This window comes from Bidens hawaiensis, unplaced genomic scaffold (genome assembly GCF_021521415.1).
Source record: "Bidens hawaiensis isolate Kalapana, Puna unplaced genomic scaffold, B.hawaiensis_p1.1 tig00028300_1, whole genome shotgun sequence".
Classification (NCBI taxonomy): Eukaryota; Viridiplantae; Streptophyta; class Magnoliopsida; order Asterales; family Asteraceae; genus Bidens; species Bidens hawaiensis.
This window is the reverse complement of record NW_027494619.1, coordinates 146,021-218,109: the sequence shown is the minus strand read 5'-3', so window position 1 is coordinate 218,109 and position 72,089 is coordinate 146,021.

Below are 72,089 nucleotides of genomic sequence, written 5' to 3'. Positions count from 1 at the left end.
TGAGAGAGTTTTGATCTTGTAAAAAAGAAAAATGAATTGATAATAATGGATAGGGGCCGATCGGTCCACCTTATGGGGTGGGGTGGGTCCCACACATCCATTCTAGGCCACACATTCGGATTACGCAATCCGGATAATGTTGTGGATAATCTGGTTCAGTTCGTTTCTCGTTTAAACTTGTAATTCGGTTTAAAACGAGCCTAAAATGGTTGTTTTTCGGGTTAAAATAAAATTTACATAAAACCGACTTAAAAACTTTAAAAACTTAAACCATGACATTAAAACATCATATTATTAATAATTACGCATCATTTTCGGCTTGATCGATCGTCTCTTGCTTGGTTTGATGTTAAAGGTTTCGTTTATCGTACCGACGTACTAATAAATCGAAATCCTTTCTCTGTGCTATAATTCACTTATCCCGAAGCATTAATACTTCGTAAACATCACTAAACATTATATACTTCGTCTATAATGTAATTCCCGATTCGTTCGGGTTTCAATAATCGTTCATTGGTTAATTGTAATTCCAATACGATTCACTATATAATCGAGCATGATTCGTACTATGAATCATATATACTCGTATACACGTACTATAACTCATATAATCAATACAAAATGACACGTAAATAGTATATACCGGCTAGGGTATACCTGGATTTGCCGGAATCGTTACATATAAGCCGAGGGAAGGGAATGCTTACTACCCGACTAAAATAATAATAAAATATTATAAAGGCTTAATGCCCTAAGTCGGAATTATATTCGATGTTTATGGAAAGAATATATAACAAATAAAAGAAAATAAAGAATTATGGAAGTGTATATATATAAGTGTGAATTATATATAATTCTTTGTTATGAATATTATATAAGTAATAAGGATATTCTTATATAATAAAAGAAAAAGAATACGTTTCTTAGAAAAGAAAGACACGTCGGGTTTTTATAATAAACTAAAGGTTCGTCGAGATAAATAAGACTAAAGGTCTTAAGCCGGATTGTATATCCGACTAATAAAAGTTATACTCGTACTATAGGTGCGAGATAGTAAGAAAGAGAACGCAAGGACGGTGTTGGAAACCGATCCCGATCAAAGGTGAATACGCCCCACTTTTACAAGCTTGTTTTCAAATAAATAAACGTGTTATGTGTAAAACTTTACATGAGACTAAGTGTCTCTAAAAACATTATGAATAAGAGTAAAAGCCTAGCCCTCAGGCTGTAGTATACGTTTGTCTGGATCCTTACATATGTGGTAAAATGCGGTGGGCACATCGCACCCCGCCTGGTCACGACCTCCGGCCATGATGGGCCGAACCAAAGTATGTTTGACTGAGAATGACCTTGTGTATATTTATGGTACCTAAGTACGTCGAGACGCTGCGGTGTCTTGCTGGGGTGACCTAGGTAGAGGCTCGAGTTTATAATGATATTGTTTTAACTTTGTTATTCCTAAGCCTAGATGGGCCGAGGCATGCGTAACCCTCGAGGGGTAACAAAGTAAAAGAAAATGTTTTCGCGTCAGCATATTCACCAGAATTCGTTGCTGACGTATTTTTATAACATTTTGCAGGTAATCAAGATTAGAGCTTAAAGGACGAAGGCTCAAGAATCCGATGGCTCGGATAATTTTTGTTAAACTTAATTATGAATTAAAAGGTGGTTTTGTAAACATAAAACAAGTAAACATAAATGGAACTTTCGTTCCATCTTTTGTATTGTAAATATTTTACAACTTGAATCCTTATGTTCATAAAGTCTTCCGCTAAAAATTTGTAACTCTGATTTATTTACAAATGTGGTACCAACTATTGAGTCACACGCCTAGGCCTAAGATGGGGGTGTGACACTATACGTGCCTTCGTTATTAAGTGGCATAACGTGAGGCGTGGTAGGGTAAGCCTATACGTGCCTTCGTTATTAAGTGGCATAACGTGAGAACGTGAGAGAGCAAGTCTCTATGTGCTTCCGTAAACAAGTGGCTAAGTGGTAGGGGTAGTTAAGTGGTAAGGTGAACAGGTCAGACGGTGGACTGTGTGTCTTTAGATACGTATATGAATGCATGCAGTGGTTGTATGGTAAGTTGCTTGATTAACTTGAACTCACTCAGCGTAGCTGACTTTTAGTATGCACGCAGGTGATCAGATTGAAGAGAAAGCATGAGGATGGCACGTGGCATGGATTGAACGGCTGCCATCTAAAGCTGGTAGATATGATGTTTTATGTTATGGTTTTAAAGAAAGAATTTATGTATTGTATTGAATGACTAAATATTAACGTTTCCACGAAAGTTTTAATTAACTCTGATCTGTAAGAACTGTGTTTATGAGTAAATTCGACACTAAAGTAGGGCTACCGGGTAAGGGGCCTTACAGTATTCAAAAGGGCGTTGACGTGGTGATTTCCAACGGAAATGTGCATTAATTTTCTACAGTTTGCAATTTTTTTTACTAATAAATGTGGGCTTGGTTAATTATAGTTTACAATTTACTCTTTGATAAGTGGTTAATGTCATTAATTTTGTGAAAATTTTCAGCCAAGATTTGCATCTTCTTGAATTTGTGGAATTTAAGAACACGATGAATCGTGTTTTTGACATCATTGAAGATAGGCCTGTAAACGAACCGAACGTTCGTTGAACTGTTCGTGAACCGTTCAGCGGGAAGTTTGTTTATGTTCGTTTATTTAATAAATGAACGAACATGAACACAAAATTTGTTTTCGTTTAACTAAATGAACGAACATGAACAAATGTTCCGTTCGTTCATTTATGTTCATGAACGTTCGTTTGTGTTCGTTTATGTTTGTTTATGTATTAATAGAAAATAACTAAATCTTATCTAGATATGTCATCTGCTTAAAGGTTTTATATTTGTTAATTTGTGTTCATTTATGTATTTTTCAAATTTAAGTTTGTTTATGTGTGTTTGTGTTCATTCATATTGGTTCGTATATGTTTATATATGTTCGTTTATCTTTGTTTAGTTATGTTTGTTTAGATACTAAACAAACGAACATAAACGAACACAAATGTCCATTTTTAAATAAACACACATGAACATAAATATTTGTTTGATTAATTATAAAGTTAAATGAACGAACAAGAATATGCCATTGTTCGTGTTCATTCGATTCATTTACGGGCTTTCAATATTCACATTGATGAATACATCGGTCTTTTTCTCCAGCCTTAACCGATTTTATTTTTGTTCGTTTGTGTTCGTGAACCGTTCGTGAACACATTAATTTTCTTAATGAACGAACACGAACATAAAATATCGTTTGATAAGTGTTCGTGAACCATTCGTGAACACAATATTTTCTTAACGAACGAACATAAACAAGGTCTTGTTCGTGTTCGATCGGTTCATTTACAGCCCTAATTGAAGAGGTAGCTTCAAATGGTCAAATTCCGTATAATAATTCACCATTAAAGTTGGATAAGGATTTGCTTTACAAAAAGATACATTTGCTTCTTGCAAGCTATTCTTGGTAATTCAGCTAAATCAGCAAATATATGATCCAATTTGTATATGTGATGGACTAAGCCCATTACTATATTCAGAGTTGGACTACCGGGTTTAAATGGCTGCATTTTCCTTCAAAAGACAATATCATTCCCAAATAATTAGTGCCAAAAGAGTATTAAATATTTCACATTCTTATAATTATTATATACTTCTAAATCAAATGATTTGCTACATTAATTAATGTTGGTAGGCTGAACAACATGCTGCATACTAAATTAAACTTTATTGGAATGTATATTTTGTGATGCTACCATCTATTGTGCAAAGGCTAAAATATTTGAGTTATGTTATTTATATAGCATTATTTTCTAAGTAATATGTGTGTATATGCATAGAGTTTTGCCAAATATTAGCCTGAATACAGCCAACGTGAATTCCCCCCCCCCCCCCCCGGTGATTTGAACCAACTATGTATTGATGTTTTTACTTTTGCTCTATATGATGTAAGCCGACATGATTCTAAATAGACTTTGTTAATTATGTTTTAACATCATACAAATATAATGCAAGTTTACAATGTTGGATTTAGTATTAAGGCTCTGTTGCTGGAAGTAACATTACGGCTCTGTTGCTGGAAAGCGAGTCATTTGTTTATCAGATAGTGTTGCAATGCTTAAAAGAGAATCATTTTGAGGTTTCTTTTCTTTTCTTTTTTTAAATCTATATCAACTGTTGGATTTAAGAAATTAAGAGATGTTCTATTTTTTAGTAACCTTTTGTATTCCATTTTTTTCTATCCAGATATTATGAAAATATTCTTGAAAGCAAATGCACAATTAGATTTATATTTTATATACAAATCTAACGACTAAACTAAGTAAGACCAACCACTATTTGATTAAACTATAAATGCGTATTGTGTTGTAAATTGTCATCACTGCCGCCGCATCGCGTGGGTTTCCTCCTAGTATATATGTGTGTGTGTGTATATATATATTAAATTCTTATATTCTTCCACTTGGCCAAGTAATCATTTATTATGAGTATTAGATAAACCTGATCAGAAGTTAACACTATTATTTAAAACGTAAGTAGTTATGATCAAAATTTTCAAGTAAGCCATTCAGAACGTTTGATTTGTATATTTGTCTATAGGTCATTATGCATGCAAAACATATTAAGAGACATACAAAATCAAAACTGATGAGGGAATTTAGTAGTTAATCATTCATAGTATGATATGCTGTTGCGCATAGTCATCAATAACCCCTCATTATAATAAGCGCTTTCATAATATTTATGGGTGAGACTTTTAGTTATCGGATCCTTAAGCATATCATAAATGTATTCGATACGAAAATTTAAATTTCTCAATTCGTTCATAAACGAATAATTAATTTCATATTGAAATTTTAATGCAACACTTCTCGAACTGTTACTGTTTGAGAAAACATGATAGCTGACTTTATCACAGTAAATCTTCACTATATAATTTATATGGAGTTAATTAATTTATGAGTCCACTGATAAATTTTCAACAACATTTATTGCTATTTGCTTTGTGATTAATCAACACATTATGTCATTATAACTTATTATCAATTCATTATGACTCCCCCATGAGATTGATATATCTGCTAACATAAGAATATATCCCGAAATTTATATTTTCTTATATCTGAATATGACAAAGTTGAAGGAAATCTAACGGCTTGATTTCTCACTTCTTCATTTAAATTATAGTCTTTCTTTTCCTTTGAAGATATCTTAGTACTCTTTTAGATGTTTCACATTAATCTAGACATATCTAGTGTGTTGCAATTTGAGTAATATCTAAATGAGTATAGACTTGAACTTATATAAGGCTTCTACTTAATGAAGCATAAGGAAATAATCTATGTGTTCCTATTATCCTCTAAATTAGAGCACTATTGTTTGTTACATGTGTAAGGAATATCTCTGAGATCTATAATATCAAAGTGTGTGAACAATGCTTTGACTTATGTAACATATACTAGTCAGAAGAATGTAATTTATATAAGGACAAATTTGTTTTTAGTGGCTCCCACTCATTTTAAGGTAGGTACATTAATCCACTTGGTTTTTGATGAAAATAATTGTATAAAGATTTCATCACATTTTGACGTTTGCATTAACCCATATATGGATTTTATAGACTTATAGACTAAATGTTTTTTGACATTCAATTTATAACTTTTAGGTTGTTTAATGAACATATTGATATGTAAGCCAACTATTAGGGAAAGTTGTTTTAATGTTCATCTAATGTATCTCTTAACTATTATAAGCTACTAGAACAATAATGATCCCTAAAGAAATCTTTTGTAATATAGGTAAGAAAATTCTTTGATAATTGATTTATCCTTGAATATAACCTTTAACAATCAATCTTGCTTCTTACTGTCTTAACGTTTCGTATTGGGATTTAGTTTAGTTATGAACACTCTTAGGTGATTCAACCAAATCTCAAAGCGTTAGCCTGACTTATGGAGTCAATTATGATTGATGCTAATGTTTTATTATAAGGGGTAGGTGATGGTCGGGTAAAAGTCATGTATATTATTATATTATTTGTTTACTTTTAGCTTAAATATTATGTGCACTTTGGTACTTCAAGCGTGTTTATGTGTTTCAGGATATTTGACGTTAAGAACGCTTATCGGGATGAATTACGGGCTTAGAACGAATATGTGGAAGACTCATGATGATTAGCACGATTTCCTATGCAAAATAAAAGAAGAAAATAAAGAAAATTGTGTCAGACAACCTAAGCGCGACGCTAAGGGGTCCTGAGGGTGATGTTAGAGATACTCTAATATCATCAGATAAATGAGTCTTTAGCGCGGCGCTAAAGGCTCACCCCGGGATGTTAGCGTCACTAACATCCCTCCTGACGGAAAATTACCCTAACTTTGATATAATCAGTTTTGAGCCCCTACTTTGATTTAACCTTCATTCTAGAAACCAAGTACAAGCCCTAGGACGATTTTACACCATCCCAAAGCCTCCGGTTCGTCCGTTAATCGCATGATTTCGTCCTCTCATCAGATAAGCGAATCCTTCGTGATGCCGATGTCAGGCTAAACCATTGTATTAACTTTAGGCTAGGGTTTTGTGTACTCTAAATTTGATCAGATTCTATGTTTTGAATGAATATGAACTTGATTGAATGTATTTTTTCTTGTTTTACATTAAGAATTGATTGTTCAAACATATAATGATTTTGATCGTCAAACATTGCATCACTTTTCTGGTTTTGTTCATCACATGTTGGTTAGCTCTTATGTCATTGAACCAGTAATCGTTAGTCATTTCTTATAATTGGTTTTCATATATTAAACTGGTAATTGGGTAAACCGGGGTTCAGTTGTGTCAACAATTCGGTTAGGGTATCGTTTGTCCTTACAACCCAACTGTTAGGTTTAGTAATTACCGCACAATTAATCTTTATGAATATGTGATTAGTCGGTTATCACTTTACCTGAACCTAAAGTGAATCATTTTCTCATAATTGCTTACAACCTTTAAGTTATAATCGTGTGTTCTCATAAATCAACTTTTCTAAACTGCTTGACATCATCTGTCCACCTTAGTATAGTAATTAATAATTATGAACTTACTTGCACTTTTCACTGATTCCCTATGGAGATGATCTTACCTACCCGTGCTAGTTATTGGTATTTAAGTCTTATAAATACTAGTTTTTTATTAGAGCATGACATCTACGTCAGTAGGAACATTAAACTTTCCAACATCCATTTCAACTTTAGTTAGGGAGGTTCATTAATCATCAATGTAAGTATGTTTTAAAACCTAGATGGCCTCCTGATTTGATTATTGGGTAATTTTAAAAGTCTCAGTTTTATGGATTAGCTCTTAGTTAGGTTGCTATTATTTTCAGTATTCCGTGTGTGTAAGAGTTGGTGCAGTATGGTGTAAAAGCGGTGTAACTGGAGATTTGGAGTAAAATTTAATGACTCTCTTCCCCCCATCTCTTGTACTTTTAACAAGTCATTATAAGGACTTTTACTGCTCGCACTGACCTTAGAAACCCATAGGAAATTAGAATACTCAGGGTCAATATTCAAAGACCAATACATTCTTACAAAGAAACAAGTTAATAATATAAGTTGTCGTAGTTTATCTTGTGAGGATTATTTTATTCAGAAATCGGAGTATGCCCACATTTAAGAATAATGAAACTTTTGTAAGAGTAGTAGTAAATTCTAAAGAGATAAGTTTTAATGGAATAGTGTTGTGATGGAGCAGTGTCTTATATAAGATGTGTAATTGAGATAATATTAAGTTTTCACTCCCTCACCTCTTGCAAATTTTGTAAGTTATGATTGAGACACTTAAGGCTGTCACTGATCTTTAATATCTCTAGGAAAATACAAGAGAAGTTTCAATGATGTACGTGATGTGGGAATCTGTCAAATATATGTTAGACTTGATTTAATTTCATTTACGTCCAGATGTCATAATAAATTTAAGGACATATTTAGAAGAAATGGAATTAAGTATATATGAATGGATTTCTTTAATAACGTGGACCATGGAAGACATATTAGATACAAGTAAATAGCCTTTTAAATGATAAAAGATTATGTCTGAATATTCCGTTTGAATAAGTTTCACGAATTTAAGTCAAATATAACTTCTGGTGCACCCATAATTATTTCTTAAGCCAAGAAAAGTTTAGGGCATCTAACACATGATTTAAAATCACTAAGAATGAGATTATATGAAAAGTCACCCTCATCAACCATGTCATGATTTCTCATGAAATTTGGTGTTAATGGATGAATTTTATAAGTCTCATTTGTCATTTGTTAAATTTTTTTTGGATAACCAAAGTTGTGAAAGTATAGAGTATCACCTAGTTCTATTTTATAAATGTTTCAATCTAAATATTGATAACAAATCATATGAGAGTTTAAGGTAAGAGTGACTTTATGTTGGCTATGCAAACCTCATAACTGTCATAATGTAGCTTAAGTATTGATACTAAATTTTGATTAATCTCCAGAATATTTAAGGTATCATAAAGTGTAATTAAAAGACTGTTTATCATGGTTCTAATAACCTTAACATGTAAATTTGTCACTGACACTCCTGTTAGTTATTTGTTGATTTTGGGTATGTATACTAGAAGTGCAACAAGTGTCCGTGCGCCCGTGGGGGATACTGACTTCTTCCCCGTAGAGGTAGGCCTCCACCAGGGGTCAGCGTTGAGTCCATTTCTTTTTGCAGTAGTCTTGGATGAGCTATCAAATTCGATTCAGGGGACGCTCCCGTGGTGCATGATGTTCGTAGACGATATTGTGTTACTTGCTGAGAGAAAACAAGACCTTAACAGGAGGATAGAGGAGTGGCTAACAACCTTAGAGACAAAGGGTTTACGGATTAGTCGCTCTAAGACGGAGTACCTACACTGTGATTTTGGTGGAGTAAATGAGAATGAGGACGCCCAGATCACCATTGAAGGGCAACCGGTTCCGCAGGTAACGAAGTTTAAGTATCTAGGATCATTCGTTCAGAGCGATGGGGAATTAGACAGTGATGTGACACATCAAGTTCAGGTAGGATGGTGTAGATGGAAGGCAGCCACAAGTATATTATGCGACAAGAGTTTCCCAACTTAACTAATGGGGAAATTTTATAAGGTAGCAGTTAGACCTGCAATGCTATATGGAACAGATTGTTGGGCCATCAAGTAGGCACAAGTGCGGAAGATGGAGGTGGCAGAGATAAGAATGCTACGCTGGATGTGTGGGCACACAAGGTTAGACCGAATAAGAAACGTTGTGCTTCGACAGAGATTAGGGGTAGCTAACATATCAGACAAGATAAGAGAGTGGAGACTGATGGTTTGGACATGTGAAGAGAAGACATACGACGAACCCGGTTAGACCCGTAGAAAACATTACTATAGAGGGGAGGAGGGGTAGAGGACGACCTAAGTTGACGTGGGATGAGAGGATTAGGCATGATTTGATAGACCTAAATCTCTCAGAGGACATGGTTAGGGATAGGAATTTTTGGAAAAGTAAAATTAAAGTTAAGGACTTTTAGGGAGAAATGAATACCTTAGGGGCCTATATTTACCTTATTTTGGTCACACACCATTATGGTTTTTTCTTTTCATATATATATATATATATATTATCATTTTTTACTACGTGCTACTATGAATTATACTATAGTTGAACTTCGATTTCCTTTTATATTGCCGCATACATATGTAGTCAAGAGCCGAGGGTCTCTCTGAAAGCCACCTCTCTATCCCGTTGGATAGAGGTACAGTGTGCCTACATCTCACCCTCCCCAGACCCTACTTATAGCTTTGCTATTGGTGGGACTCCACTTGGTATGATTCATTGATTGATATATAGAACTAAACTCAACCAATCATGTGTTGATGGGAATATTAGGATTAGCATACTTAAATATCATTTATACAATTATCAGTTTTAGCCAGTTGTTCTTTTGAATTATGGATAGTCTTGTAATGCTTATGCCTAATCTAATGACATATATTTGCAATGAGACTTCTCCTTAGAGAGCTTAAAGCTAAAAGTAATACTTGTATTTTGTCTATGAACCTTATAATTATCCTCTTTTAAGTTTTAGTGGTGTGAGTTGAATAACATCTTATTTCCATTACCAGACATTTCTTTCCTTGTACATATGTTGCTGATCAACACACTCATTTTCCTTTGGTACTTCTAGTGTTATAGTTGATTCTTACGACACCAAATTGTACTATTGAAAATTTTAGTATGTAATGTACTATAAAATTGTACTTATTTTCATGTGTGAACCCTTAATTTTATGGGTCATGGAATTGTACATTATGATGTATTCAGGGATACCATTTAACCTTATAGTTAGTATTTAGAAGGAATGCATGCATCTTATGAGTTATTTTGATTAGTCTTAGGAAAAACTAAATCAAGAATAACTCTAGTGATAGCATTTATTTGAATAAGTTCTTAATTATCATTATTGTAAGAGGCATTATGATTGACTCGTCCCATTTGTTATGCTCTAGGTTTCAATAGAATGATTGTTATTAGAAAGAGCAGTAGGATAGTCATATCATGTCTTAATGGATAATTAAAACTGAGAAAAGTTGAATGTTATTAAAACTCTTTATGAGACAAAACTCAGTTGTGTTTTGAGATTAGAGTGGATGATTTGGATGAGATCGTTATTTATAGTAGAATGTTATAGTGAGTAATATTATGGGATATTAAAATAATACAGATTAAAGTTTATAGTCATTAGATTAATGAATGATCATTATATTTTATTGAAGATGCGATATGTCTATTATTAACATCAAACTAATAGACTATAATTAAAAGTTCTACTTAAACAAAAAATAAATAACCTTTGAGCAGAATTAAAATTTTATTTAGGTATGTGTGCAAAACAATTTTAACACATCACCTTTGGGCAGAAGTGAGAAAACTATTTTAATTATGCACGGGCTAGTTTTGCTAGATAAAAATGTAACACATCACCTTCGGGTAGAAGTGAGACATTTGTATCATGTTGTGCAAAAACTAACAAAAGCTTTCAGTTAAACTTGAATGATATGGTAAATGTAAAACATCACCTCTAGGCAGAAGTGATACATCAAAATTCACTCAAGTTAAGCTTTTTATGTTTTGTAAAATTATATAAGATTTAATTGTTTACAAAATATTTAATTAGGAACAGTTTATAGGAAAATTAGAGTTCTCGGGAAATTAGTTATTCAAGACTTTTGAGTTCTTAGGAATTATGAGTTCTTGGGAATTTTAGTGAGCCCGGGTTTTAGTAGGTTTTCGGGATTATGAAAGTTTTCGGGTTTTATAAGGTTTTCGAGATTTCGGTAAACCAAAACCATTATAGAAAAACAATTGAAATTTAATGTTAAATTCTTAACCCATAAATTATTTTATCTCATCAATTATTTTTAAATCTCATAAACTAATTTATTATAAAGATGAAATTCGAATTTTAATGGATTATCTTGTTTCCAAATTTAAAAAAATTAATTATAATTATCCAAGATTTTGTAATCTTTTATTGATAAACTATATCATCTTTCAAAATTTTTAATAGATAATAATCAATCAAAATTGGAAACAACATATTTTATTCCTACGATTCACCCAAAATAAGGACGATTCTTCGGTTTCTATGATGAACATGAAGAACATATTCGAAGAATCTTTAGTCAGTTTTCTCTGGAATCGAAATCTTAAACATATTTTTAACAGATTTCGAATATATTAGAGTTTTAAATATGAATTTTAGAAATTATAACCAGTTTTCTTAACAAAACATGAAAACCGAAAAAAATAAGGTTTTAACCAAAATTCATGTTTTTCGATTTTAATTCTATACTTAGGGGAAACATTAAGACCTGATTAATCAACATCGCTCTGATGCCACATGTTGATCAGTTCTTCATGTAAGTTATAGAAAACATGAATAAAAATAATATGAACCTGTTAAAGTATGGAGAGTAGTAACCGTAGTAGAGTATGATGTAGTCGACATGTTCGTCATGTTGATTGAGTTCCCCTTTAGGATGTATAGTTAAGGATGAAGTTAGGGTTCTTGAGAGGAACCCTGTTTTAGAAGAGAGGAGGCACACAAAATTATTATGTGTGTATGATTAAGGTATGATGTTAATATTTATCTCTTTATATACACCCAAATGGAAACCCTTTATTAGTTAATTATATGTAATATGACCCATCAAAAATTACCAAACTACTATATAATAAGGTAAGTTAATATTTTGATCTATTATAATATAAATGATTATAATGGCCATATATAAATATATATTATTATATATTATTCTTATAGAGTAAACCAGTTAACATCATTACATCAACAATTTATAGTGATCAACCACTTGGGCTAGCTCAAGTGGCCAGCCAAATGATGGATATGAGCTTGATGCCGGTTGGCCTCTTAAGTTCGAATCTTGATGGCGACACGAGTTTTCTATTAGAGTGTCCCTTCTCAGAGAGCTTGCTCTTGTGGGCGGACAACTCCTGTCACGTGGCAGGGGGCTCGAAATTTTCTCGTGGAACGCCTAGCCAAACTCGGATGCCAAGCGTGGGCCCGGTTAAGACAACATAGTCTTGGCCCGAGTGGGACGATTGGGGCTCTCTCCGAAAACTGTGGCTGAATATTCAACCACTATAAAAATAATCGTTAAAAAAAACAATTTATAATGATCATGGGTATGCATAATTAATCATTTATAACATAAAATTTAGTAATAAGTAACATATATTGGTATCTACCATCATATAACAATAGTTAATCGAACAACAATCATAGAAATCATCACCTCTCTAAACAACATATCATTTAACTTTCCTATGTCCAAAATGCCTTAAAATTAGCTCGCAGCTTTACAGTTGAACTACATTACACATTAAAATTAAAATCGTTTACTCATTGTACATGGACTTGATTTTAGTAAAAGTCACTTATCAAGTCATAAATTTCTATAGAAACAAACAAAGTAAAGGACCCGAACTCATCCTTTGACAAACTTAAATTTGTGCATTATGTTTTTATATCTTGTCAATTCTGACATACACATGCTATTGGAATTATTCATTCTTTGGCATATGACAACGCATCAATTAACCTATATTGCACAAGATTCAGTTTTAAGGAATTTACTTAACTTATTTGCAAGGCTCATGGCCCTTGTCGTGTCGAACTTGTTCGTCGTAGCTCATCATATGTATAGTCTTTCTCGGGCCACCATTCCCACTACATAGTTAAAATTTAAGATGCCCCATGCTCATCAAAAGCAACCTTCCCCGAACCAATGAATCACTCCATCACCTACAGATGATAAATCCACACAAACATTTTCATCATGTTTAGCAAGTTCAATCCGGACTCTTTCATTTACTCTCATATCAACTTAGAATTTTGTTGCTCGTTTACAACTCCTCATTATATTGGATCATAACATCCTCATCATATTTGGTAACTTAATACCCCAAATCCCCATCTTATACTTTCATAAAAATCCGATTTTTTTGTTAAGTTAAACACATCACAATGCTCCTTTTTTCTTATTCCAAACCTTACACTAAACTTTCTTATAATCTTAATACAAGTCAATACTTCCGTATTAAAAGGTTCTACTAAAGATGTGTCAATTTAAATATATCACATTTAAAAACATTATGAATAAAAAAAAAATTATGCATGCCTTTATGTATCGTTTTTTTAACAAGTTTCTTTCTTTTTTTCTAAAAAAAATCATAGATTTTATATAATTTGTGAATGTCATGTTAGACCCCTCGATCTTTTCTGGCCTTGATCACACTTCGAGTTTGTGGACATCATAATCAATCACCAATTGTAACAAGTATATTGAAACAAGATATTGAACAAACAGAAACTTTGCTTGATTAAAAACAACGTCTGTTGATGTGCTACAAAACTTCCTGAATGTTCTCCAATTTATACTAACTAACAGATGCGATGTTTCATTGAACGGTTATGAGATAACCGTTTGTAACTGCAATCCCTAGATACATGCATCTAATAGATAATATTGTTTGTTGGCTTTCAGCCCAAACAAACAATAAAAGAAGCCCACTTCTGGACCAACTAAAACAGTCCAAACGGGCCAACCAATTCTGCCTAAAACAGGCCCGGACACAAAAACGAAAAAACAAACAAACGTACTAACTCGACACAAAAACGAAAGACATTAAACACCAGCAAACCCAAATAAATTAAGGATTACATTCCCCCCCCCCCCCCCCCAATTAATTTGCCCTTCTAGTTCTTTATCCATTCGGATCTTCTTCATTGAATGTGAGGTAATCTTCACTCGGTTCCTCATCTTCCAAACCCGGCTCCCTTTTAACTTGAACTTGGACATTCCTTGACCCACTTGGTCTGCAACTCGGTAGAAAATATTCAGCTTCAATATTTTCCATCCATACATCGTCCATTACTTGGTTTGCACCTATCTTTTCTTTGTTTGTTTCCCCCAAACATTGTATCACTTTTAACAATGTGATAATACCAATCTATCAGATCGAGATATTTCACATATTCCAACTTCAAAGTCTTTCCATCCCCAAACTCACATCCCAACCGAATAGCCATAAGATTCCACTTATGTTCTTTACACACGTGATCATAACCACCTTCAACATTTACAAGAACATATAGATTTAACAGATCAATCTTCTTACCATTTGCCAATATCAGTAGACATTCTTTGGGCTTTTCAATCTCCAAATATTCCTTCACAAAACAACTTACCAATCTATCGAATTCTTCTTGAAATGCTCCTTCATTCTTAATGAGTCTCTCATGTATCTTCACCAACTCTAGAAAGTCTATTATACTTTCTTGCGATATGTTTTCATCAAACTCTTCAATAGATAAATCTGGGTCGTTTAAGGCATATTTGCAAACTTGTAATATGAGGTTTCCCTTTGATGGCCTCCAAAACCTTAACAAGGCCTTCTTTGCCTTTACAAAATAAATTTGTTCCTTTTTTGCGGATTCTTCTTCCGGTTCTATCTTAACTTCTTTTGCATGAAGGGAACCAAGTTCCTGCATAATTTCATGGAACTTCCGTTTATATGTTTCGGTTACAGATTTATTACTTGAATTAATGTCCTTTTGATTACTAACCCAACACATATAATCCCTTTCTAATTCAGATTCGCTTCTACTACCGAAAGAATCTACCACCCCGTTTTCCCCTGAACATCCTTCTCAAGATACACCGATCATCAAGAATCATCGTCTCTATTCCTTGAGACACCAACTGATTCATACTTAAGATGTCCCTATCTTTTTCCGGGTTTTAACTTACACATGGAAATTTCTTTTACCTTCTATCAACCGGTACTTTTATTTCCCCAAGACCATGAGAAAACACAAACTTGCCAAATTTCTCTTGATCTTGGATTCCAAAAATTCGTTTATTCTTAAATAACAAATCTTTATTACCGGTAATATGATTTTTGGCATGAGGATCGACATACCACATTTCATTCAGGTTTTTACCATCCATTCCAATAAGGGTAATTTAATACCAAGTGGTACTACACAATCAACAACATACTTACTTGGACATAAAGCAACAATATGACCGGTTTCTTGGCAATGAAGACACGTTGCCTCTTGTTTCCTCGGTCTTCCCACCGATCGTTTATGACTATTTTCTGCCCTCCACGATTGAACTCGAAAATCTCTCTTTCCCAACCCCAGCATTCTCATGACTGGTCTTCGCTTTAAACCCTAATGACTTGACTTCCGCGGCATAGGAAACACTCTTGCCTTTCTTAGCGACCTCAGCCCTTGTCATGCCCGGTTTAGCCCCGAAAGAACCCACAATCGAATCCATACTTAAAGGTTGAACACCCAACGACTGCTTGGCCCTGCTAACTTGTCACCTTGCCGGAATTCTCAGCCTTGTTGGAAACTTCACGATCAGAGAGCCAATTGTAGCATTAATCACTCGTCATCAAAGTACAAAGGTCGTAGCGTAATTTGTTATAAGTATGTTTAAGTCATACTTAAACATGTCTGTAAAGTCTAGGGTCTAGATGTGTTAAGTTGGAAGATTATAACTTACATGTACATGTGTCAAGTTAGGATTGGTTTGTGTACTCTATAAATAGGGGCAACAGTCAGTACGTTATATTCATTCAGTCCAAGTTCAAGTATTCAATATAGATTATTGTTCATTATCATTGTTCATCTTGTTTCTTTATCAATTCATCATCAAGACCAAGATTGGGCCAACAATTAGCATCAGAGCATCAAGGATATAACGAATTGATTATTAGATTGAACATTAAACCCCGACCATAAAATAATTTCGGCCAGAAAAAACACAGCAGATTCTAGCAATAAAAAGATATTAGTGTGGTTTATTTGGGCGGTACACGTTTTTCTGGCGAATCTATCTTACCGGCAACGAATTTCGGTTAATTTGTGTCTTGTGCAACAACGTTTTTGAAGGTAACGCTTAGGATTTGTGGCGGTAGTAATTCTGGTTTCAAAATCTCAACAAGTAAGGAGTTTAAATTTGTTGTGGGTAGCGGTGCGACTTTCCGGTGGTATTAAAAGGGCGTCGACGTGGAGTTTTCCGACAGGATAATCGAAAGTCAAGAAGGCAATATGGTAATTGTGTTTGCGGGTTATTGTAAATCTGGCGATATCCGGTAATTAAGGGCAGACACAACGGTGATTTGTTACGAGTACGAATCAGAAACCTAGGTTAAAGATCAAAGTTGATCGATTCCAACAAAGAAAGTTTTGTTGAAGGACCAAACTGAAGAAAGATATACAGGGACTGATTCGGTTTCTTCAGTACGTATAACACATTTTTTCAAAAAAACAATACGGATTTTGATTACAGGATAATCGAGGGTGGCTGAAGGAATTATGTTCACAGGTATTCTGTTAATACAAATTCAGGTTTGCAAGTTATATTCCTGAATCATTATATTTTAGTATATTGAACCAAGAGGTTTATCTATACAAGGGTGTGAAAACTGTCTTCAGTCAAGATAAAGGTTATACGATTTGAAAGGATGTCAGATTCGGAGACTCCTCTGGATTACAACACACTGGTAATACACAGAGGGGTAGGATTGGTATCCCATTATCAATGCCCAATTTTAAAGTCTACAAATTATACCATTTGGGCAATTCGAATCAAGATAATTCTTGAGACGAATGGATTATGGGAGTCAACTGAACCTACTGAAGTTACGCAACAAGATGTTCGAAGGGACAAAGCAACGATTGCGTACCTGTATTAAGCGATACCAGAAGCTGTCATTTTGCAAGTAGCAAATTGCAAAACGGCAAAGGAAGTGTAGGAAGTGTTGAGGAAAGGCATGTCGGTGTTGAACGGGTACTGAAGGCTCATTTACAGTCATTAATGGCAGTGTTCCAAATGATTCAAATGCAGGAAGATTGGTCGATAGACGCCTTCATGGAGAGGATTAACACGTATACTACTAAAGCTAGTGAATCGGGAAAATCCTTGGATGAACCCATGCTCGTACGAAAACTCTTAGAATCCGTACCATATCGGTTTATCCTGATTGTTGCATCAATATTATAAGTACCGACACACATGAAGTTTCATCGATGAAATCGTCGGGAAATTGAAGACTTATGAAGAGAGAATAAGGCTCAAGAAAAGAAGCCCTGAATACGGTTAAGATAGATTGTTGTACATACGCCACAACAACTCAGGCGGGGATAAACCATTTGGAAGTCTTAGACGAGGAAAGTTTAATCCTACGAGAGGGAAATGTCATGATAGGCAGAATCCTAAGGAAGAAGGCTCGTCAAGCAGACTTAGGACAGACAAGAACTGGAAGAAGTTCGAAAAGAACAAGTTCAAATGTCACAAATGTGAGAATTATGGACACTTTAAAAAAGAATTGTCCACAAAGGAACGCTGGTGAAGCACAGTCAAACTGGGTTCAAGAAGACGAGGAACCAGCATTGTTAATCGCAATCACTATGGATGATAATGAAAAAAATCATGTTTAATAAGAGTGAAGTCCAACCCAAGAAGCACACTTCAACAAAGGAAAGTCTATGGTATTTAGATAATGGTACTAGTAATCACATGACCGGAGTGAGGAGTCACTTCAAGGAGATTGATGAAGTAATCAGTGTTCCTGTGCGATTTGGAGACGTATCATATGTAGAGATCAAAGGAAGAGGATCTATATTGTTAGAATGTAAGAATCAAGAACAAATGATCATATCCTATGTGTATTACATTCTAAATCTCAAGAACAATATATTGAGCCTACGGCAACGAACGGAAATCGGGTGTAAAGTGGTCATCAAGGAAATCATATGTTGATATATGATCATTGGAAGAACCTGTTATTTAGAGTAGAAAGGTCCAAGAACAGGTTTTACAACGTCACATTGACGATAGGAACACCCGTATGTCTTCTAGCAAACATAGATGATGAAGCATGGATGTGGCACCCAAGGTTGGGTCATTTAAACTTTGATTCAATCAAAGACGTGATTTGGAAGAAGATGGTTCTAGGAATTCCAGAAGTTAAGCACACAGGACAGATCTGTGATGGTTGTGTTATAGGAAAACACAATAGAGATCCATTTCCAAATAAGGCTAAGTTCAGGTCTATAAAACCTTTAGACTTGGTCTATGGATGTCATTGCGGTCCCATATCCCCACCAACACATTCGGGAAAGAAGTATATATTCTTACTTGTAGACGATTGTACTCGTTACATGTGGGTTTATTTCTTAGTCTCAAAGGATCAAGCATTTGAGCTTTCTAAAGAATTCAAGGAAAAGGTGGAGTTTGAATTACGAACCAAATTAAGGATGTTGAGGACTGATAGAGGAGGAGAATTCACGTTAAATGAATTCAATCAGTACTGCAAGGGAAACAACATTGCAAGTAAATTAGTAGCACTTTACTCGCCACAACAAAATGGAGTAGTTGAACGAAGAAACAGGACAATGTTATCTACTACTCGGAGCATGCTTAAGGAAATGAAGTTGCCTCAGAATTTTTGGGGAGAAGCAGTTAGGCACGCAATATTCGTACTAAATAGAGTTCCTACAAAAGCTCTATTGGATAAAACACTGTACGAAGCACTAACTGGAAGAAATCCGCATCTAGGAGACTTTAATATTTTTTGTTGCCCAGTATATGCCAAGGTAATATCATCTCACTTGAAGAAATTGGATGATAGGAGCACGCCTATGGTGTACTTAGGTGTGGAAGATGGATCAAAGGCGTATAGGTTATATGATTCGGAAAAAGATAACATTTGTGTAAGTCATGATGTTAAGTTCGTGAAGAAGAAGTCTTGGAATTGGGATAGTTATATCAAAAAGAAAGGTACATCAAAGAAGCAATGGACAATTTATATCGTTGAAGGGTTTGATGAAGTTCAAACAGTACCGGTAAATCCCGAGATTCACGAAGACAATAACCATGAAGGAGAAGTTGGCTCTCCTGTTACCCCTCAAACATAATCCTATGAACCTATATCAGATGAAGAGGAAGAGGTTCATGAGATGACTAGGAGTTCGCATAATTAGTTTGATCATACCTCTAAACGACGGTTTTGGAGGATATCACAAGTTCAAGAGAATGCACCAGGAAGACTTTTAAACATGGAAGAGTTGGAAGAACTAATGATGGTGGAGAAAGAACCACGCAAAAACAAGGAGGCATCTACCGATCAGGTTGAATTGGATTCAATCAACAAGAACAACACTTGGAAGTTGACTACGTTGCCAAGCGGTCATAAAACTCTTGGTCTTAAGTGGGTGCTCAGGACGAAGAAAGATGCTAATTGAAACATTTTGAAATACAATGCAAGGCTAGTAGCAAAAGGTTACGTACAAGAACATGGAATACATTTTGATGAAGTATTCGCACCAGTTGCAGGTATCGAAACTGTTCGGTTAATCCTAGCCTTGGCAGCCTATCATGGTTGGGAAGTACATCATCTGGATGGTAAAGTCAGCATTCTTAAATGGAGAATTGAAAAAAGAGGTCTATATCTCACAACCCGAAGGTATCACAGAGCCTAAGAATGCAAGAAAGTTATACAAGCTTACCAAAGCTTTGTATGGACTAAGGCAAGCACCACGTTCTTGGAATATAAAGTTGGATCAGATCTTGAAGTCGCTAAACTTCAAGAAACGCAATCTGAAACAAGCAGTGTATACATAGAAAACCGAATAATTTTACGCTGATCATTGGAGTTTATGTTTATGACTTAATAGTCATGGTCACTCCAAAGAAGAAAAATGACTTGTTCAAATCCCAAATGAAAGATAAGTTTGAGATGAGCAATCTTGGATTGTTGGCATATTATCTCGGGATTGAATTTACCCAAGTCGGGGTGAGATTGCAATAAAGCAGGCATGATATATCAACAAAATCCTATAGGTTAGTGATATGGTTAACAGTAATGAGACCAAAATTCCCATGGATCCGGGAACAAAGTTGACCAAAACTGAGGGAGGCACACCTGTAGACTGTACTCAATACAGAAGTCTAAATGGGAACCTAAGGTACTTGTTGCATACAAGGCCTGTATTATGTTACTCAGTTGGATTACTAAGTAGATTCATGCAAGAATCTATGGATCATCACTTGAAGGATGTTAAGAAAGTGATACGCTACATCAAAGGGACAAAGGAGCATGGAATTATCTACAAAAAAGGAGGTTGCAAGATAACTTGTTATAGTGATAGTAGCTATGGCGCCAATGATATACATCTATTTATACATCTCGAATCCCTTGTAAAGTTATGTATATTTAATGTTTTGAGTTCGGTTTAGTTCGTTTTTTGTTCTTCTTTTATTAATTGAGGTTTTGGGTCAAGTATTTTATATTTACCATTTTAAATCTTTTGGTGTCTCGCATATTAAGCTTTAATTCTTTCTATCATTTCATGTGAAGTTTAAGTTCGTTTTTACTCATCATTAGTTACAAGATTAGTTCACTTAGAGTTTTGATTTGTTTTCATGTAGATGGTGGCTTAAGAGTCAAGGAAAAGAAGGCCTAGAAGGTTCCTAATTGTTACTTGGAGTTCAAGGAAGAGATTTGATATGATTAATCAATAAATAAAAAGAAAATTCGAAATCTCTCCCTGGCACATGCGGCGCCGCGCAACCGGGGAGGCCAAGGCCCGTCGCGCGATGCCTAGGCATTCTGATTAGCAATTTTCAGCCAAGTTTTGGCCTAGCTCGCGATATACAACTATAATTAAAAACCTAAACGAATTAACAAGTATTGGCAGCCGATTTTGAGAGAAAAACCAAGGTTTTGAAGGAGCTTTGAAGCTAGGAATCAAGGAGGATCAAGAGTTCTTTCAAGGAAGTGTTCAAGGATCAATTAACAAGGGTTTTATCTCTCTAAACTTTCGCTCCTTGTTCATTGTTTTTATCATGTCATTCTTTGCTTTTAATACTTGTTTGGATTTGTTTTTAATAATGATTCTAGGCTAGACTTCATGTCTACCTAGGTTTGATGAACATGTTTGACGCTTGATTCTTGCTTTAGATAATGATTTAATTATGGTTTTGTTATATTAATAGTAAAGACTTGATTTTGCTTTCATGATGCATATGAGTATTTTTTATCTTGATTGATTGTTAACTATTGTTTCACACAGATCTTATATCTCTTGATTTTGTTCTTTAGATATAGGGTTTATGTTTAATCATTACTTGGTGTTTTGATTATTGTGATTTAATAGGCCTATTAGATCATAGAAGCTTGTTAATAGTTTATTAGGGTTTTAAATGTTATGCTAAATTCCAATAGCTGTAAGGTGAGGAGTTGTTCATGTGTCTTGGTCAATCGCATTCTAGGTTAGATTAGTGACAGAATTCTTACTTGGTTATTGTGTTGATCCTTGTTCATGATGTCATGATAAGATTATCAAGTTATCTAGAGTTTAGTGTTTCATGAGATTGCTTGCTTTAGATACTATTAATTAAACCTATTTGATAACTGTGAGGAATTCAATATAACTGATTGCTTAATAATCTAATAATTATTCTTTGGGATGTCATTTGATTTGGTTAAGGGTCCTTTAGGGTTTGGTAGATGAATATATTTAGATATCAGTTTCCGTATCATGTTATTTGTCCATTTTTTGATGATTGTTGATACATGGGATTCTTACCTAATTAGATTCCGTCTCTTATTGGTTTCAATCTTGTAATTTATTGCTTGTATCCAGTTTACTTGTTTATTTACTTTCTTAGTTTAATACTAGTTTAAAAACCCCCTTAAAACATTATAATAAATAGTTGTGTCGTAAGTCGAGTCTAATTAGTTAATTAACGTAATTTATAGAGTCTTGTGGGTTCGATATTCCAGACTTACTTAGCTTTAGTATAATTGATCGTTTTACTTGCCTGTGTTTTGTGTAGTTGAGTCTTAGGTCTAGTTTTTATTATTTGTCTAATTTAGTTAATATTTAATTGACTGTTTTTAGCACATCAAGTTTTTGGCGCCGTTGTCGGGGACTCGTGGCAATTGCGTTATTTGCGTTAATTGGACTTATTTGTTACATACGTGCTATTTGTTTATTTTCGTTTGAGTCTACTTAAATTTTAGTTTATTTTTGTTTTAGTTTTTATTTTCAGTCTACTCACTCGGTCCGTTGTGTTTTTCAGGTTTATGCGACATCTTCGTTCGCAAGGACCACCACTTGAGAATCTAGAATCTTCTCCGTTGAAGACCGAGGCTAGCTCGTCAGCAGAGAAATGACCGTTAGAAGCTGGTTCTACACTAAAGTCGTCACCACGTAGTTCACCACCAGAAAGTTCGAGAAGTCAACCAGACGTTCAAATGGCCGACGATAGAACAATTGCTGCTCAATCCTTCGATAGCTTAACCGGAAACCAGTCATGCATCGTCGTTCCCCAGATTGACAACCTGTGGAAAATTCCGTCATACGTCATGAACAACATCGTTCAAACAAATCAGTTTCATGGGCGTGATAACGAGGATGCATCGGCTCACATTAACCGAGTTTACCGCGTTTTGAAAACGTTTAATTTACAAGGTGCTACTGAAGATGCTATTTTCTTACATTTATTTCTGTTTTCACTTGCAGGTAAAACTGCTATTTGGCTTGACACTCAACCACCTGGCACTTTCACTACCTGGGAGGCGTTACGTTCAGCTTTTATTAAGAAGTACTTCTCACATGCTAAAGCGGCTGTTCTTCGTGATCAAATTCATTCTTTTTCACATGGAACCAGGGGAAAAATATTGTCATGCTTGGGAGCATTTTCAGAACATGCTAGCCCGTTGCTCACATAATGGTCTCACACCATGGGTCTCGTGGAGAAATTTTACAATGGGCTGAACTACGAAACTCAAGTTCGGTTCGACACTGCCGCGGGAGGAAGTTTACTGGCAAAGAAAAATGTCACCGAATGTAACGAGATGTTTGAGAGCTTTTCTCAATCCGATTATGCCAAAGAGCCACATCGCGGGAATTCCACTCCCGTCACTAGTACATCATTGTCCGCTTGAGGTGTACACCAGGTTAATCTGGATACTAGTGTGGCTATTGCTTTGAAATCATTAACTAGAGTGGTTAAGGAGCTGAAGGCCAAGGTGGACAGGTGTGAGTTTTGTAGAGGTGGACATGGTACGTTGGAGTGCCCGGTGATGAATCAACTGGTCGATTTTGTTGTTGGTCAGAACAGGTTTCCCAACACCTATAATAACAACAGTCAGAGTTGGAACACCTACAAGACCCCGAATTAGAATAATTCTAACTGGCGTCCGTCGGGTGCCCCACTCGGGTTTCAAAATTCTTATAATCGAGGACAAGGTCAATATTTCAATAATAATACCACCGATGGTACTAATGTTCAAAATAATGTAGATTCGAACAGTGGAATTGGGCGTTTGGAAAAGATGATGAAGCAAATCCTGGAGAGAGACCAAGCTACACAAAAGAAGTTCTTCGAGCACAACCTCCTTTTTAAGAATCAACAATCTTCTATTCTTGATATTCAAAGGACTATTGGTGATATTGCTCGTCCTCTAGAAGAAAGGCCTCCAGGTCAGTTTTCGGGTCTTCCTCAAACTAATTCGGCTGCTCAATTGAAAGCCATCTCCACTCGTAGTGGTAGGGTTTTTGGTCCGGATGTTGTTAGTAGCGAAATTGGGAAAGATGGGAGGATGAGTTGGTGGATGAGGATATAGAGGTAGAGGCTCCGGGTAAGTCACAAAGTACAACACCGATCATCGAGCCGCAAGTTGAGAAAAACACCGAGAAGAAGCCAGTTGGAGTCCGGCCACCACCACACACCATTGACCTTGCCTATGTCCCGTATCCCGCTCGTCTAAAGCATCAAAGGTATACGAAAGAATACGAACATTTTCTCAATATATTTAGCCAATTGAATGTCAACCTCCCGTTCGTCGAAGTCCTCCAGCATATGCCTAAATACGCCAAATTTTTTAAAGACCTTCTTAAAAGAAGGAATAAGTTGGAGGAGCTTTCGACTGTTCCACTAAATGGAGAGTGTTTTGCAGTAGTTCTTAATAAAGTTCCGGAAAAATTACCCGACCCCGGTGGTTTTACCATTCCATGCCTTTTCGGAAGTGACACGACATGTCAAGCATTGGCCGATCTTGGAGCTAGTATAAACCTTATGCCATATTCTTTGTATGAAAAGTTGGACCTAGGAGAGCTCACCCCTACTCGTATGACATTGTCTTTAGCCGATCGTTCCGTTAAGTATCCGAGGGGTGTCGTGGAGAATCTGTTCATTATGGTTGATAATTTGGTTTTCCCCGCTGATTTTGTTGTCTTGGATATGGAGGCCGATGAGAGAGTTCCAATCATTTTGGGCCGTCCATTCTTATGTACTGCTAGGGCGGTCATTGATCTGTTTGAAGGTAAGATCACTCTTAGAGCTGGTGATGATAGTGCCACTTATTTGGCGAAGTCCATGAGACATCCGAGTGGTCAAGACGGTCTTATTGATCCATGTCATCCAGTTTACTCGATAAAATCATTTATCTCGGGCATGGATCCAAATCTTGACAATTCCCGTTCGGTGAGTATTAGTGTGAAAAAGGAGCGAGAGGTTTCAAATTCTTAGGAAATGGTGAAGTGTGTTGGAGAAAGAGGTGGTGGTAAGCGTCGGTTTGAGAAGGTTCGTGGAGTTAAAAAGAAGAAGACAAAGGTTGACGGATGGTCGGATCATGATTCGATATCTTTGAGGGCATTGGAGTTCTACCGAGGTGGAGGAAGCTCCAATCAGTCCGCCACGTGATTCGCATAAACAGGGGTTCTTGAGTGAAAACTCAAGTGTAGAGTTTGTATAATTTCATTCATTTTATTTTTATTTTCTTTGAGTCACTAACGTTAGTTTTTCTTGGTTTTTGTTTGCGTCGTTGAGTCGTTTCAAGGAATCATCACCATAATGGAGAGAGGAATTTATAAGAATTTAATAGATGCCAGGTAAGTTTGACACGTAAAAATAACATAAAATGTGCATAACAAAGACTTGGTAACTTTCTGAAAATATTTCTAAGGCAAATAGGGGCTTCAAATTTCAAAACTTTCTGTCAAAAATGCTCGTCGCGCCGCGCGACGGGGTACTTGAAGTAGGCCGCGCAACGCGGAGGACACCAGAATTTAGGCACCACGCGCGCGACCACAAACACTTCATAGGCCGCGCGGCACGACCTTCTATGCACGGAATTTTTTTTTACTTTTTATTTATTATTCATTCCTTGTGTTGATTTACACGTGTATTGGATCCGAGACTTAACCGATTAAAACTACTCGAACTTGAAGTGTACAATAAGGTAATGTGAAAAAAAAAACAAACGTTCTAAAACTTGTCTCGTTTTGATACTATAATGTCGGAATAAGAATACACAAGTATGCTATTGATTCCTAAACATGTCCCGTTTAGTACTCAAGGTAACACACCTATGTATTCTTATAAGTGACTGTATCGTATTACTTTAACATGTATTGGAGGATAACTAATGAATATGAAGTCGTATGGCTTCAAGGTGTGTATGAAATCTACGGATTTCATGCAAGGTGTTGTAATAATCTTCGGATTTCACAAAGGTAAATATATGGTCGTATGACTTCAAGGTGTGTATGAAATCTACGGATTTCATGCAAGGTGTTGTGATAATCTTTGGATTTCATAAAGGTGAGTATGAAGTCGTATGACTTCAAGGTGTGTATGTAATTTACTGATTTCATGCAAGGTGTTCTGATAATCTTCATATTCACAAAGGGGAATATGAAGTCGTATGACTTCAAAGGGTGTATGAAATCTACGGATTTCATGCAAGGTGTTGCAATAATCTTCGGATTTCACAAAGGTAAATATGAAGTCGTATGACTTCAAGGGGTGTATGAAATCTATGGATTTCATGCATAGTGTTGTGATAATGTTTGGATTTCGCAAGAGTTATGTGGGGTCGTTTGACCTTTACAAAGAGTTATGTGAAGTCATATGACTTTCACAAAGAGTTATGCGGGGTTGTTTGACCTTCACAGTGAGTTATGTGAATTCGTATGACTTTCACAAAGAGTTATGTGGGGTCGTTTGACTTTCATAAAGAGTTATGTGGAGTTGTTTGACATTCACAAAGAGTTTTGTGGGGTCGTTTGACTTTGACAAAGAGTTATGTGAAGTAATTTGACCTTCACAAAGAGTTATGTGGGATCGTTTGACCTTCACAAATAGATGTGGGGTCGTTTGACCTTCACGAAGAGATGTGGGGTCATTTGACCTTCGCAAAAAGTTATTTGGGGTCGTTTAGCATGTAGGACCCAGAAGATCACGATTCAATCAACAATAACAAAGAAGAAGAACAACAACAAGGGATGAAACCCGAAACACAAAATTTATTGATCGAACAATAAACGATATTTATTATAAAAACAACGTTGTTACAAGACACGTACATCGAACCTCTATTTATAGACATCATCATGGAGGTTAATTAGCCACCTCTGGTGGTTATATAACTATCTGGTAGTTATATAACTAACTTTATAACCGCCAATAACTACCTATATTTACATCAAGACCCCCTAACTTACAAATGTTTCATAAAGCACCCTAAACTAAACTTTGTATAAATTACAAAATTGCCCTGCAACATTTTATCAAACTTGATCACACAATTAAGACCAACATTCACCACCCTAATTGTTTATCCAAGTTTGAGTCTTCTTCACTTGGTCATGATCTGTCTTTTCTTGCATTTTCTCGCATCTTAAGGGTTCTGTAAATGGCCTTCATTCTCACTTTTTGCTTTCCTTGCGAACACCTTGTGCAACCCTCGACCAAAACGCTTTCTGATCAGATTCCCTTCAGCCTCATGCCGAACTTCGGTTCTCCCCGGTTAGATTGCATATAGAACTACTACCCGCCATTGAATAATGACCGAACGCCACTCGATCAACCCCAAACCATTGACTTTCTGTGTTTCCATTACCTTTGGATTCTAATAGCCCTCTAGACGCCTCCTACGTGATTAGGACAAAACATCGGGATTCCAAGCACTATCAGTGATGATAATTAAGAGCACACAAGGTTCGAGTTTAAGTACTAACATGATACTTAAATCCCTCAACACGGTGCTCTAATACCAACTTGAAACACTTAAACTTTTATCAACACCTTATTAGAGTAAAATACAACGGAAAATTGGTCCAGTTTGAATATTATTTGTTTTGAATGAATTAAAAAATACTCTTGATTTTCTAATCAACATAAAGAACTTTGATACAATTTTATACACAAAAATTACATTTCAAAATAGTTGCCATCCTAAATGATAAACTGTTCGTTTTTCGAGGTTTTTCATTGTTAACAATAAACCCGAGTCCTTGATAACACACGACGAAAACTACAAAGCTTGTCCTACACACCACCACACCATAATATATTAGTAATTTAGCAAAACGAATAAGACCGCTTTTTAAATTAAAATGAAATTAAAACAAACTCAAAATAGAATCCAGCATAAGCCACGTCCGGACAGGCGTAGCCTACGTCGTATCTAGAAATTGATTCCAGGTGTCCGGGCATAACCGTATACTCACCCGGCGTAAGCTACATCAGGCCTAGCGTAAGTTACGCTGCCCACTGTGCTGCAAATAATTCTGTTAAAGTTACCGCACATTTTTACCCACTAGTGTTTCTCTTATAAATCAGTAAAGAACAAAAACGAATATGTTGTGCAGTGTATGGACCTTTATAAAGTAGTATCTATATTATATTATTAAGCTAAAGTAATGGATGAAAGAGTCATTTCACAATTAAAGGGCGAGGGTATCAACGTTATTTCATAATTAGGCATAAAAGAGTAATTTGCCATTACATCATTTCATTTTATAAGAGTACCGTACAAGTTCAAGAAGCCTCAAGTTTTATACAATTACTCTTCTATCCTTTCCTTTATGGTGCCATCGATTAGATTATTATTAATATTATAATTATATATAATAACAATATATTTATTGTGGTTTACGGGAGGCCGTTTCCCCCGATGGTTTACTAATCCCAATCTTCAATTGCAATAATTTGTGGAGTCCTCTTGAGAAGGTGGATGGTGATCTCCTTTGCAATCTCTGCCGTTAATAACGTCAGCTACCTCATGTATAATTGAAGAAGGTTTTGAACTAATTGCTGATTATTTAAATAAGCAATTACCTACCATTCAAACTCTTCTTTTCCCTGCGAATAACAAGGGCGGTGGGTTTCTCTTTGCAAGCTTCATCACTACAACCTGATCCATCCCCTGAACTGGTAATCACCATCACCAAATAGGTTTGTTTTTAAAAGAGAGTTTGTTGATTAATGAGGATCTAAATCACATATTTGTGGTGATTTGTGATGATAGACATCAACTACTATTTTATTTTTGTTTTAGAGTATTTGTGTTGGAATAGATGGGGTATCTAAATATTTTAAGTTAGGTTAGGGAAAATGGTATTTGGTTTATGTCTTTGTTAAGAATTTGACATGTTATACGTTTATTTGTAGAAAAAACTTGACCATGGATAAAATTCATGATATTCATGGGCTATGTCTAATTGTTAAAAATGAAAAAGGCTGCTACAAAACATTGCACATCTTGTTCACTAATTGTGGCTTGAAGATTGTGTAATTTTTTGTTACTTCTAGTTTTGTTTATGTGCAATTTAAGGAACCAATTATATGCAATTAGTTAATTTTACTTATGATACAATGGATGAACTCACAATCTATGTTTGGGTTTCCTGCTAATTGCATATGCAAATAAGGTGATTGTAGCATTCTCCATTTGTCCTCAATACCAATTTCCTATAAAAAAAGAATTAAGGCTGAGGTTGAACCATGAGCCCGTGACCGACCCGAGTTGTAAGCTAAAAAGATACACGTGGTTGAATTAACACCAACGATACCAGACAAATGCCAACAGTGTACAACGAATATATTCAGGGAATGTATAACAGTGGTGTGTCTGTTGCAACTACAACCAAGAAGCAAGTTGTTGTTGGGTGGGGAAGATGATACCTTTTGATTGCACGGTACAAGGTCTTCATGTGTCTAGACTCTAGATAGAAAATGGTTTAATTGTTTTTTTTTGTATGTAAATTTGTAAAGAAAAGTGGTCTTTCATGCTTGTTATTAGCAGGAACAAAAAAAAGATGTAATTTAATTCAACTTTTTTTTTTTGACTCTTTTTACGTGTGTAAATTAGTTTGAAAATTAGTAACTTACATAGCCATCGCGTAGTGCAGGCTTTAGTTGATAGGGAGCTTTGTAACTTTTAGCATATGGTGGTAAGTCACTTGACGTGGGTTATATTTACCAAATGTTTACAAAAAACTGTGAACAATTTTTCAAATTATTATATTATTACTATTAAGATTATTAAACATTTTTAAAACACGGCCCGTTTAAAACTATACCTTGTATGACTATATTGCCCAACTTAATTTTTCCTCGGTACTGCTTAATGTATTATTACTGATACATAATGAGAACAAGTTTGTTGAGCAGCTGAGTGTTGTTTTTTTGATCCGCCTTCTGGTAAAAAAAATAATATAAATTCCAAACTGCACTTTATCAAATTTTGTAAATTTATTATATTTTCTTTTGTATTTTGGACCTTTCGTTTTTATAAGTTGATTTGTTGGATTACAAAGCTTCACAAAAGTAAAAGTATTCTAATATTGTTGTTGAGCCTTTGACTTAAATTTTTTTCCATATTTGTCTTCTTTGACTTTTAAGTCAACTGCAACTGTCACTTATAATTTGAGGGTTGAATATGCGCCTAGAAACAATTCACAAATTATTCATGAGGAGTTTTAATGATATCAATTTCCTGGATCTAATGTTTTAGCGTAAATCTATCTTTTTTCTTTGTTATTCCGGTAAACTATTAAATAATGGCATTCTCTTGATTTTGTTATTCATCTGTTTCTTTAAAATGTTTACAAGCTCAGACGTGATGGTCTAACTTTTTATACATTCTTTTTGCATAGTATAAATATAAAGGGCAAACAAATAAGTAACAATCTTACTGTCTAAGTCACCAATATTTGACTCGAAGTATTGAGCATGATAGCTAAAATGCATTGTACTGAGATGCGGTCGAAGTATCTCACTTTCTTTTTGCTCATTGCGTTTTCAGTGAAAGTGATTGTTTGATGGTTAGGAAGGTGGAGCTGCAATGGTAATATGGGAGGCTTTATTTGGGATAGGGTGAATGAAAAAAACGTTGCATTGGTGGTCAATGGTGTGTTCTGCATAGGCGCCACCACTACCGATTACTATCTTTAGGGTAGGATAATTCATCAATTTATGTTTTTTTCCTGTGATTACTTTAGTTTCCACTTTATACACTTGAATTTGAATTGAATTTTGTTGCGAACTTGTTTGAATTTAATCAAAATATTTATTGAATTTGTTTCTGATTTGTACTTCGGTTATTCAAATGTCTACTCAAGTTATTTTTCTTCAATTCATGGGTTGGTCAAAAGTTAAGGTACCAATTTTATTCATTATTTTTCTTATCGTTATGTATAAAAGTTTTCAGTACGATCCGCACTAACTTATAACTTCTTGAACTAAACTTGAATTCAAGTGTATTTAGAAAACAGAGTAAAAAATTGACACCGTTATATCCTTGTTATCATCGGCTTCTGCGACTAGGCCAGTTCGTTTTCTAACACACACTTCTTATTATAAAAAAAATGGTATGTATTAATTTGTGTATTTTGTGTTGTGAGCAAATTTTGAACCTCCACCATATGTGCTATGGTGTTATAAGGATAAACCTGAACTTAGCAGGTTCTTACGCTAAATTTGTTTACTATAATTCGAATGATAAGTAGCTAGATATGTATTAAAAAAATTGGTTTTAAACATGGCATTTATAGTGAAATTGGTTGTTTGGGTTTGTTACATTTAGTATGCTACTTTTATTACCAATCAATTTTTTATCACAAAATGGTTTTAAGTGGCTCGAGCCTTTGTCAAGTTCTTTTTTGTTGTATCCAACACGGAATTTGCGGCATTGGGTTTGGTATAAACATGGTAAGTGAACCTATAAGATTTTAAGTTTTTAAAATATACTTTATAATGGAAACAAAAAATTGTTATAGTAGGTATGATCTAAATCTATGAATAAACATCATTTAGAGGTTGTACACATTAAATACACTATGCGAAACTTTCGACCTGGTTGATTCGCTAATATTCTTTTGGTTTCATTAAGTACAAGGCATATATTAATTACAATAACATCAACCGGAGACTTCTAGTGTGTAATATGGCTATTAAACTTTGTGGTAATCAATATTGTTCCAAGTACATATTATAGGGGTGTTTGGGATTCCTTATTTTACTTCCCTATTACTTTTTATTTACTTAATAAGTTATAAAAGTGTAACTTATGAAACTTTTTCTCTCATAACATAAGTAATCCCAAACACCTTATTACTTCTAAAAAAGTTTATAAGTTATAATTTGTTGAAAATAAGCAATCCCAAACACCCCCTTGTCTTTTGTTTCTGTTTCTATCATTTATATTATTATTATATGATCTTTCTGTTAAGCAGTTGGGAACAATAGCTTGTATGGGTGCATACGGGCTTGCAGCATCATTTTTAGCTCAATCAAATATGTTGTTAGGAAATATTATTAAGGTAAATAAATCTAATATCATATTCTATTTTGACTATTTTTATCAAGAATATTTGAAAATTTATAAGATAATCAGCTAGTAATGATTTGAAGCACTACGATATTAGAAGGGAGTGTGAGGGTAGCCTATGCTAAGAGAGTATCTTTAGTAAGAAATCAGTTAAAGATGCTCTTGAAGTGGAGATACAGATTTTGGTTTCATGCAGCCCGGTTGTGTATGAGGCCATGAATATGGATTTGATAAGTTATGAAGCTGGTATCCTCACCTTCTAGAAGGCGACATTAAGTTGCTTGTTTAAGATGGAGAATATGATCTTATCTGCAACTGGCTCCGTTAGTGTTCATTGGCCTGAGTTCAAATCGTTGAATTTTATTATTTAATATGTGCAAATTTATGAGTTTAGGTAATTTATTAAGGGTTCATGCAATTGAATGGAGTGGTCAACAAGAGTTTAGTGCATCTCCTGATGTTTCTTTTGAAGTCGATGATTCTGAAGTTGGTTTGTTCAAAACCCATGGTCCACTCTGTTTTCTAAAGGTAGGTTAAATATCAATTGTGAGTCAACATAATAATTTCAACCACCAACTTGGTAAAGAACTTATTAAAGTTGTTACAGAATATGGTATCTAGACTACAAAGTTAAAAGGCACTATGAATTTTTAAAAAGGTTGTTTAAAAGTTTAAGGTAATTTGTGAGTAATATGAATTTGGAAGTAATGGATTTTGACTTATAAGAGTCAAGGTTGACATTAAATTATGTAACACGTCATGATGTTGCGCATATGCTTCCTATGGATCAACCTAAAGTATCTCTATGCATATTAAAGACGTTGATGAGGGGGTCATTTTCTAAAAGTGCAGTTGAGCCCGAACCAATTTTCCCCCCCATGCGATGTCAGTAGCTAGATCGATGGTGCGTCTAGGTTTTAAGCGCTTGTAAAGTTTATATGGTATTAACCAAATTTAAACAATAAGAAAAAAAAATAATAAGAGCATCGATGGCTAGCATTGTTGGTTTTTTTTAGTTCAGTTGAAGCATACTTCATTTTGTGTAAATTGTACTATTATTGTTGTTCATGTAATTATGTTGGGTTGCTTCATTTGTTTCAAAATTGGCAAAAAGCTTGTGGTAATGATTATGCATAGGATATGGGGTGTTCCATTTGATGTTAATATACATCCACATTGGATCATTTATACTTAAAATATGTATAGCCTTCTCATATGTTTAGTTCTGGTTAGTATTTATGTTGTTTAACGAGTGCCAAAGTTTCTGTTTGATGTCAGAACACTAGGACTACTGAGAGGGAAATAATTGTTGAGGTATCAGCTTAAAACTTCTAAATTAAACTACTTAAGCCTTAAGTAAACTTAAAGGTAAAAAGACTTGGCTAATACTTTACATTTGGAAGCCTAAACTTAAATACTTTGACCAGTGCTTAATGTGAAATGAGGTCAAGGTAAACAGATAATATGAATCATCAACATATGCAATTATTTCTCAACTGCTAATAATTTTACTAAGCTCATTTGCTTCTTCACGAATGTTTTTTTTTCTTATTATTTTATATTTTGTGTTATGTTTGAAATGGTTAAAAATGAGTTACACTATTGGCAATTCAAAATCAATATTTGTATTAGGTGCTAATTGTTTCGAGTTATTTGTAACAATTTGAAAAAAAGGATTTGTTGTGGACGAAAAGCTAATACGGGCTAGATTAAGGGTACTTTGGGAATACTCAAAAAATGAAACTACATGCATCGTGTATTGTTTCCTTGTTGGTAATTTAAGGTAAACCTATAAACTATGTGGAGTAACAGTATCTTTTATAAGTAAGATACAGTTGAATTAAACATTTTTAGGTTAACTATTTCACGGAACAAATAAATATTATCATAGATTTTCGAATTTGATTTTGAAACACGTTTATATTTCAGATGCCGCAGAACGGTTGGGAAAAGTTATTTATATCTTCTTCTTCAATTGAAACAGAAAAGGCCACTATTAATAAATATTTCAAAAAACACGATGTATACAGTATATATGCATACATTAATATTTTAGTAACCCCCCAACACCCACACACACACTCACCACTAAAAACAACATCCGACAAACCATACGCACATGTGACAGCGTGCTCACACTAATAACCCACTAAACACCACACCAAACACTACAAACCAATATGAAGATATAACATGCGTGAACCTGCAGAAACACTCAGGCACTTATGCTAATTATAACATAACATCCTTGTCATAAACTCCGAAATGCTAAGAATTTCAAACTATCAAGGATCTTCACAGGGATGTCAAGATGGGTTTTAAATTTTATCTGCATTTGATGTATTTTTCATCTTCCTTGTCAACATTGGTTGTTGCTCCAACTGAAGGACAAACTAGTCAAATTCTAGTCGTTAAATAAAGTTAACTAAAAAATAGCTCATATGTGACTTTGGAATTTGACTCTGGTATATCAAAAATGGTAATCTTCAGGATGTGCCTATGTTGGATGAGAGTTTGTTCAAGACTTTGTTAGACCTTCCACTGCAAATGGAAGAGGACAATATTCTGGGAGCCGAGTTTGTAAAATTCATCAAAGACTCAGCCAATATAAGACTTTCAAGATGATACATTGATGAAATGAATAAATGTTTAGGCATCATCAATTTAGGGGGGTATTGTTAAACCTAGCAAAGAACTGATGGCAAAAAACCAAACAACTAATGACACAAACATCAGTTGTTCTTAATTATGTTTTGGCAAACTACTACTCCAAACATATAGGGCATGTTTGGTTGTAAGTCCTTGGAACAGATCTTCCAGTGTTATATCAACGATCTCGTTGTTAAGAGGAAAATTAACAAGAGACGATTCAATAGAAAACTTTAAAACACGTAAAGAACACACGAGGAATGCTTCAAAACACACGTATATTACGTCTAGTGCTTAAGCACTTTGTTACACGAATAACTCATTCAACAATGCTAAGAACGGCCAACCAAAACCTAGATACAATGTGTCTATATATAGGTACTACACCCTAGCCCAACATAAGCCCAAAGCCCACCGAGATCACTAGGATCTCGATTTACATATATGCCCAAACATAGTATAAGCAATCCCAAAACTAAAGTACAAACCAAACTAATATAGGCCCAACAGTCTCCCCCTTGGTTTGTATCTTCATCTTCAATCATGCTCCAGAATGTTAGCATCTGCTTCTCTATATCCTCCAAACCACAAGCCCGTTCTGATAATCGATCCCACCATTTTTGTATACTCTTTAGCGGTAGGCTCAAACAGTGGTTCAGCCACAATCTGAAAGTTGTTTAGAGTCTTGATGTCTCGTTCATGGAATTTTAGTAAATCACGTAGATCGAAGAACCGAAACTGCCCTTTTCGTAGACAAATGACAACTATAGCAGTTTCACTTTCGTAAGTCAATAATTTCATTTCATCAAGTGACCCCTCTAGAATAGAAGTAGATAGAGGAATGTGAGTTGCTTTGTTGGTTGCGGGCCACATCACATTGACCATCATTTTTCCAGTATTTGGATCTCAAACTCCCTTAGCCTTTTTCAAGAATGACTCAGCAGTTGACATGTTCGGGAATCCCTTATCAACTTGTTTCCTTAAGAAATTCCAAAAGTTGATAGCCCTCTTGTCATTGTTGGGGTTGTGAAATGGAGCATTGATGAGGTCGCTAAGAATCACCTTCGTCCAGGATCCGAAATCGTTCATTTTCTTATAATACTCAGTGGTCCCGGACATAACGCTAGACCTATCACCATACTTGTCTGAGAACCCTTTCTTGAATTCAACGATAAACTTATCTAGATGATAAGAAGATTCCACTTTTTTATTCAAATATTTCATGAGAAGAATGTTCTTTTGAAGTCTGTTATATTGCTCGGCTGTTCATGAAGGTGCAGAAAGATATTGTTCCAGTGGTTCAGATGCATTGATATTTGAAGTCGGGCGTCCACTGGAACTGCCACCTTGATCATCAACAGGTGTCTTTGAAGCAATGTCTTCACCGCTTTGGAATTCATCTCCAAACTTTTGAATAAGCTTCTATTGGATATCCAGGTACATAGCAGTGAGACCACCCATGTTATATTGAAGCTCTTTGATCTTCGAATCTTTATCTGTGTTGCTAGCTTCAAGCTCTTGGATGCGCACATCCTTCACAACCGAGTCTTGTTCGAGTTCAAAGACTCGACATTGTAAGGCTTGTACATCCACAGGTTCAACATCAAGTGTAATCCCATTGCCCTTATCCTTCATAAATTTTTGTTGCATAGCAAGAATGTGAGCAATCGTTTCTGCAGTGCTTGAGCTTGACTAACCAATCGGGTTAGATGATCCTGATGGCTCGCCAGCGAATGGAATATTAGCCTCAAAATCGAACTCATGTGCAATATCATCGAAAATATGTTCTTGAGTTTGATGTTCAGCAGTAGGTGAGCTTATATCAACATGAGTCTCAGCAGTTTCCGACTCACGTTCTGGTTGTTGGCTTGTTGGTGTAGTTTCAGTAACCAGCACACCGGGTCTTGGATCTTTCTTTCTTTGTTTTCTTGGAATAAGATCAGTGGCTGGTTCTTCAGAAATTTCATCATCTTGTGTCCCGGTGACTGATTGAGGAGGTTTCAATGCAGTCGACTGGAGCTGATCTTTGAATTTCTCAAAATCTGCTAGTTGATCAGCAATAGGTACAGTCTTTGGTTCTTGGTGCTCTATCTCCATGTGTTGTATTGGAAAACTTTCTGACTCGTTATCGTCTGAGATGGTTTCAAACGAAGCAGTGAACCTCCGAGCAGGTGTCACATGCTTATCAATAACTAAAGCACTTGCAGGGGCAGCCTCAGCCTCAGCAAACTTTATGAACATAATCAATTCGTGAAGGCCTTTGTACACGACATTTGATCTATTCCTTGATTGCCTCATTAACCCAAAGGTATTGGGACCCATGGCTTTTGGATCGAGCGTGTCTACAGATCTGACAAGATCAGGGTAGTGGGAGTCAAAGATCATCTGTAGAAACCTCGAGTACATAAGAAACTTCTTCTTCTTCTTCTTCCCCTTTAGATTGCTCATCATCTCATCGAACACGAACTTGGAGTAGTTATAGTTCCAGTCCATGATAAGAGCAACCACAATTGACATCTGAATCTGGCTAATCTCGTCTAAACCCCCATTGTGTACTGGCACACACGTGAAGGATGAAACAATTTATTGATTGCTGGAGGGTAGGATCCTTCATATCCCATCTTGAGTGCAACTTCAGTAACGACATCAGTTGAGTGTTTAGTTGGATAGTCTGGTTGATTGCCGAATAGTAACAATTCACAAATGACGGCCTCTGAGAAGACGACCAGCTTCTTTTGAATCTAGGAGTCAATGGTAACGACTCCCCAGGTACCCCGTTTATTGATGGAGGCGTTTTTCTAGAACTCCGTCACCATCTTCTTGCATATAACAGGAGTTTCTCGTATAAAGTGAGAAATCCTACACGTGTTTAGCCCCACTATCATGGATTTGAATTCTTTGTGCATCAGGGGTGGATCATATAAGCATCCGGCTATATTGTGAGTATCAACAAACTTCAATGGTACTTGAGCAGCCATTACAGTGACAAACGAGTTAAGTTAATAAACCATTCACTTAAATTAACATTAACTTAATATTATAAGGATAAATATTTAATTTAAAAAAGGCAAGGACCAAGAATGATAATTTTAAGTAAAACAGGACATTTAATGTAAATTAACGTCAACTTTAAACTAGGGTTCGGTCCAAGGATGAGTTCTTTGTCCAAATGAAAGGATTTCGGTCCATCATTGATGTGTGCTGCGCGTGCTTGTAAAATATATTGATGGATTGGATATTTAGCATTGAACAAGATCGTGTTTTTATTTTATAAAAGTGATTTCTACTAAGACTAAACACACACAAAATAGGCAAGTGTACCTATCGTATATGTAGAATACTATTGGTAAGAACCAAGTATTGATCCGTGGATACAAATGCTTCCAATAATAAATCTCCGTTTTAATGTAATCGGAGAGTTTTAATCATTTTGAATTGATTTTCAAACTTTTTATAAAATGTAAATACTTATATATAATATATAGGTGACAAGAAGAGAAATTCTAAACGAGTAATTCAATTATATGAAGGTTACCATCTAAGACCAAAAACCACTCCATTCTTCCTTGATGATTATTAAATAAACATGTGATAAACTTGTCATAATAATATATGATAGAATAGTCCCTCATTCTAAGTGAACATATTCTATGACATAAAAGAAAGTAACATGCGTATTTTCAAGTCCATCCTATGCTTAATATCATGCTACCACGAGAATGTCAATTTAAGTAGACAAGCAGTTTGGTAAAGTAGAACGATTAGGATTGACTTCGATTTCTCAAATACCAATCCTAACAACTTCGATTGGTTGTAGTTAACTCACACAACCTCCCCTTGGTTGATTAGATTAGGTTATAGTTACACATTCCATTAATATATGATTTCTTTAACTAGCATGATAACCTAAGCAATCGTGTTAAAAATGTTATTTCAGAATTATTAAAACTAGAAAAATAGATCATAACCAATATCTCATCATTTCCAAGTCCACATAAGTATCCATGTTTTATCTTAAATAAGTTATCAAAGTAATTTTTACCTTTTCTAGTTTCCAAGAACATGAGTGATCATGAATGATTTTTAGTCATCAACCTTGATGTATTGAGTTAAAGTGATAAAACATTTCTTCATCAATGGATAATTGCAAAACAACCATGTACTTTACCAAACTTAACCACATATTTCACATAATCGTCAAGTTAAACAAAGCTTCTTCGTAGATTTTAGATGGTAATGGAGTTTAGTTCATAATGAGCATTGTTATGAACATTAAAAGAGATTATGATAACAAGAAAATGATTAAACTAGAACAACCTAACAAAATGTGGATGAACCCCCCTTCTTAATGATCATGATGGATAATGATGATGTTAATAATGGTGGATGATAACGATAACCTCCAAGCCTTCAAACTCTTCACAAGATCTTCAATATGAGTGTAATGTGAGTGTTTTTATAAGAGAAACCCCTTATAAAGATTTTCTTCAAGCAAAATTGGTTAACACAACATTCTCCTCTATTTATAGGTAGTATGAGGAAGTAGGCACGACCCCGTGTCTCTAGAGGCACAGTCCCGTGTCCAGGTGTCCCATTGCATTAAATGTTGTCGGATCTTACATGATGACTCACCACAGGGACGTGCTTCCTAAGGCACGGCCCGATGATTTTTAGTGACATGTGCTAATTCTTTTTTTCTTGTCTGAAAGGTGACCACGACCCCATGGTTGCTTAAGCTCGGCCCCATGCTTCTTTGTCCAGTGTTTGTTATTTCTTGTAGTTTTTTGTCTTTTCATGTGTTCAGAAGCATGGGTGCGTGGTTCTTGAAGCACGGGGGCGTGGTTGAGGTTTTTCTTGTGTTTTCTTTCGGTTTTCTTCGTCTTTTCACTTGTTTCTTTGTTTAAGGCTTGGTTTTACCTGAAGTTGCATTTTAATGTGATAAGTAGCCTCCTGAGCTATGTTAATCGATAGAAGCTACAGATTTTAGAGATTATTTAATGATAAAAAGATGTATAATTTTATGTACATCAAACATCCCCACACTTGAACCTTGCTTGTCCTTAAGCAAGCTACTTATAAATATTCTCTAAAAATAGCAAGTTAGGACCATAGCTTCAAACATTCCCAATAGTGTTCCAAGAAAAGGAATATATGTAGTGATATATAAGAAGGTGATTTGTTTTTATGAGCTTCTATTTATGCAAAACGTGACGTTTTCACATTTTTCACTCACACTCGGTTTATATATCCGATCATACCTATGATGTATATATGTGAACACTCTTAGTCAAAATGTGACATGTGAAAAATAAGCTTTTAACAAGTTCAAAACTCCACCTTCGTGAAGGGTTGCTTAGATCATAAGGTAATATGGGTTGGTTTTGTGTAAATAGGGATTAGTATTTGTCGGTTCAGGGGATTAGGTTAATGAGGATGGTAAATACAACTTCTGTTGATTCTCGGGAATTTTAAGATGTCTTCAATAGTCAGCTTCTTTTCGCCCGTTTGTGTGATTTTTTTTTTCACAAACCTAGTGACTCTTTTAAGGTCAGATCGTCAAGACCAGTTTTGTCGAGGATGTGAATCAGTTCATCCTCAATCCTACTTTGAACATAACTCCCAACTCTAATGGATCGTTCGGATTTAAGCCTAATAGCCCCCAGCCTCATTAGTTCGGTATACTCATGTTGAGACTGAGTTTGACTTTTCCTACATCTTCCTTCTTGGGACCAGCTTCCACATCCTAAGCATCCTTCATATCTTTTTGCTCTTCTTTTCATTGAGCTTTTGGAAACTCCACAAAATGGTGGCTTTTGTATGTCTTGCCGCCAATTTTTCCGAACCTCATTGCTAAAGAGAAAAATTCTCTCCCTAAGTTCTGGAGGCAACCTAGGTTTTGCGAAATGTATGCAACAAAGGAATTTGAAATCGAAAGAATGCATTTCCAGTTCTATAGGGTCTGCCGGTAAAAAACCAGTGTTGTATTTTACCAGTAAGAGGGATAAAGTGGTAAGATTTTGGTTTAGGGTTTTTGGGATTTGTAACAATAATACCTTCTTCCTTATACAACGCTTTGTGCGGTCTTGAAATGAATAGTTGCGACAAGTTCTAAATCACACGAAACATATGACTCACTCAATGCTTCCGAAAAAATATTTATATGGTATGAGGTTTATCTCACAGTAACGGAGGAATGGGGTATAAACGCCATATTTTGCATAAATTTGTTCTCAGTATTACAAAATTTCTTTTTACTTTTTCACTTTTTAGGTCATAATAGATTTTTAGTTGATTATTTGCAAAATTTTCTTTAGACTTTCTTTTGGTTTAATTATGAAAAATAGTCTTTGTTTGCTACAAAAATTTTGTTTAAAAGAGAATTTAATAATTAGTTGAGCACGCAGTTGGTTAAGTAATTCCCCTCCCCACACTTAATATCTCACATTGTCCTTAACGTGAAAAGATTCATAATCAGATTTATATGAAGGTACTTCCCTACGGAGTAACGAAATTTCGACAGAGCGTCCCCTGTTTTTCATCAGTTTTCTTGTTTTGTACCTGAATAATAAAAATTTGCAAACAAACACAAACAACCAAGCATAATACTACTGAAAATTGGGTATGGAATCATCCATACCCTACCCACACGGGCCAAATAACTACCTAATAGAATGTCTTGGCACCCACGGCCATAAAAGTATCCAACCAAACAAACAAACAAACGACATAATGTAAATTGTTTAAAAAAACATGATAATAATTTCAATAAAGTACTACCACCCAAACCCATGCCCATACCAGACCTACCAGTGCTGCTATTCGTCAGTTACCTGTGTCCGGGTCGAAGGGTCCCCACTGCCTGTCCATGCAATAACTCAATCGGTTGATCTCTCGCCTCGTCTCTGCATAATCTGCGGCCCTTTGGGCGTTTGAGTCCGCAATCTGTCATGATAACATGTCAAACGAGGTGGTAGTGTTAGCCTGGAACTAGTTAATGATCCCGTATAGGCCCTCAAATTCGTACCGTGTCGGTCCTCACCAAAATAACGATCGATACACCACTTCCGTAACCCACACCGTGAGGTGTTGATAAGATAGGTTAACGACTTGCTATTTTAAGGTAAGAAAGATATCGTGTTAATAGTGGAATCACTAACACTATATGTATTGCTTGAAAGTACAAAAATAAACAAAACACCGTCTGTTACTCAAAAGATTCCATTTATAGTAATATTAATACAAACGGGAATCAATCAGGGTTACAGAAAGGGACTGTTTTGTCAGTTCGTATTCAAAGGGCGGCCGTCAATATCAATGTCAGGATAAAAATGCCTACGTCCCTCTCTTTTTAAGCATGCCCTAATTATTCCTTATTAAGGCCTACCTGATAGTTGTCATTCCTTTCTAGAAACCCTAATTAATGAAACATATTCAGTAAATTATATTACAAAATGTTTTTAAGTGTAAAACAGGTCTTCGGGTAGGCTTTGGAGCCTTTGTCTTCATCGAGCAGACCTCGTAACCATAGTGTGCTGGGGAACAGTTCTCCGGGTAGACTTTACTTAAAATATTTTCCTTAGAAAATATTCACTTAACAGACTTCAATCTTCTTGACCATAGCAAACTTTGCTCGATTGATCCAACGAGCAAACTTGTTCTTCAGAGATCCCTTCAACTCTTGTTAATGAATAACTTATTTAGCAAACCCAAGTGTGCTGGTAGCACTATAGCTTGCTCGGAATTGAACCTTGCCCGACAAAGTCCTTAAGATAATTATTTATCAACTTTCTTCAAGCATACTCGGGCCACTGTTTATTAATGAATACCTTGCTAGATCTTCCAAAATCTTGGTTGCAAAAGCTTGGTTAGCCAAGATCTTACTCGGAAGCAAACCTTGCTTGACTAAGAAGAACAACCTTGCTAGACATAGTGAACCCTGCTCGGATAGTCACTAAAGAACACTTCAATAAGATAACTTTGCCCGGAAGGAAAAATACCTTTCTAGGCTTAAGCAATAGCTTACTCAGATGTCCAAGTGTGCCCGATGTCCATACTTAGCCATTTCACGGAGGTTGAGAAGATTCCAATCTTCCTTTAATCCATTTTCTCATCAGAACAATCTCCCCTAGATTGGAACACCCTCAACTGTACCAAAACACTTCTATGGTTACATACACTTAGATCAAAATACACATCAAATCAACATCAAATTACATAACAAATATTACAAAGTGAGAATTCTGTCCAGTGGATATTACAAAGAAAAACCTAAGCTAAAACATGGGCTACATCTTCTTGAGCTGTAGGCTGCTTGTCTTCTTTCTAATCTCACTGCTCCTGCCCTTTCCTTGAATATAAAAAGTTGATGTTGATGAGGATGATTGACAGGAAGTGTCCAGTTCATTATATCTTTCAGATCCCCATCATGAAGGAAAGTCAGATCTTCATCAGTTTTGATAGTACCCAATGTAAGTCCATCTGAGTTCCTAAGAATGTACGATCCATCATTCTCATTATAATCAATTCTTGCAACTCTACCATTCTTCTGAACTTCATGGTTGGGCCTAGTCATCCTTCTTCTCATACTTATACAAGTCATCATATTGGCCAAAGGATTATTGTTCCTTACTTTGGAAATGTAGCCAAATTCAGCGTATTCGATGTCACTAAACCTCTTGGCTCTCTTGGTCATTTCAAACTCTGATAATCTCCACTTCTTCTCCTTGTTCAACAAAGGGAATCTCATCCCTGCTTCACTTCTCAGATGCTTAGACAGCTCATTCTGCTGCCTACCTGCAAGTCTGTTTCTATTGTGATAGTCATACAATTCTAGACTTGCCATTTCTTCCAGTTGCTCCTTTTTTTAATCAGCAAAATCATCTTTAAAAACAATATCCTTCAATTCTATACTCTCCATCACAATCACAGCTTTATTTTCAAACTGACCTGCAGGAACAAAGCGAACTCCACTAGGTCCATCATCAAAGTTTTGTGGATTCCTTTGTTCAGCCTCCATCCTCATCCATTCTTCTTTCTGCTCATAAAATAGTTCTTTTAATTGAGCTTTTCCAAGAAGATCAAATACATTCTCATTCATTCCTTTGCTTAACATTATTCCCTTTAATGTCTTGATTCTTTCTTCATCATCCTAAGGGTCCTTATGTTCAAGAGGTCCAGGTTTCACTTGTATAGTGATAGGGATTTTAGCAGTCTTTGAAGCTTGAGCTCTCTCTTGTTCATCTTTTTCAAGTTCAGATAGGTAAAAATTTAGTCTTTCATTTCTGCTCATACCTTGAATTTCACTCAAACTCCCCTTGCCTCCATCAGCATATTCAGTAAAGTCAACTGCTCATCTTCCCATTTCTTTTTCTTTTCATCTTTATGCTTTTCAGCCAATGTCACAATTCTTGGCCTTTTCACAGACTTCTCAGGTTCATTTTTTATGGATAGTCTTTTGAAGTGGTATTCAACCTAATCTTTTGTATGACTGTCAACAAGCTCTATAGCCATTCCTCTATCAACCAGATATTTGCATTTTCCTCCATACTTTTTTATTACTTTATCAATCTTATCAGATTGATTTGTCTCTCTAGCCAATCTCTCCTTCTCCTCTCTCTCTATTGTTTCCTTAGTCAAATTGTAATGTCTTTCCAAGTCATGGAAAGTCATAGTACTCAAATATTTTTTCATTCAATCCATGTTTTCTCATATAGTCTCTGTATTTGTTGGAATCTTTATTCTTCTTTTCCAACCTCTTCTTGACTTCATAATCCTCCTTATCCACTAATCTTTGTAACTCCTTGTCAGATAAAGAAGCCAGTTTATCAAATCTGTACCCATGCCCTATTAAACTCACAATCAAAAGGTTATTTCTCCTTGCATCTTCTAAACTTTTTTGTATGTTATCCCTCTGCTCATCAGTTATTTCAATTTGATGGGAGATAATAGTTTCTTGAATTGCTGCATTGTCACCACCACCACCATCATCATCATCATCATCATCATCATCATCATTGTTTTCATCATCATTATCATCCTCGGCACTTTCATCAACTTTGGTATCATCATCTTGTTCAGTTGAGTCATCAAGTGCTTCAATTCTTGGCTCATTTAAATCAGGTTCGGCATCTGGCATGACAACCTGAATAGGAACAGCCATCACCGGGGCTTTCATGTTCCTTAGGGCTTTCTACAAAATACTCAGGATCATCATCCTTCTTAGCTCTTTTCTTATTCACTTCATCATCACTATGATCACGACCATCATATCTGCACCTCTTGCTTGTATATTTATTTCCAAATTTTTGATCATCTTCTTATCTCTTTCTTTCATCTTCCTCAACAAGTTTCTTTGCATATTCAGCCTATTTCTAGCCAAGTTGAACAATAATTGGTTCTCCAGCTTCATCTATCACCACTTGTTTACTTGTTTCATCAGTGACATTTTCAGTAGTGGTTGGTGCTTCAGGTTGAGAGAATTTGCTTATCACCAATGCTAAGGTGTTGTCAACTTCCTCAGCTTGTTTCATCTTAATCAGAACCTCAGTTACTTCATGCTCAACATCATCACTTTGATCAAGATTCTTGGCAATATTGGCTTGTTCAATAAGAGTTTCTTGTCCAATAAACTCTTCTGCCGTCATATATTGGGATATTCTCTCCCTTTCCAACATTTCAAAAATAATGTCAGCTTGCCTTTTGGTAGCTTGTTCAGCCATCTTATCATCATCAGATATATCATCATCTTGTTCCTCCTGTGTATAAACAGGTTCATAATCAGATACAGCTATTGCTTTCCCCTTTTCTTTTCTCATCCTTTTTTCTTCTGATTGAGTGGGGAAATTTTCAATCTCATTCTCTAATCTGTTTAACTCTTCATCATCAGACAAATTCTTGGAACTTTCATCATGTGTTACTTGTTCAATCAAAACTAGTTCCTCAGTTGTTACACCTTCATCCATCACCACGTCAGTCAACACATCAGTGCCGATAGCATAAGTCGTTATGGCCTCTGTAGTCAATATATTTTCAGTGGTTTGATCATTCATATCATCATCAGTCTCTTTCTTTATCTCTTGTTTCCCTTTCCTCATTCAATACTTTCTTCTTTACTAACACATCTTCTGCATTATACTCTTGTTCACCAATATCAGACTTGTCACCTTCATAACCATCATCATCAGCCATTCTCTAATCACTATCACTTTCATCAACATCACTATAAACATTCATCATTGTTTTCAAAGCATCATATTCAATGTTTTCAACCACATTTTCTCCCTCAGTAACATCAGCAGCAGTGGCATTAGGATTATTCTCCCCCTATTTTGGTACAAATGAGGTCTTCTCAACCTCATCCTCCAGGGTTTGAATTTTCTTCAAGGCTTCTACCAGCTGAGCCTTCAAATTACAATTTTCATTCTGTAACTCAAAATTTCTTCCTCTCATTTCAAGGTTTTCAACAATCAGTGGCATGTATCTTTCAAACATATAAGCATTAGGGGAAGTGGTTTGGGTTGATGTTTCATGTAAAGGATCAAGCATGGTTTGGGTTGAAGTTGGTTCAGTGGGTATGCTAGGGCTTTGTATGATATTTTCACTGGTAGAGGGTAAAGGTTTTGTGTTTGGATTAGGGGTGTAGATGTAGTTTGAACGATTTCAAAGGTTTGGGAATGGGTTGGTGATTGGAATGGTGTGTTTGGAAAGTTTAGTAAATGGGCTGGGACATGTTGTGGTATATAAGGTTCATGGATATCCTGGTTTTGGTTTTGGATAAGGGTTTGGGTTTCGGTAAGTGTTTGGTTTGTTGATTGAGGTGGGCTATGGATTATGGGTGAGGTTGGTGGAGATGGAATATCTGTGTCAATTTCTGGTGATGGGGAAGGTGGTGTGAGTGGTGGTGTGGTTGGTGGTGTGGCTAGTGGTGTGGCTGGTGGTGTAGGTAAAGGTAAATCATGTAACTCCCCCCCTGTGAATCACCCATGTCAACATCAGTACCAACATGTTCTTCATTTCCTCCATCATGAACTCCTGCATCACCTTCTCCTCCATCATCTCCATCAGAATCATCAGAATCATCATCCATCTCCTCATCATCCTCTTCTTCCTCAGAGGTTGACTCTGGAAAACATGTATAATAGCCACATCATGGTCAAGCAACCAAGGTAAGATAACAAATTCATCTTCTGGATTAAAGCGGCTTGTGCTTGACAATTTATCAATCCTCTTGTAAACATTAGGATTCTATAGCACATGAGTTGTTCCCATCGTAGGAAAATCTTATAACACATGATTGAAGATAATTTGAAGGAATCTGGGATAGGCTAAAAATTTCTCTTTGTTTGGCTTCATCGGAATACTCACAAGTCCTTCAAAAATAATCTTTGAAAAATTGAATGGTAGATCATATACAACAGAAACAGTTGCATTAGCCAAATCATGGCTCATAAGGGTTCCATGATCCTTTACGAGGAGCATAATCTTGAATTATGTGATGTATTAAAAACCTATACAGGTTTGGAAACATGCCCTTCTGAAATTGTCCCTCATGGACATTTCCTTGATAACCCATTGTTTGTGTAAATATCTTCAACAGATGGTCAGTGGTAAAGTATATTGGGTTATGGTCATCATCATGTAACTGTAGGCTCTGTCGAATCAGTCGTTCAGTGATTCTTATCTCGTGATTAGCCACAGTGGCTTCCAACCGCTTGCCATTTTGATCGTCATAAAGTACTGCTGATCGCCAGAAGTGCAACTGGTGATTTCTGTAAATTACTGGGCATTCGGTCAGTGAGAATCTCAGATTGGACCGTTGTAGCCACCTGATCATATCCGCCACTACTTCATTGTCAGCAGTTACTTGTAGAAGAGCGCACATATTGTGCTTCTTATCGAACAGATATCTCGGTTGGTCCTGTTGGTTGGCCATATCTGTACGTACACAGATAAAAACATATTCAAAGAAAAAATTAGTAACCAAGTTTATACTTTAACACATTTGAGGTTATAATTTGAAGAAGTAAAGAAAAGAAATGTCTTTTGAACCTGTGATTTGACGAATTAATAACCTACACATAAAACAGAGAGTTAGTTTAAATGAAAGTTAAGTGCCCAATTCCACATAATCAGTGTCGGAAATCAATCAATTAATGCTTACCAAGTCGGAATTTAGGGGCTTGTTAATTTAGGGTTAGGAAAGTAATAAGGCGGTTGATATTCTGGGAACGAGAGCAAGAGCAATTTCCAAGAGTGTTTGGAGAGAGAAGTGAGGTATGAAATTTCTCTAACTCCCTTTCTTATACCTTTTTGAAAGTGAGTTTTAAATGCTTTTTTTCATTTACTGAGTATATAGCAGTCAAACAGTAACATAATCTCAGTAAATATCTTTTCAATTAAAACCTTGCTCGATAAAGCACATTTAGTATACCTTTCCCGAAAAGATTAATTTCACAAAGCTTGCTAGATATAATTCATTTTAGCAACCTTGCTCGTTCCAGAATTTGTTCAGAAATTATAAAGTTTAAAATTAAATCTAAGAGAGTAAAGTGAAGGAATCTTACTCGAAATACAAGATTGCTCGAGAAATAAATCACAAGACAAATACTCAATTATAAATCATCAAATAGGAAACCTTGCTAGGAATTAATAAAGATACTCAAAATAACATCTTAGCAATATTTCTAATTATCAACCTTGCTCGAATAACTAAACATATCACAAACCTTACTTAAAAGTTTAAAACAGTTAACAAATATTCATGTAAGTCCATTTTTCAAACGAAATTGTACCTGAATAACAATTTATGGAGTGCAAAGTGTGCTAGAGAAGACTTGTCTATCCTATGATGTAAAAGTATACTCTAAACACAAAGTGTACTCAAAAGTATGAATAAATCATGTAAGCACATTCATAATCATCAAGCTCGCCCGGATATCTCAAATAGTTAAACAAAACAACAAAGTTTGCTAGAATTGCCTAAAATATCAAAGCGTGCTAGCAAATTCATATTCAACAGTATGAAATGTAAAGCTTGCTAGAATAAGTCAAATATCCTATAAAACAGCTAAGTTTGCTAGAATAACATGAACTTGTTAAAGCTTGCTAGAAATAGCATAAACAGCTATAAAGCTGGCTAGAATGACCTAAAAATCCTATAAAACAGTTAAGTTTGCTAGAAAGTTCAGAAAAACATCCAAGCTTGCTCGAATCAACATAATCACAAATATTCAAATTTCAAGCTTGCCCGAAAGGGTTAAAATTCAACTAAAACAGTTAAGTCTACTCGAAAGTATGTAAAACATCAAAGCATGCTCTAAATGATTAAACTTAGGCAAAAACATCTAAGTTTGCTCGATTAGGTTGAGATTTATCAAACCTTACTCGAAAATAACATATTCATACCTTTCTGAGGTAAAATGAAACTCTCTTTGTCTTAAACCAAATATCAAATAGTTTTATCATTAAAAATCATTGTTTAAGAGAAATGGTGCATTAAGAGATCAAATTTCAGTTATCTTTCCTTTCAATCCCTTTTCTTTCTTATTCTGAAAAGATCTCAATATGGGATCATATTGACTAAGTTGCTTCTCAATACTTCATTCTCAGCATTATTATGACAGTATAGACAAGTTAACGGCAGGTCTAGACTTAGCATGAATTTCATTTCTTTGGTGATATGATTAAGTTTCAACTAAGATGCATAATACTAAATGGATAACCCATATTGCTTTCTGATGTTCCATATCTATTCTCAAGGCTTATCTGGCTTTCTCCAAATCACCCCGAATTGACTTCGACCCCTGGATATATGTTCAAAATTTTTAATGACAGAACAGTTTCAAAGATTTAGATTTTTCTTTTCAGATTTACATACATATGTGAGGTTGAACGTTGGACTTACAGGCCACGCAAGTCGAACTTACATGCCTTTCATTTAGAATGTTTAAATGACTTATATGATTTCCTCCACCCCTGTAGTTCTAGAATTAACCCTCATGTTTGCATTTTTCATAAAAAATTTGTGAACACACATCAAATTTTGGTTGAATAAATATTAAAATAGTGTAGTTCACATTTGTTCTTTGTTATTCTCAATAAGATACTTCATTTTAGGTGACCAAATACCAACGGGCTCGTGTATGACTGGATATTCACTTTTCTGCCCATCATTCAGAAAGATGTATATTGGAACATGCATAGACAATAATGTAACTCCACATTAAGTTTTGCAGTTTCTTTATGTTTATATCACCTTAGATTTTACACATCATGGGAAAGCAACCATACATGTCAATGACTGCATTAAGTTTCCTTTTAGCCTATTAAATCCATATGATTGGCCAAATAGTCAATGTACTATCATTTCCCATAGGGTTGGATCAATTTTCATTTAAAAACCCTTTCTTAAGATTCTACAAAGCTTGAGCTGAATAATCTTATCATATCTCACACCATTGAATTTTCTCAGTTTTGAAAAAATTGTTTTGAGAAAAATTTTCTTAGCAAATGTTCATTTGAGCATTCAAGTTTTGGCACAGAACACATTTTGACACAAACATTTGAAGCATATTCAAAACACATATTCAAATATCAATATAAATGACATCATTAAAAACAAGCAGACACCACATAATGTATAGTCTAGCATATCCTAATCACATCATTATATCAGATAATTCACATAATCAAGATATCAGATAAGCACATACAAACAATCTTATCAAATACTTATCATGACATCACACATTCACTGATAATTTTCTTAAGCATCAAAGACATCTAAGATACACACAAATAGTCATTTGAATCACTTATCATCAAACAATAAACACATAATCAATCATCAATCAAACAGACATTTAACAAGACTTTTAAAAGATAGTCAGTTTGCACAACAAGCACATATCATCAATAAGACCTCAATAGAGTTGATCATTCCCAGGGTATTCAGAAGAAAATTGAACCTGGTTCTATCAAGTGGTTTTGTGAATAGGTCATCCATGTATCACTTGTGTCAACTCTTTTAGCATCAATTAGACCTTTTTCACTACAATCCCAAATAAAATGATATCTAAAGATCCTCTTTAATGCATTTATATGAGAAACCTTAGGACTTGACTGTAATCTAAATAGGCAACTAGATCAAATGATTGGTTCTTTGGATACCAAATTCCCAGATCAGGTCTTCCTTTCAAGTATCTAAAGATCCTCTTTACAACATTTATATGAGAAAACTTAGGAATTGATTGGAATCTAGCACAAACACACACAACAAACATGATATCTGGCCTTGAATCAGTCAGATACATCAGAGATCCAATTATTGCTCTGTATTCATGTTCATCTACTGGCTCCCCCTTTTCATCTGCAATCATTTTCTCGTGTGTGTCCATAGTAGTTGAAGCAGTTTTAACATCATGACACTTGAACTTGTCTAACATGTCCTGCACATACTAAGACTGGTTTATGAAAATTCCATCAACTTTCTGTTGAACTTGCAATTAAAGAAAGAAGTTCATGTCTCTCATAGAGCTCATGATGTACTTGTACTTCATCACCTCTTCAAACTCCATACACATCTGTTCATTAGTTGAGCCAAAAATAATATCATCCACATAGACTTGTAACAACAACAAATCTCTTCCTCTTTTCTTGTAGAAGAGGGTCTTGTCAATAGCTCTCCTTTGGAAACCATTACCAAACAGATGGTTTGAAAACGCATCATACCAAGCTCTTGCAGCTTGATGTAATCCATACAAAGCTTTGCTTAACTTATACACTCTGTTAGGATAATCAGGGTCCTCAAATCCTGGTGGTTGAGTTACATACACCTCCTCTTCTATCTTTCCATTCAAAAATGCATATTTGACCTCCAATTGGAATACCCTTATATTCTTTGAGGAAGCATAAGCCAAGAAAATTCTTATTGTTTCAAGTCTTGCAACTGGTACAAAGACTTCCTCAAAATCAATCCCTTCTTCTTGTAGGCATCCCAAAGAAACAAGTCTTGATTTGTTCTTAATCACAATTCCTCTTTCATCTCTTTTATTCCTGAAAACGTATTTGGTTCCAGTGGCATATCTGTTTCTTGGCTTTTCTACATGTTCCCACACTTGCAGATCTCTGAATTGAGCCAACTTCTCTTGCATAGCCTCTACCCAACTGTTGTCTTTTAATGCTTGAATAATGTTCTTGGGTTCTATTTGGGATAGAAAGCAGGAGTACAAACAAATGTTTGCAGATTCAGAAGCACTTCTTGTTACTCTTTCATTGATGTTTCCAATGATATTCTCAGGAGGATGATTCTTTTCAACATAAGAGGATTGAACAATAACATCAGTAGATACAATAGAATCAAGATTTGTGTTATTGAGATCAGGTTCATCAATGATCAAATCAGTTGTTGCATCATGAAATTCAAGTGCTTCTTCATTGTTCTGCTGAGAGGTAGATGCACCATTCTTTCCAATATTCAAACTTTGAAATAAGTCTTCAAATCTTTCATTTCTTCTTACTTCTTCGGTATCTCTTTGGTTGCTAGGATCTACCTCATTCAAGACATGATCATCTTGGTTCTCTTGATTACCTTGTTCTTGATCTTGTTCTTGAACTTGATTTGGAGCTTGATCACTTTGAGCAATTGACGTATCCTTTATAAATTTGTATTCAGGTCTTTTACCAGCAACCTTGGACCATAACTTGTCCAAATCAATCTTCTTTGAAGATTCTTCCATGTGCACACTGGTTTTGTAATAAGTTTCATCAAAGTCCTCAGGATAAATCTTGAAGGACTTGATTATCTTCTCAATATCAAACAGCCAAGCTGCTCCATCAACAGTATTAAACTGACTTTAATTAAAAACAATATCAGATGATTCAATCACACTCAAATGATCTTTCACATATACTTTGTAAGCTTTTGAGCGTGTTGACTATCCAACAAAGAAATAATCCAGGGACTTGGACTGAAACTTGTGAGATAATCCTTTGTGTTTAACAAAGAGAATTTGCATCCAAAGGATTTAAGAAACTTGATGTAGGGCTTCCGTTTAAATAAAATCAAATAAGGAGTTTTGTCTTGACTTTTGTTGAGAAGGAATCTGTTCTGAACATAGCAAGCAGTGTTGATTTCTTCTGCCCAAAAGGTTACAAGCAAGAAAGAATCTGCTAACATGGTCCTTGCAGCTTCAATGAGTATTCTGTTTCTTCTTTTTGCAACTTCATTTTGCTCAGGAGTTCTAGAAGCAGAGAATTGTTGTATAATTCCTTTTTCATTGCAAAATTCTTCCATTACTCCATTCTTGAACTCAGTCCCATTATCAACCATTCTTACACATCCCTTAATCAACTCAGCAGCTTCATCTTTGGTACTTAGGAAATAAACCCAAGTAAATCTTGAAACATCATCTATAATCACCAGACAATATCACTTTTTACCAATACTTGGTACACTCACAGGACCAAAAAGATCCATATGAAGCATTTCAAGCACTTGATCAATTGAGTTTATGAGCTTTGTTTTGTGAGATGACTTGTGATGCTTACCCTTCTGACAAGAAATGCAATTGTCTTCAAGTTTGAACTCTCTTGTAGGTAAACCAATTACATGCTCACCTTTCATAAGTTTGTTCATGCATATTTGATTTGGGATGCGTCGGTGGATTTACATGACACAAGGTGAGTCATGTAAATCTAAAGAACATGGTATGCATTTGAATTGGGATTTGGCTTAGGATATATATATATATATATATATATATATATATATATATATATATATATATATATATATATATATATAGGGTGGGGTTAGAATAAGAAGTGAGTTATTTTTAAGAAGTGTGAGAAGTAATATCGGGCGTTGGATGTGATCATCTGATGGTGGATATTGTTAGTGTGTTTTTTGTTCGGTGTGTTTTATTTTGTTAGTTCGGTGTGTTTTATTTTTAAGGGTAAAAGCCACTCCTATCACCCCTCGGTCTCTAAGAAGGTGCTTAACTCACTTAATTATACCAATACACACTCAAGAAAACCCTACGGTGATATCTACAACAAACAAATTCTCAACACCAAGTAAAGAATCAAACAAGCTAAAATCAATCAAACTAATTCAACCAATCGAAGCAAGAGGTTTATGAGTATAATTAATAAAATCACATCCACTAATTAATATTAAACCAAACTCTTAATAGAAATTCAAGTCATATTGATCAAACAATCCATAAAACTCATTAAAATCTAACAATAATCATCTAACCTAGGTAGAACAAAGAAGATTAGCTACTCATGATTTTTGGACAGCAGCAATAACTCAATGTAAACATCATATTAATCATCATAAACATAATTAAAATCATTCAACAATCAATGATAATTAATAACAACTCAAACCCTAACTCAATTGTCAAACAATTTAACTTTAAAGATCAAAATCACAAGAGTTATAAACACTAACAAGAACACAAAGTTTATTGATGTTATACTCTTGTTTGGGGCTGAGATTAATGATGATAAACGACCCTAGCTGCTGTCCCGAGTCGTTCTTAGCTTACTTCTTCTTCCCTTTTCTCAACAAGATGCAAAAACGACTTTCTTTGGAACCCTAGAAGCTGCTGATCGGGAGTTTTTTTGGCTGGTTGATGCTGATTTCAGGATTTAGGGGCTGGTTAGGGTTTGTTTTTTTGTTGTTTATTATATTATAACACATATGGGCTTCACAAAATGGATATGGGTCGGGCCTTTAACTTGATTATTCAATAATAGTGCATAAAAGGCCTCTAAATCTCTTTCAAAGCTCGGTTTCTTTCTCTTTAAACCCGTAACCTACAAAATATATATTAATGTAAGATCATTCTAAAACAAGTTAAAACATTAAATATTAGATAAATAAGCAATTAAAACAATAATAAATAGCGCGGAAAAGTAGTGTGTTTTACAAAACATCAAATATCCCCACACTTAAAACGTTTTCGTCCCTGAAAAAGAAATATACACAGGATCATAACCAAGTGAAAACAACAAACTCCCAGATTATTTAACATTACTAAAGCATCAGAAACAGCTCGACATATTGACCGCAATTGCCGGTATTGTTGTCCACTTAAACCCAGCCACTAACCAATCAAGCCCCCAATTGCATTAAGCGTTTTAAGTCCAAAAATCAAGGCTACACCTACCCCATCTCAGACAAAGAGAGCTAGAAGAACTAGATTCGAAGCAAACTGGTTCGAAAAATTACCATAAGTCAAGGACTCGTTGATGGTATTAATTAGATGCACTCGGTGAAATTTGATGGATGAGTGGTCCTGTAGAGGTTGTACGAGCTATTCCTAAATATTATTGGACTTTGTCCTATAAATTCCTAATTTGATATTTATTGACTAAGAACCTTCGAGCCTCAACAATGTATCCTCAGAGTCACTATCCCCTTGGTAACACGTAAACTCTAAGTCTCGTCTAGTATGTGCATCTTTGGCCTCTTTTACTAACTTTAAAGAATGCTTTTGGCATTTTACAATACATAACTTTCTCACAATCATTTGCTTTTTGGAACAACTTTTTAGAATACACATAACTTTCATAACATACTTTTTTTTCTTTTTTTATTTCTTTTTTTTATATCACCCTAAAGTATATAACTATTTCTAAGCTCGTAAAAAGATGGAAATGTGGTGGTGTGCTGGTTTGAGTGCATCTAAGTCTTACCATCTCAAATTTTTTAGATTATGGTAATCCTCCCTAAGCATCGAAATTCGGTTTCACCGTATTTTCAAATTATATATATATATATATATAATCTGCTAAATAGGACTATCAAAGCTAGTTGGGCATACCGACACATCCCAAATCAGATATGCAAACCATCTCTTTTATTATTATTATTAATATTATTATTATTATTATTATATATTTCAAAAGTTCTGAGAGTTCGTTAACACATCGGTAATAATATCATTTCCTGCTTAACGTAAAAGAAAAACAATTTTCAAGGGACATTTTTCTTTAAAACTTTTTTATTTATTTTTTTATTTTATTATTATTATTTTTTAAAATTCAGTCGCCCCAGTCACTTTCAGTTTTCGGGTCAATGGCTATCACGTATGTCTAAAGGTAGATAACGGGACCAAACATATACAAGTATATGTCCCTTAAACTTGAGTAACCGACATAATTTTCAGCAAAAGAATATATATTTTTTTAAATATTAACTCCCAAGATTTTCAATATTCTTTTATTTTTCTTAAAAATGAAAACGTCAGTTCCCCATCCCCACACTTAAATTTCACATTGTTCTCAATGTGAGACAAGGAAAAGACAAAACTAAACATAAGGAAAAATAAAGTGGAACAGACTCCCCTGGTATATGTGATCATGCAAGTGTGCGGTGAATCATGTTCCTCCCCCTCCTATTCGAACGCAAGCTTAAAACTCCAGTGCTCTCTATCAAGCTATCACTAACTAACGAAAACGGCAATCCTTAAGCAAATTCAATCCCCACACTTGTTTAAAACTCCAGCTCATCAAAAATCATCAACCAACCAAGGAATAACCTTCTTACTGAAACAACCCGGCAAAACTCGGAAATAAAAATAAAAATGAAGATATAATAATAAGGAAAGATATTACCGGGTTGCCTCCTGGGAAGCGCTATGTTTATTGATAGTCTTCAGCCGGACTCGCTCGCGAAACCTAAATCTGGAGGCTTCTCCTTTATCCTCTTCCCATTGATGCTCCTCAATACTCTTCTCTTACAATTGGTCGGGATGAAACCAATTGCACAACTCTATATATTTCAGGGTGCAAACACGTAAAGGCATATCACATATAGGGACCCTAAGCATGCTGCCAGGTCGTTAAATCTAACCACCTATCTTATAGACTTCGGCTATGATACAAATCTTTCACACCCCAATCAAAGGCGGCGGACCATGACGGGGTGTAACGTATTGATTGGAAAGTAGCTCAAAAGACACTAATTAAAGCGGCAATAATTATTTAATTTCATTAACATTAAACACGTACACAAATTCAATAATCGTAACAATTATATCATAAGTTTGTTTTTTGAATAAGTATCCTAAGGCAAAACTAATATCTTCAATCTTGAACAGTATCACTACTTGTACCTGTAGCATGTATAAAAATAGAGTTTGTCAACACGATTGTTGGTGAGAATACATCAGTTTTAGTTATATATATATATATATATATATAGGAGAATCACAATTCATATTTAAATGATGAGCATTACAAGTAATATGAAAATATAAACAACCAAATAGATGTGATGTGGAGTATGTTGTACTAATTAATTGTATTATAATCGTGTTTATATAGGGTTTAGAGCAGAATCAGCCGCGGTTTAGTTTTAATGTTCTAGATGTCAATTTGTCATAGTTTACCAATATTAGTATGTCGGTAGAATGCGATTTTCGTTAAGGAGTGGTTTAGTATGACTAATTCCATTGATTAGGCCATGAATTACGGAACAAGAAAGATTTGGAGGGGTAAGCTCGACTGGAAGAAGGGTAAGGAGAAGGAGGGAAACTATTTTATTTAATTGTAACTTGGTCCTTGGTCTTTAGATGTGGGTGCTAGAGTGGATAAATTTTAGTTAGGTGGGAGTATATCATGCACCTTCTATATTATAAATAAATGAAACAAAAACCAAGTAGTGGGAAGTGAAATAACTTATCAATGATTGAATGAATTAATAAATTGTTGATTTTATTAAATAACGATAGTCCAGAAAATTAAATAACAAAAAAAAAGAAAGAAATTTAAACAAGTCGGGTTTTCGGGCCGAAAATTGACGAATGTTACACAAGGTGAGCGGTTAGGTAATGAGACAATGTTTACGCTCAATTTATTTTGTAATAAGTTAGCATAGGCGGAATCATTAAAAATAGTAATTGGCGAAATGTATGTGAGTATGGAGACATTCTTTGTCATTTGCAAGAAAAAATATTTGGCTTTTAACAACATATATATATATATATATATATATATATATATATATATATATCATAAGTTTTGATGTTTAACTGAATTACATAGTTGTGTGTTTCCTAAATCTATAATATATATAAATTAAACCCCAAATCCTAGGTATCGCGATGTGGTCTCTCTCTCCGTTTTTGGAGTCACCAGATTTTCTTGATTTTTAAATGGTGTCCTTACACTCGTTTATGCTTTAATTTTAGTGGGTCTTGTGGGTCACCATACACGGATCCTTACCCTAAATTCTTCAACCAAACTACGTTCATACTCTTCCTCTTCCCACTCTTAAACCCTAAATCACCATCCTCTCTCTCTCTCTATCTATCTTTATCATGCTCAAACTTTGTATCAATCATTTGGCAAACATCGATGGCATGTGTAACCCTTACACGGGTCATAACATCTCAAATAGGATAACCAATTGGTATCAAATAACAAATAGCCCGTTCTTTCACCTGGTTTTCATCTCCCTCTTTTCTAAAACCCTAATCCCAAAACAATGATCAAAAATCTAATCCAAACCACCTACCTCAACCTTACGGGTTTTTTCAATATCATATGTTTCTTCAAACCAGGCTTACGCATCCTCCTACCCCAATTACCTTGAATCCTCATCCTTTTCCTCATACTAATTTGGGTTTCAATCAATCGATTTCACTAGCAAAGTCGATTAGCAATAATTCGTGTTTCAACCCCCCGTCTCTCAAAACCCTAGCCACTCATTTTATCACACAGATGGTCCTTCAAAATTGATGGTGATTGAATGGTAACTAGCTTCAATCGGTGTCTTGAGGGTAGGCCCTATTTTGATTATTGTTCTGGTTTTATCTTGTAATTGATTCTTGATTATCGATTGTTAGTTGCAAGTACCCATTAGACATTCAAAAATCATTGTAATTGTTAAGATGGTCAAATAGATAACCAGTGATCACATTTGATTTAGGGATGGGTAATTTATACTTATCTAGATACCAAGTTTTAACATGGGAGCAACTTTGTTATTATTATTCAAACACCCACCCTTGCTATGAAGATGAAACTCAAGTAATCAATTTGATTATGTTTCTTATTGTAAATAAAAATGTGTCATTTGGATTTCTCTCTATGTTACACATGTTGACAGTGAATATGGAGGTGCTAATTTCTAATGATACACGGATGGGTAAATTTTCTACTAATGAAATTAAATTAAGGCAAAAAGTCTCAACTGGTATTGAAATAAAGAGAAAGGTTCAAGTGTTCATTGGATCTTTCAAAAGACACAAATATTAAGTACCAATTTTAATTGAGAACTCTCTATTTGGTATTTGATTTGGGGTTAGAGTTGTTTCGCCATATTTGTTGTTTAAATTCTGGCCATACATTGTGTAGCAAATTTTAGATCACTCGCAGAGTGCACTTTTAGTGAACCACTTCCAATAATCGGTTTCTTTCCCGATTAAGATAAGTGTGTATTCCCTCTTGATTAATTGTCATGTGATTTTATTGTGTTCTTGATTAGTTATTATGTGATGGTTGTTTCTTTTCGATGATTATAGAAATATAATTGGATGACCACACATTGAATTTGAAAAACGGGTTTCTAACATCATCGTAAGAAATTTCCACCAAATTGAATAAAATGAAATAATAATATGTTCACCTATATTAAAACTTGGTATAGATGTTTTTATTCATTACCATGACCACACTTATTGTTGATGAATTTGGTGTTACTTTTATTTCTATAAATTTTTTCATTTAATTCATTTATATAAATGTTTTTATTTAATTCGTTACCATTTGGCATCTCGAATTATGATCCAGCTGTAAAAAGTATTGATGTTCTTCGTATAATAGTTAGTAAGTAATTCTAGAGCATACATAAAAACATAATTCCTAACTTAATATTGCTGGCAAATTCATCAGTGGCACATAGTGGTAGTGGAAGCTTAGCATATTGTTACATAATGATCCAGACCAAAGATTGTGTGCAGAGTTAAAAGAGACAAAAGAGCATTTGAGAAAATATCTAATTTGGCCAAGAGAATGAGCCTTTACCAGTGGCTAAATGCCAAATTATGTTCACCTAAACCAATACAATAAAGATAATGCAAGTTTTATCTTCCAAAGATGTTGGACATCTATATTATCATGGATAAATGTTGGGATGAGAAAAGTACAAAGGAAGATTGGAAACTTCTCAACCTCTCTGAAAATGGATAAGTATGATAACCGAGCAAGCTCAGGCTTCCCAGCAAGCTTTTACTTGTCCTAGCAAGGTATTTTGCTTTCCCAGCAAGGTTATCTTCTATAATTTCTCTTAAGTGATAAACGAAGCAAAGTTCACTTTGTCTAGCAAGGTTGTTCTTCTAAGTCAAGCAAGGTTTGTTTCCTAGCAAACTCTTGACTAAAACCAAGCTAAAACAAAATCTAGCAAGGTTTATTCTTAATAAACAGTGGTCCTAGCAAGCTTGAAGGAAGTTGATCAAGAAATAACTTAAAGACTTCTGCCAAGAAAGGTTCAACTTCGAGCAGGCTACAGCTTTACCATCACACTATGATTAGTTAAATAAGTTAGTACTAACAAAGGGTTGAAGGGATTCCTGAAGACCAAGTTTTCTAGTGGGACTATATCGAGCAAAGTTTGATATGGTCAAGAGGATTGAAGTCTGCTAAGTGAATATTTTCTAAGGGAAATATTCTAGGTAAAGTCTGCCCGGAGAACTGTTTCTGCTCGACAATGAAACATACTCCAAAGCTTGCCCGAAGACCTGCTTTACACTTAGCATTTATTGTAATACGTTTAATTATGTTCCAATGATTAGGGTTTCTAAAAGTGGAATGTCAGATGTCAGGGCTATGCATATAAAAGGAATATTTATTGTAATACGTTTAATTATGTTCCAATGTAGCATGCCTATGACACACTTGACACTCGCGAATATTGTGATTGACGGCACACCATATCCTTTACGGAAATCTGCTAAAGATCATGACATTCCAGCTTTATACCCTAATTGATTTATGTTTGTAACTTTCGTATTACTAAATGGAAATCTTTTGAGTTATCGGCTGTGTTTGTTACTTTAGTGTTTAGTGTGCAACAATTAGAGTGTTAGTCTTTCCGCTGTTAATACTCTCGTGTTCTTCATGGTATAGTATGTCGTTAACCTTCTTGTCGACACTTAGGTGTTTGGTTACGGCAATGTTATAGTGAGTGATCCTAGTGATAGCAAGGGACTGGCAAGTGGTATCAGAGCCTTGTCTGCTATTTCTATGAAGAATTGTTGTTGAATATTGCAGATTTTGAAAATGAAGAGTGACGTCAGCTGACAACTATTCCATTGATTTGTGAAGTCAGCTGTCCTATTCTTAATTTTTCCAAATCTACTATATTTGTGAGGTTTAAAAGTGTTCTTATACTCAGATCTTTCTTAAATTTTGTTTATTTGTTATAAATCTTGCTCTAATCCACCCATACATATCATATCTGAGGTTTTTTTACCACAAATTTGATTATTTTTCAAAAGAGTTTAAGGTTTTTGTTTAATTTTATTAAGTTTTCTTTCTTTCTAAAAATTATTTTAAAAATACCTAAAATATGTCTATGGATGAGCAATAGGTGTCTACTAATAAGATACCCAGATTGTATGGACAGGAGAACTACATTAAGTGGAAGGTATTGTTCGAAGCTGTTGTCTGCTACAATGATGTTGAGATGTGGAACTCCATCAAGAACGGACCCTATGTGCCAGATGAAACAGGAAGAAATCCTACTATTGAGGAAAGAATGAAAAAAGAAAGATGATAGAGCTCTAGCAATGATCAAGTTGGGTTTGTAATGTGAAATCCTAACTAATGTGGCTCATCATACCACAGCCAAAGCTATGTGGGATGCTCTTGTTGAAATGTTTAAAGGCAACACAAAGCTGAAGAACATAAAGAAAGATCATTTAATGTCTGATCTTGATCGTTTCAAGTTCAAAGAGGGAGAGAAGCTAAGATCTGTGCTACAGAGATTTGTGACAATTGTTAATGAAATCAGGATATCTGATTTGGCTATCACTGAATATGACATGACCAAGAAGCTATTGTCATCTCTTTCTGGTGAATGGTACACTGCAAGTAAATTCATCAAAGAGAAAGCAAATTTCCCTCAGTTGAAACTAGATGATGTGATTTTTTTTCTTCAAGCAACAGAGCATGAGATGATCAAAAATAACATGATAAAAGAAGATAAACTGAGTTTCTAGGTGACCAATGCTCTCACAGCACCAATGGGTAATCTGTCTACCAAGAATCTGCAACAGGTGCCTATCATTGAAGAACCAAGTGATTATGGGGGTGACACACCAAGAAGTTTTGTTGTTGGCAATCTGAACAATCAAGGTGGACAATCCAGGTTTTATGTCCAATTGATTGATGATCATGATACTGCTTCAATGTCCAATAGACATGCTCCTATTGGTGGTGGACATGTCAATCAGGAAATGAATATCAGGCCTTATTCTCTATGTTTACAGAGTCATACAATGCCTTTGTGGTCAAAAATCTGATTCACACCAGTGTGGTCCAAGAAGATTTAGAGAAAATTGAAGGAGATGACCTTGAAGACATGGACTTGAAACGGCAAGCTGTTATGCTAGCTTTGAGAAACAAAAGATTGTTCAACAGAACTGGAAGATCCCTTGTGTCTGGTCCAAATGACAGGATTGGATTTGATAAATCAAAGGCAATTTGCTACAACTGTCAATTGCCAGGACACTTTGCTAGGGAATGTAATCAACCAAGAAACTTCAAAAACAATCAGTTTGCTCCTCCAAGAAACTAGTACCAATATCAAAACCAAAACCAAGGCCAGCAAAGAAATTTCAACAACTACAACAACCAACAGCAGCAGAATCACCAGCAAGTTGTTCCCCAAAACCAGAACTTTCAAAGAAATAATCAAAACCCTCCACAAGCTCCTGTAAACCCCAATAGAAACAACACCAACCAGCCCAGAAACCAAGAAAATGTTGCACTTGCTACTGAACAAGATTGAAATTTTGACTGGAGCAATCATGCAAGTGAGATAGAGAAAGCAAATGTTGCATTCATGGCCAAAATGGAGAATGAAGCTGAATCTTCTTCATCTCAGGTACATTCAGATCTTTTAAAGCTTGAACTACTTGAATTAAATGAATCCCTCAGAATGGCAGTGAGTAAGCTACAAAAAGAATGCTTTAATAAACAAAGCATGATAAATGTGTATGAGGCAAGTGATTTAACCTATGAAGAAAGAATTAAAAGTCTTGACCAAGACTGTATGGAAAGCTACATTGTCCAATCAAGATACATCACTAAAGTTGAAGGGTTGAAAAAGATGTTTCTGGATGAAAAATTGAAGAACACTGCACTTCAAGTTGAGAAAGATTTCCTGAAAAATCTAGTCTCAACCGGAAACATTTGTGGGAAACACAGCAAGATCAAGGAAGAAGACGAATATAAGATTGTACCTCCACCTTTCAACGACAATTACTCATTGAAGGTTGAAAAGGATAAGAGAGAATCTTACATTGATCAATTTATAGAGGTGTTCAAGGAAAATAAAGAGTTTATTGAAAATTATGAATGGGTTGAAGTGAGTGATAAAGGTGAGTTTGTGTTGAAGTAAGAGAAGAATGATGAAACTTCTGTTGGTATTCAAGTTTCAGAAGATGATTTTGATGAAGATTGCTTGAACAAAGATAATTTAAGTGATTTTAGTGATCAATATTCAAGTGAAGATGGTTCAAAGGATAAAAGAAGTGGCAAGTCAAGTCCTCCAAGCAAGATTCTTATGTTACCAAAGATCACTCCCAAGATGAGAAAATATTATGAACAAATAAGACGGAAACATGTGTCATTTGACATATGTGGTGGATCAAAGGGTAAATATAATGTAGTAAGGCCTCCAAGCATAGACACATTGAAGGTGAAAAGGGTTAAGAACAAGGAGAAGATTGAAGACACTTTGGATAGTGATTAGTTTATTCCTGTTTACCATGTTTTCTCAAATCAAGAACTCTTTGATGATGGAGAAGTTGAGACTGTTTAAGAATATGAAAGAAGGCAATTAAGGTTTAGAGACAACTCAGATGATGCACCAATCAATCTGGAAAGAATAGGTTTTGTCAAAAGCTCAACTGAAAGGCAAGATATCAAGATTGAGGAATTTGTACCTTTCTCAATGAACTTTGATGGGCTCAAGAATCAAAGGACCATTGGAATTGAACCCCTAAGGCCAAGTGAAAGATTTAAGAAGGGGAAAGCAAGTGAGAGTTTTAAAGGAAAGGTTTGGTGCAAGCATTGTGATGTGTATGGACATCATACTGATTCCTGTCATGAAAGATTTACATTCAAACCATTTCATGTTCCAGATACTACCAAGTTTGGGCAAGATTTTGGTCTTTACAAGAAAAAGTATGATGAGTACTTGGGAAAAGGAAAGAAGCCATCTTTTAAAACTGATAAAGGAAATGAAGTAATCAAGAAAACTGAGATTGTTGTCAAGAAAGAGAAGACATTTGTTGAAGAGAAGAAGGTTCCAAAAATAAAACAACCAATCATAATAAACCTGTTAAGGATGTTAAAAAGGAGAAAACTGTTGATAATGAGAAGCCAAAAGATACTGAAGGAAAGGTTAACAAGGAGATGGTTAGGAGAAAGAAGTCAAGGGAGTTGAATGGAAATGAAATTTTTTGTTGAAACATGGGTTTGAGCCCCAAGGTTTTCTTTGGAAACCAAGAAGTGAGATTCAATGACAAGGGAGACACATGTGACTTCTGAAACAATTAAATCAAGTGTCCAAAGAGAATATGTTGTTGAGGAATGCAAGAGTATAGTTCCATATGTGAACAAATCATATGAAACTGGCTATGAATCTGATGACTCTTCCCCAAACCCAAAGGAACACTTGTTCATGTCATTGATGATAACAGATTATATGAAACTGGCTATAAATCTGATGAATCTTCCCCAAACCCAAAGCAACACTTGTTCATGTCATTGATGATTTGCAAGCTGATGTAGCTTGTACTTCATCACTTAAGTAATCAATTTTTTTTATTTGTGCAAGAACAGTCCACACCAATCAATGATGTATGGTATATGGAAAATGGATGTTCTAGGCACATGACATGTGACAAGAGGTCTTGTGAACTATGAAGAAAAATTTTAAGGGCCTGTTGCATTTGGGAGTGATGGAAATGGAAGAAAGATAGTGGGGAAAGGTATTCTCACCAATGGCAAAGTGTCATTTGACAATGTGTTTTATGTGGAAGGATTGCAATATAACCTTTTGAGCATCTCTCAAATGTGTGATAAAGGTTATAAGGTTGGGTTTGATGATTCTCACTATATCATCCTCAAACCTGAATTTGTGATTCCTCCAGATATGATTATGATGATGGCTCCTAGAAATGGAAATCTGTATGAATTGAAGATAAAGGATGCAGTTTCTAGGGGTAGAACTTGTTTTGTTTCAAAAGCCACTGAAAATGAGACTAAATTGTGGCACAAAAAGATTTGTCATGTTAATCTAAAGAACATGAACAAACTTGTTAAAGGTGAACATGTAATTGGTTTACCTACAAGAGAGTTCAAGCTTGATGACAAATGCATTTCTTGTCAAAAGGGTAAGCAGCACAAGTCATTACACAACGCAAAACTTGTGAATTCAATTGAAAATGTACTGGAAATACTTCATATGGATCTATTTGGTCCTGTGAGTGTTCCTATTATAGGAAATAAGAGGTATTGCTTAGTGATCATTGAATTTCAAAATACATTTGGGTTTATTTTCTGAACTCCAAAGATGAAGCTGCTGAATTGATCAAGAGTTGTGTTACAAGGATGGAGAAACAACTGGATGTAAGGGTGAAAGTGATGAGAAGTGACAACGGAACAGAGTTCAAGAATGGAATAATGACTGAATTCTTCCTTGTAAAAGGAATTCTTCAACAATTCAGTGCTCCTAGAAATCATAAACAAAATGGTGTAGCTGAAAAAAGAAACAGAACACTCACTGAAGCGGCAAGAAACATGTTAGCAGATGCTTATTTGCTTGTTACTTTTTGGGCAGAAGCAATCAACACTGCCTGCTATGTTCAGAACAAGGTTTTTCTCAACAAAATCCAAGACAAGACTCCTTATAATATTTTGTTCAAAAGAAAGCCCTGCATCAAGTTTCTCAAGCCTTTTGGATGCAAGTGCTCATTACTGAATACTAAAGGCTACTTTAACAAGTTTCAATCAAAATCTTTAGACTGTTTCTTTGTTGGATACTCCACACACTCAAAGGCTTACAGAGTATATGTGAAGGATCACTTGAGTGTGATTGAATATTCTGATGTAATATTCAGTGAAAACCAGTTCAATACAGTTGATGGAGCATCCTGGTTATATGATCTTGGGAAGTTAATCAAGTCTTTCAAGATTTATCCTGAAGACTTTGATGAAACTTTGTATAGAACAAGTATCCAAGAATAAAAGTCAGAAAAGAAGATTGATTTGGAGAAGTTGTGCTCAAGAGTTGCAAACAAAAATGCTGAATATTCCTCTAACAAGACTGCTTCTAATCATGAAGAACATGATAACAAAATGACAATCTTGAGCAATCACCTGTTCAAGAACAACCTATCATGAATTATGAGCAAACAAATGATCAAGAGAAAACTGTCAACAATGAAGGGTAACCTGATGACTTGTTTGTTCAAAATCAAACTGAAAGACAACTAGACCTTTGAGACTTTGTTTCAAAGTTTGAATATTGGAAACAATGTTGCTTCATCTTCACAACAGTTTGTTAAAGATTCAGTTGAATTTCATGATGCAACCGTAGATTTGATCATTGAGGAACCTGATCTCAATGACATAAATCTTGATTCTAATGTGTCTACTGATATAATTGTGCAAACTTCCTTTGTTGAAAGAAATCATCCACCTGAAAACATCATTGGCGAAATCAATGGAAGAGTTACCAAAAGTGCATCTGAATCTACAAACATCTGTTTGTACTCTTGCTTCTTATCCCAAGTTGAACCCAAGAACATTGTTCAAGCTTTAAAAGACACTAGTTGGGTAGAAGCAATGCAAGAGGAGTTGGCTCAATTCAGGGATCTGCAAGTGTGGGAACTTGTAGATAATCCAAGAAACAAGTATACCATTGGAACCAAATCGGATTTTAGGTACCAAATGGGTTTTTAGGAACAAAAGGGATGAAAGAGGAATTATTATAAAGAACCAAGCAAGACTAGTTGCTCTAGGCTGCTTACAAGAGGGAGGAATTGATTTTGAGGAAGTATATGCACCTGTGGCAAGGTTAGAAACTATCAGAATCTTTCTAGCCTATGCTACTTCAAAGAATATTAAAGTGTTTCAACTTGATGTTAAATCTACCATTCTAAATGGAAAAATTGAAGAGGATGTGTATGTGGCTCAACCTCCATGTTTTTAGGATCTTGAGTTTCCAAATAGAGTTTACAAGTAAAACAAAGCTCTATATGGATTGCATCAAGCTCCAAGGGCTTGATATGATGAGTTATCAAACCATCTGCTTGTTAATGGCTTTCAAAGGGGAGAAATTGACCAGACCCTTTTCTACAAAAGGAGAGGAAAAGATTTACTCCTTCTACAAGTTTATGTAGATGATATCATCTTTGGGTCTACTAATGAACAAATGTACTTGGAAATTGAAGAAGTCATGAAATGAAAATACTGCATGAGTTCCATGGGTGAAATGAATTTCTTTCTGGGATTGCAAGTTCAATAAAAGAAAGATGGCAAATTCATTTGCCAATCAAAGTATGTGCAGGACATTCTGAACAAGTTCAAGTGTCAAGATCTCAATACTGCTTCAACTCCAATGGACACTCATGAAAAGATGATTGCTGATGAAAAGGGGGAGCCTGCTGACGAACATGAATACAGAGCAAAGATTGGCTCACTGATGTATCTGACTACTTCCAGACCAGATATTATGTTTGTTGTATGTGTATGTGCAAGATTCCAATTCTGTCCAAAGACGTCTCACATGACTGTTGTCAAGAGGTTCTTTAGATACTTGAAAGGAAAACCTGATTTAGGGATATGGTATCCAAATAAACATTCCTTTGATCTAATTGCTTATACTGACAGTGACTATGATGGCTGCAACATGAGTCGAAAGTCTACGTCTGGTGGATGTCAATTTCTAGGACACAGGCTGGTGTCTTGGCAGTGCAAGAAGCAAACTACAGTGTCAATCTCAACTGCTAAAGCTGAGTGCATTGCTGCATCTGCCTGTTGTGCACAAATTCTTTGGACTCAAAATCAGTTGCTGAACTATGGTTTGAACGTCTTGAACACCCCTATCTTCATTAACAATACTGTTGCTTTTTTTATTGTTAGGAACCCAGTCCAACACTCTAAGACCAAGCACATTGAAATCAGACATCATTTTATTAGAGATTGTAATGAGAAAGGATTGACTGAAATGAAAAGAGTTGACACTAGTGATAACTTGGCTGATCTATTCACCAAGCCACTAGATAACATCAAATTTAACTTTCTCCTGAAAGCATTGGGAATGATCAACTCAGATGAGGTCAGATTAACGATGTGTTCTCACTGTGCTAACTGATTATCTTTGATGGTCTTGAGAGTGAAAGTAGTAATTGTATTCATGTTTAACTGATATGTGCTTCAAATGATCATTTGTGTGACTTATGTGTTTATGATGCTTAAGTTGCTTAAATTCAGTAAATGTGTGTGATATCAGGATAAGTTTGTTTGAATGTGATTTGAAATGATAAATCTTTGTGCTTATCTGATAATCTGATTTGCTTGGATAATTTGAACTGATGATGTGCTTAGGATAGGATAGTATTTGCATAATCTGTCTTAGATGTACATTATGTGAAGTCTGCTTGTTTTTAGATGTGTCATTCATGTTCTAATTATTCCTGAATATGTAACCTACTGCTTGTGTCAAAACTAATTTTTTGTGTCAAAATTGTATGTTCAAATGAATATTTTGCAAAAGAAGTTTTCCAAGAAAATTGTTTTTGACAAAGTGAGCAAGTTGTATGGTGCAGAGACATGATAAGATTATTCAGTTCAAAGCTTTGTAGAAGCTTAAAGGTTTTTAAATGAAAATTGATCCAACCTTTTGGGAAATGATAGTACATTGGTTATTTATGCTGATCATATGGATTTAATAGGTAAAAAGACAATTAGTACAGTCATTAATATGTACAGTTACTTTCCATGATGTGTAAAAACCGAGGTGATATAAACATAATGAAAATGCTAATCTTAATGTGGAGATACATTGTTGAATATGCATGTTTCAAGATAAATCTCTCTAAATGATATGCAGAAAAGTGATCACCTAGTCATACACGAGCCTGTTGGTATTTGGTCACCAAAATGAATCATTCATATGACAAAGAACAAATGTGAACAAACTATTTATTATCAACCAAAAGTTGTACTGTTCACAAATTTTGAAAGAAAATGCAAACATGAGGGTTAACTATAGAACTACAATGGTAGAGGCAATAATATAAGTCCTTTAAACATTCCGAATGAAAGGCCTGTAAGTCCGACTTGCGTGGCATGTAAGTCCAACGTTCAACCTCAATATGTTTGAAGTTTTGAAAAGAAAAATTAAATTAATTTAACTATTTTGTCATACAAAATATTTGACCAAATATCAGGGGGTTGAAATCAAATTGAGATGATCTGGGGAAAGCCATATAAGCTTTGAGAAGAGATATGGGGTATCATAGTACAATAAGTATTATCCATTTTTGTATTATGCAAATAAATTGAACCTTAAGCATATCACCAAAATGTAATGAAAATCATGCTAAGTCCAGACCTGCTGTTAACCTGTCTGGTATGTCATAATAATGGTGAGAATGAAGTTTTGAGAAGTGACTTAACCAATATGATCCCATGTTGAGGTCTTTTCAGAAAAGGAGAGGAAAAATATATAACTGAAATTTGATCTCTTAATGCACCATTTGCTCTTAAACATTGAATTTTAATGATAATACTTTTTGAAAATGGTTTAAGATAATAAAGAGTTGCATTTTAAGCTTGAAAAAGTCTAAATTTGTCAATTCTAACAAGCTTTAATGATTCTTGAACTTCCTAGCAAACTTAGTTGATTTATAGGATGTTTAGCTCATTCTAGCAAGCTCTACATTTGAAAAGATCTGAATTTATAAAGTCTAGCAAGCTTTAATGATTCTTGAGCTTTCTAGCAAACTTAGTTGTTTTATTGGATGTTTAGCTTATTCTAGCAAGCTTTACACTTGAAAATGTCTGAATATGTTAATTTTAGCAAGCTTTGATGATTTCTGAACTATTCTAGCAAACTTACTTGTTTTATAGGATGTTTGACTCATTCGAGCAAGCTTTACACTTGAATATGTTTGAATTTGTTATTTCTAGCAAGCTTTGATATTTTTGGACTATTGTAGCAAACTTAGCTGTTTTGTTTGAATGTTTTAAGATAGTCGAGCAAGCTTGATGATTATCTATACTTAAATTAATTATTCATGTTTTATCGGGTAGACTTTAATAAATTTATGCTTTCGAGTAAACTTGGATGTTTAGAAAGTTATACGTTTGTCTAGCACACTTGATAATTATGTGATACATGTCTAAATGTGATTTACATGTCTGTTTCAACTAAACTTTGTTGTTTTATTTGAAATTTGTATTTGTCTGGCATACTTCATGATGTTGGTGTTATTTTCTGAAATTACAAGGGTTTTCTAGTAAACTTTGTTTACCGAGCAAACTTGATGCTTAGAGCACACGTGTCAAATGTTGGCTCATTCCAAGTGTTCTCCCAGCATACTTGTAAACTTCAGAAAATTCCCAGCAAACTTTACTTTTCGGATACACTTTGTGTTTAGAGCATACTTATACATCAAAGGATAAATAAGGTTACTCTAGCACACTTTGCATTCTTGAAGTATTTTCGGGCATAGTTTTGTATTTAAAGTGTACTTGAATGAATATTTGTTAATTTCATAAGTATATCGGGTAAGGTTTGTGAAATTCAGATATTCGAGCAAGGTTGTCAATTAGAAATATCTCTAAGTTATTATTTGAGGATTCTTTATTGTTTCCTAGAAAGGTTGCCTATTTGATGCATTATACTTGATTATTTATCTTGTGATTTATTTCTCAAACAATCTTGTATATTCAAGTAAGATTCCTTCATCTTATCCACTTAGTGTTAATATTAATTACTTTTAATATCTGAACAATTCTAGAATGAGCAAGCTTTGCAAATGAGCTTTACCTAGCAAGCTTTAAATAATAAACCTTTCCTAGCAAGCTTTGTAAAATAAAACTTTATCAAGCAAGCTTTATGCTAATATATTTAAAAATGAATTTTTGGCACTATTCATGAACAAAACGAAAAAACGCATTTAAAACCCACTTTCAAAATGTATATAAGAGGGACTTAGAGAATTTTTCACATTTCACTTCTCTCTCTTCCCACTATGGCATTATTGCCTGCACATCTCGTTCTAGAATCTCAAACGTTCAACAAATTTTCCTACCCTAAATTTGTCAGCCCACATATTCCAACTCGGTAAGCATCAACTGATTGTTTTCCGACACTAATTATACGAAATTGGGGGTTTAATTTTCATCTTAACTAAATTCTTTGTTTTTTATATGTAGGTTAAAATTTTGTCCAAGAACAGGTTCATAATGAAAATCTTTCACTTCTTCTTTAAACTGTTACTTAATACATGTCAAAGTTGTGGACTTTTGACTCATTTCTACTTTGAATGTGTTTTTGGTGTTTGAAAATTATGTAGACATATCCATTTGAGAATAAGCACAATATGTGCGCTCTGATCCAATAACGCCTGATAATCAACCCGTTGGATTGACGATACGGTAGCTTCAAAGATCGAATATACGATTCTCATTGACAGAGTGCCCGGTCATTTATAGACATCACCAACTAGATTTCTGGCACTCTGCCCAATTATTTGATGATGCCGGAGGTAGGCGGATAGAGGTTACTGTTTCCAGACAGGAGATTGTGATAACTGAACAACTTATCCGGGCAAGCCTACAATTGAACGATGCGGTTGAAGCCCCAATCCATTTCTGCACAAACCGTTTATTGACTATTTTTCAGGAG